This window comes from Biomphalaria glabrata, chromosome 9 (genome assembly GCF_947242115.1).
Source record: "Biomphalaria glabrata chromosome 9, xgBioGlab47.1, whole genome shotgun sequence".
Taxonomy (NCBI): Eukaryota; Metazoa; Mollusca; class Gastropoda; family Planorbidae; genus Biomphalaria; species Biomphalaria glabrata.
The window spans coordinates 9,361,488-9,433,576 of NC_074719.1; the positions used below are offsets into that span (position 1 = coordinate 9,361,488).

General features: G+C 33.9%; 1 protein-coding gene across 5 annotated transcripts; it reads left to right on the forward strand.

The window, feature by feature from the left end:
• Nucleotides 1-12,774: 12,774 nt before the first annotated feature.
• On the forward strand, nucleotides 12,775-41,954 carry LOC106062265 (zinc metalloproteinase/disintegrin-like). Of its 5 annotated transcripts, none has more exons than XM_056040530.1 (15): nucleotides 12,775-12,844; nucleotides 13,374-13,451; nucleotides 18,082-18,136; nucleotides 19,488-19,584; nucleotides 20,329-20,403; nucleotides 22,625-22,773; nucleotides 23,807-23,829; nucleotides 27,421-27,529; nucleotides 27,647-27,739; nucleotides 30,337-30,472; nucleotides 34,510-34,641; nucleotides 37,514-37,568; nucleotides 37,742-37,900; nucleotides 40,783-40,879; nucleotides 41,782-41,954. In XM_056040530.1, the coding sequence occupies exons 1-15, from the start codon at nucleotides 12,787-12,789 to the stop codon at nucleotides 41,819-41,821; spliced, it is 1,356 nt and encodes a 451-aa protein (XP_055896505.1). In that variant the 5' UTR covers nucleotides 12,775-12,786; the 3' UTR covers nucleotides 41,822-41,954. The 5 variants fall into 5 exon arrangements, with proteins under 5 accessions (XP_055896505.1, XP_055896509.1, XP_055896507.1 ...); XM_056040532.1 differs by having other exon boundaries at nucleotides 12,793-12,878; XM_056040531.1 differs by lacking the exon at nucleotides 12,775-12,844 and adding an exon at nucleotides 13,167-13,215.
• The last annotated feature ends 30,135 nt before the right edge of the window (nucleotides 41,955-72,089 follow it).

Sequence of the window (72,089 nt, forward strand, 5' to 3'; positions counted from 1 at the left end):
TGATAGATATCAGCACTGTGCGGACACATCTAAAATATAAGGCTTGGGTTTTTATTTTCTGCCCAACGATCCGCAACTAGCTGTTCAAAAGATGCATTGAATTAAATAAACTTGCTTCTGTTATTATAATATATAATTTTCTCTACTATCTAGTGAGGGTATTTGGGCACCGTTCAGCCATGCTTCAATATGTCTACTAGTATATCTATGAAATATTTTGGACAAGGGTGAAATAAGTGAACTAGAATTGCACTGAGCATGCTAGAGAAGATTGTATGCAAAAAAAAAAAAAAACAACAGTGCCCTGAACTTGTTAAATAAGCGTGAAGAAATAGAGAACACTAAACATGGTATAGTAGCATGGGACCACAGCACACCAAACATGATATAGTTGCATGGAACCACAGCACACTAAACATGGTACTGTAGCAAGGGACAACAGCACACTAAATATGGTATAGTAGCAAGGGACAACAGCACACTAAATATGGTATAGTTGCATGGAACCACAGCACACTAAACATGGTACTGTAGCAAGGGACAACAGCACACTAAATATGGTATAGTAGCAAGGGACAACAGCACACTAAATATGGTATAGTTGCATGGAACCACAGCACACTAAACATGGTACTGTAGCAAGGGACAACAGCACACTAAATATGGTATAGTAGCAAGGGACAACAGCACACTAAATATGGTATAGTTGCATGGAACCACAGCACACTAAACATGGTACAGTAGCATGGGACCACAGCACACCAAACATGATATAGTTGCATGGAACCACAGCACACTAAACATGGTACTGTAGCAAGGGACAACAGCACACTAAATATGGTATAGTAGCAAAGGACAACAGCACACTAAATATGGTACTGTAACATGGAACCACAGCACACTAAACATGGTACTGTAGCAATGGACAACAGCACACTAAATATGATACAGTAGCATCGAACCACAGCACACTAAACATGATACAGTAGCATGGGACAACAGCACACTAAACATGATACAGTAGCATCGGACAACAGCACACTAAATATGGTACTGTAGCATGGAACCACAGCACACTAAACATGGTACAGTAGCATTGAACCACAGCACACTAAACATGGTACAGTAGCATAGAACCACAGCACACTAAACATGATACAGTAGCATGGAACCACAGCACACTAAACATGATACAGTAGCATGGAACCACAGCACACTAAACATGGTACAGTAGCATGGAACCACAGCACACTAAACATGGTACAGTAGCATGGAACCACAGCACACTAAACATGGTACAGTAGCATGGAACCACAGCACACTAAACATGGTACTGTAGCATGGAACCATAGAGCACTGTATAAATAAGAAAGAGTAGCGGGCCCAAGACAGTTTCTTTAGTTAGTGTTATAGGCGTTGATTTGAAGCCATGTATTCAGTGGCGTAACTAAGGGGGGGGGGGATGGGGGGGGGAGAATTTTAAAATCCCCCCGGGCCCCCTAGGAGGGGGGCCCCCAAATGGGTGTCCGAAATTTATTGTAAATACATAAATTAATATATTTGATTGACAAATAGTGTCAACGGGTGTCTTTTTTTTTCAACATTTATGGATTAAATTTATCACTAAACCTAGATCTAGGTCTATCAGTACGTTGACTTTGTTGACATTTTAAAAATATTTTTTCCCACAGAGATCAATTTTTTTAAAAGTTAATTTTACATTTTAAACTTTGTTGCCACGAATAAAACTGCATGATATACAGCGAATTCCAGGTATCTTGTTACCTTTACTAATAATAGATCTAAATGTCGAGTATTTTATGGCTACACTAATTAACCTGGAATCAAAATTTACAGAATCGAGTATAACAGATCCAAAAGTTAATCTTAATAATACTAGAATAGTCCATTATTCGGGTTTGGCTTCTATAATTTCAGAATTAAACTTCACACTCGAGTTATTACCCCTTTATTCATCGTTCCTCAATCCAACTCTATTTTTATTTCCATCTAATCCTTTTGCTTTCGCACAAAACATAAACAACAAACAATGACGTAATATCATATAATATTAGCACATCATTCCTTTTGAAGTTATTATCACACCCTTCCTTTTAAAGTTCTTAAAAGTGATATCTACTATCAGGGCCGCCCTATCATTTGCGGGGCCCTATGCGAAACGGATCGCGCGGGGCCTAGTCTGGGTAGGGATGAGCATAATGTCAAAATTTTTTTTTTGAATTAGAAAATAGGCCTACTTTCGTCTTTGCAATAAATTTTTATCAAATGAAAGCTCGCAATGCCACTTTTTATTTAAAGGCACCCCAAAATTTCAATTTCGTCTATTCTTTAGGAGATTTGAATAAATTAAAAAAAAGTTCAGGACTTTATCGTATATTTTGCCTTTTCATGAGATTTGCTGGAGGCCCTGGAAAATCAGGAGGTCACGAAAACCCTGTTATTTTATATACGTTATAATGGTTTAATTTTATAATGTACACTTAGAATTAGCGCGGGGCCTATGAAAGCGCGGGGCCCACTGCCACCGCATAGGCTGCAGTGGCCTAAGGCCGGCCCTGTCTACTAGGAACTTTAACAATTCGTCCACTTCTGGTTGTCTTGACTGGCACAACAAGTTCTCTAGATGTTGGTCTATAACTGTCTGTTTCGTTTGTTCCAACAGTTTGCAGTTCATTGTCTTCATCGGTATCATAGTACCCAGAGATGTCTTCATCGAAACTCTTATTCAAAAAGCGTTGATTTCTTCTGTATGTTTTTCCATCGTTTGTCTTTATGATGTAAGATCTGGGTGCTGAATGTTTTTTTTATGACAACTGCTTTCTGCCATGTTTGACCTAGACGAACTCTCCGACAGAATAATCTTTAGGTAGTCTTGCTTTTGCATTGTATTTCACTTTGCTTTTCATCTGTCGTTCGTTGAGTAATGTCTCTGCATTTTCAGTTACCGATGGTTTCAATAGTTTGGGATCAGTTGGAATGATTCCCTGAGTCTTCCTCTCGGCAGCAGTTGTGATGGTGCATACGGCAGTCCGCTTATCGGAGTATTTCTATACTCGAGCATAACGAGATATGGATCTTTCCCACTTTTGTATTCTTTGAATAAACGACCAACAATGACGTAATACCATATAATATTAGCACAGAATCTTCTTCATGCAATGCAGTGGAAAAGTAAGAATTTTTTGCCTATCTTGAATTCTGGTCAAAGCTCTTGCGCCCAATTAATATAGTTCAGAAGAAACTACAAAAGTCTGGACTGCATATACGGGAAGCTGCTAAAGAAATTAGTACCCTTTCATGCTTTCTGCAAAATGATGAGAAACTGACAAAAAACCAATCCATCGAAAAAGCAAAAGAAGGTAGTGAATACTATGGATTCCTTGTAATCAAAACAACCAGAAGAAAGAAAAGACTTGATGGGAAGTTGAGTTCTAATGTAGGACTATCAATAGAACTGCAATTCAAACGTGTTGCGACAGAACTGCTGGACAGATTTCATATGGAGATGAAGGGCAGATTACAAAGGCTGGAAAGAAAATGGATACCTTTGGGTTTCTTCTTGAACCAAGACACCTGTTAGATGAAGACCCGCTTATGACAAACTGTGCTACTTTTCCTGTATGTATGATGAAATAAATGGCAAATCGCTTTTTCAATGATGTCATTGATGCACGAGCACTTTTCATCAACAAACCAGTACTACAATCCCCAATAGACATATTGAGGAAACAGGCTTCATATGGTAATTACGTGTGCTCAAACTTTGCAACCTCCTCCGAATACTGCTAACTCAGGCCACTTCCATTACGTCATGTGAGAGATCATTCTCAAAGCTCAAGTTCATCAAAAGCTATCTCAGGAGCACAATGACACAAGAAAGGCTTATCATGGCTTTAATGTCAGTGAAGTCACAAATACTAGAAAGCATCGATGTAGTTGATGTTATAGATGTCTTTGCTGCACAGAATGCACGACGTGAAGCGATATCAATTTAGATTTATCACTTGTGCACTATTTAACTAATAAATAAAGGTATTATTCATTAAAAGAGTCTTGATTACTTTTTGTTAAGTTTACTGATATACTGAACCAATTGGATTTGGGGCGTATATATTTTTGCGTACATTATCCCATGTCATATGTCGAATGTCAAAATGTAAGGGGCCCCCAAAGAGGTCATTCCCCCCGGGCCCCCAAATCCCTAGTTACGCCCCTGCATGTATTATTATAATTTTTTACTCCCTATCAGAAAACCCTCAATCCTGTTTTGCCGAAATATTTACTATGTTAACATTATAATGATTCATTTCTATTTATTGTTTATGGCCAATGGCGGACTCACCGCTTACCAAGTTAGCCAAAGAAAAAATAAAGCAATAATTATATCTATTTCGACTTTGTTATTCTTCCTTTATATAATTATATGCCAGTTTCCTAAAACGTTAAATGTGTGCCGGTCTATGGTTCGCTGTTGGAACCCCCTAGACCTAACATCTTCAAAGGAATAACTAATTAATTAATTTAATTACACTAGAGCCGAAGCATAATGACATAGCGGACTGAACATGTTACAGTATTTATAATAGTATAAAAAGGGAGATAAATAATAATAATAGTAATAATAATAATTAGAGGCTGTGTAGTCTGGTAAGTAGGGTCCAAGGCACATCGAAGCGACTCGTAGGAAGAGCGTGTGTCACCATTATCAGAATGTCCCTGCAGGTTTAAGCCAACATTTAAATTTTTTTTTGCATTGATAGTATTTTGCCTGCAGAGTGTGATAAGAAGTCTTATAGAGAAATCTGGCTGTATTGTCATTAGGGTTTGCAAGAACAGAGCGATAGCAGATGTTTCTTTTTTTTATAGCAGATCTTGAATTTCTACATTGTTCTCATCAAACCGTATCATGTGGTATCATGTCGTCAGTCAGACTAGCATTGACACCACTTTCGATTCCTATACGTCGCTTCCGTTTGAATTGGCGAGATATGGCGGAGACAGGGTTGTGGTTGTTGATAGTTTGTAGCTCATAGCTTCTGATATGCATGCTTAGAATATTTAAACTTGCCTTTTTACTTGATTAAGTGAACCACTCCGTGTGCAGATTTTGAGTTTATAAACAAACTATCTTTGTAACCATGTTTTGTTTAATGTATAACTCAAGGTATAACTTAAAAAAACTGAACAATGTGTCAAGTTTGTTATGCACATGGTTACTTCTCATCCTTCACACAATTTCTAACAATCATCAAAAAAGGAAAGTTAATTAATGTTTGTTTTTCCACTTCGTAGATAGATATCTGCTATGCCCTAGACATTTGAACCTTTTTTTATAGTTGGTATACATGGCTTTTTTGGTGTCTTTAGGCATCCACACAATGACTTCTCTTTGAGACACATTTAGAACTATTACTATTCCTTAATTCAGTCCTATTAAATCAATGTATCTCCTGCGTTAAGGGATTTCCCTCCTGAAACCTCCACCTAATGGACTCCCATTACTGCAAATGTTGAAGATTATTACGTCCAAGAAAAGATCACCAGGACCTGAAGGGATGGCAGAGGACCGGTACGTGACGTTTTGGCGCCGCCGTTTTGGCGCGAGCCGTTTTGGTGACGGGACGTTTTGGCGCGAGATATCATTTGACGATAATTTAATAAGCACGTAGCTTTTTTTTAATAAACCCTTGAATTCCAGCGACTTAGACAAATAACCATGGTGTCTATGTTTACTTAACTTAAATTATTTTGAGAAACATGGTACATGTATTATATTTTTACTTATTATTAGCAAGTGTTTGGTATGTATAGCTGGAGATACCATACAGTCATTACATAAACCAATGTTAATGTAAACAAATAATTGCATCAATTTTTAGTCTATCATCGTTTCATTTTGTTTTTAATTTTAAAGTAAAATCTTAAAAAACGTTTTTGAAAATAAAAGTGTGCCTCTTAATAAACACACATGCACAAGCCAAAATGTTTATTAAAGAAAATGATGTGAAAAACAAACACACATTTACATTTAGTACGTGAAAAATATGTCTTGACACAAACACTCATGCAAAATAGAGATATAAATAATTCTTTTAAAGAAATAATACAATAAACGTACATAATGTATTTCGCGCCAAAACGTCCAGTCGCCAAAACGGCTCGCGCCAAAACGTCCTGCTTCGCAGAGGACAGCGGGTCGAACTCGAAACCATGGTGACCCCAGTCCGAAGCGAAAATAACAGGACCAAAAAAAAACTGTCAAATAAAAGAGCCAGCCACTAGAACCTGCCTTAAATATTAAATCTTGCACTAACATTAAAATTTTATTCTGTTGTTGTTTCAATTTTTTCGCTAAAGTTTTGTTTTTATATGGGTCTGTATATTACTTATATTCTTCTTTACAGTTTTATTTAGTACTATATGATTTCACAACTCTTTTCTAGGCAATTTTGACATATGTCATAAAACAAAGAGAATAGGGAATGGTCGACAATAGTATGACAGTGATTAAAACACTTTAAAACAGAATAGGGATTGGTCGATAGTATTACGACAGTAATTAAGTAATGGATAATCATGCTGAAATATAAGACTAAAGTTTAAATTACTGTTGACTATTAATGAATGTTTGTAATTTGAAATGTTGGCACTTACTTTAGATTTAAAGAGAACAACAGATGTAAAGTTCAGGTTTTTCCCAGGGAAGTAATTTTTATGACGCGTTGATTAGATATTGTCATATGACCTTTAACTAAGGTATAAATACAGTTTTTTAATAAAACCGCCAAAACAAACAAAAAAGTTTGCTTAACTGGCTATGTTCATGGTTTTGTTATTTTAATAATAATTTGTATTAACAAAAATTTAACGTAACGTCTATGAAGCCTAGGTCTAAGGGCCTATTATTAGAATATTATAAAATCTAGTAGATTTATACACTCACCTAAACAGGATGTATTTTCCCAGCGGACTAGGAAGGGAAGGGCGGGTTAAAAATGTTCCTTATTTTTTATCTTACATTCATTAGTTATATTAAGAGTTTAAAAAAAATACATAATTTTTTATTTTTACTTTTCTTGTTGAAATATATAGGCTACATTTGTACTTATGAAGTGACATCATTTGAGACCGCTTGCACTTTAAGCATAGAAACATTATTTAAGTAATACTATGGTGTGGACGATGAAAAATTAAATAAAATACATATGGTCAATGTATGGATCTATTTTATAAACCATAAATGTGTACAAAACATTTAAATTAACCTTTGTGCACAAATCTAAATGTAAACATACAGCCGTCCCTCTTCACATTTTCTTCAGAATGTCCCAGGACGACCTTTACATCCATCCAGATGACAGCGGCGTTAGTTGTTTGTTGTTTTCCCCTATCAAATCTGATAGTTGGCAATACTTTGGATCTTGAACTGGAGCAGGGTAAAGGCAAACTAACCCCGAGCGATCCCCCTCCGTACCTTGACATAGATATGTTCTTGCGGTCTCTGTTCTTCTATTCTTGATTGGCACATTTTTTGTCACCATGGATAAATATAAATAAATTTGTTAACTACCTAACTATCACCCTGATAAATAAATACCAATTCCACATTTTCCCCTTAAGGAGGTAGTGTGTGCTTTCTAGATACCAATCGTGGGATGTGAATATATGCCAATTTTAAGACATGCGGATTCGGGAGGGGGCTGTCGCAGCCTCGTTTGAGACTCACTGTGACACGCGGTGATTTTTAATCACCTAGCCAAAAAAAAAAAAAAAACATCACCTAGCATAAGCGTGCCATTCGCACGGTGAAGATCTCAGTCTGAACCACGTGGTAGAAGGACAGTTGTTACTTGGTCCTCAGAGAGGCAGGACGTATGATAGTACAGTTTGTTTGAAAGGAGAAAATTAGAGTATTAAGCAGCAGTGTGGAATGTATTCATATCCTGGACTTGTAATTTGTTCTTGAAACTATTATTCATTCTTATATTGCGCCTTTATGGCTGGATCGCCTAATTATTTTGTTTAATATCAATACATAATAATGTCTGCTGACGAGTGTGTTACTTAGTGAATATTAATATATGTTGTGTTAATCAAGTTGTAAGCTCTACACGGCATTCGCGTCAGCAGAAAGTAATACCCCAGAGAAGAGAGGTCATGTTCATTAACATATAGACATTATCAGCTATTGTAAAATTTGCATTGATGACCAGCAACATGTGAAAGTTTACAGGAGGTGCCCATAAATCTATTCCAACACAATACTTTGATACACTGAAGAGACACAGCGCTGAATATTTTTGTCTTGAGTTTATTGCTCATCATCAATGTCTTCCTCATCTGTCAACTCGTCCAATTCAGGTGGCAAAACCTGATTTTGCCTGGGACACTGTCCGATAGGAGCCTACTTCGCTGGGATCCGAGAGAATCACGATCACAGAAGTCGACACTGTCCGATAGGAGCCTACTTCGCTGGAATCCGAGAAAATCACGATCACAGAAGTCGACACTGTCCGATAGGAGCCTACTTCGCTGGGATCCGAGAGAATCACGATCACAGAAGTCGACACTGTCCGATAGGAGCCTACTTCGCTGGAATCCGAGAAAACCACGATCCCAGATGTCGACACTGTCCGATAGGAGCCTACTTCGCTGGAATCCGAGAGAACCACGATCCCAGATGTCGACACTGTCCGATAGGAGCCTACTTCGCTGGAATCCGTGAAAACCACGATCCCAGATGTCGACACTGTCCGATAGGAGCCTACTTCGCTGGGATCCGAGAGAACCACGATCACAGATGTTGACACTGTCACACGGAAGACGAGACAGTAGAACACATCCTCAACGAATGCAGGGTGCTCAGAGACACAATTAAAGATACGACTTGTCTTGAAACAGATGGAAATGGAGCATGTTGGGTCTTGCCTTGTACGGAGACAGGCAAACCCTACAGAACACTGTCAGATACTCTCACCGTGCTATAATAGATTAATGGAGCATTAAGTGCAAGGATGCTTACAAATGGTGGCTAAATGGTGATTCCAGGTAGTCCATGGCTTTCTCCATCGTCAAAAAAAAAATCTCGACAAAACATCTTGTATGAGAAGGTATGATCTTGCAATAAAAAGTAAACAAATATTAGAAATGAGAGACATGGAAATCCTATATCATAATATAAGCATAATGACAACTAACGCTACAGGATTGTGAGCAACAATATTGTTATATTATTACAAATACAGTAATTGTATTGTAAGTAATTCAAGAAACACATATTTCTAAAACACTATCAGAACAAATGTATTACAACTCTTCGGGGCTTGCAAAAACCATCCTTCAGATAACAGTATCAGGAAAAAAAAAAGAAGAGGCAGACAGAGAAAGCGATGGGAGGACAACATAAAAAAATGGACGGGCCTGCCATTGAAAGAGGTTCTAACCAAGACAAAAAACAGAGGGGAATGGAGAAAGACGGTTGACAGATCTTGTGTCGTGCCCAAATGGTCCAACAGACTAATTGAATATATAGATCTATTCTAATTCAAGATGGCGATACAGACGTCACGTGACCCATAGACAAAAGAAATAGCTAAAAATAAGCAGAACAAATATTATGAATCTTATCTGTACATTTAACAAAGATAAACAAAGGCATTCTATTTTCTTTTTATTTTTCGATAAACTGATTTCAAACGAGATTGCTGTTACATAACCGGTTAAAGCGTTAATTGTGTTTTGGATTCTTCACCTTTTTAGATAACGAAAATTCAAATAACCTTTGAACTTTACTGCCTATGACGATTGTCTTTGCTGGTCAATAAGCCGGGCGATTTCTTAGAAAGATTTGCCTAATATTATAGACTAACTAAAGGGTGCACACAAATAAGGAAGTAGAGCATTTGGAACAGAAGAGATTGCAAATACAATATAAAAGCATTGAGTTGTGATAGATACAATAATTATTACTACTTTTTACAAAGTTTACATCAACTCTGTTGTCTGTCAGGCTGATAAGAAGTTAGTATACGTTATTTATCCCACACTATATCTCGGATCAAGTTGAAATTCTACACAATTATTACTTGAACCTGTCAAAACCAGAATCAATTTTAAAAAAATTGCCAATGAGTTAATTCACTATTGGTAATTTATTATTTTGTTTGGTATCTTGAACAAGGGAAATAAATCGTACTTGACTGGGGGTGGTGTTATAAGCTGAATTGGTCTCTTTTATAGGTCGCGGCTTTAAATTAAAACAAAAGATATATAACTAAACAATTTTCTCTAGTCATAAGTACCTCAATAGCCGAGGGGATATGAAGCGCGGTGGTTGAATGGTAAAGCGCTTGACCTTCGAACCCTCAACTTTAAGGGAAGTCTCCAGTGTGATCTGACGAGTTCACTTGACTGAATGCACTTGAACTTTCCTGTCTTCCCGATACATTTGCAGCGACATTTCCAGCGACATTTGCATCGTACCATTGAATTTCGATATCGATTGATTTAAAATTCTTCATTGTTTTGTATCTGTTGAAGTTGCACATTTCCGACTTATGGCTTGTTTTTTTTTTATTATTCGCCCTACTTGGTCCAGTTAAATGATATTATAAGACATATATATTATAGGATTATTTTAAATACTTTAGGATTCGGTCCAAATAAGTGGCTGGTCAGATTAACTGGTGTTCCAATTAAACGGGTTTTGTTTGTATTATAGAACGTAAGAACGACTTGACTACCAATGGTTCGTAGGGATGCTAGCAAAAAGATCAATTTAAAAGTTTATTTTTAAGACGTCATATCTAGAGTCTTATATCATTTGACGTCACAACGTACAATTTTCTTTACGTGTAAGGTACGGTAACGATCTTACTGATGACGTCATGAGTGGGAACAAAGCTGTCTCGTGCGTCTCTCAAACTTCAGTATTGGCTTCACAGAGCTCTTCTTAGTTAAACTTTGTTTGACCAGCAATCGTACTATTAGAAATTGTATGCTGTACACGCTAAAATAAATTAATTTTTGAAGCTCAGAAACGCAGAAAAGTTTTTTGCACCCTGGCTCTAAGGCAGCTTCCATATCTCTTAACTGATAAGGAGGTTCACCAGCACACATATTGTGGTCTAAGGCAGCTTGCATACCTCTTAACTGATAAGGAGGTTCACCAGCACATATATTGTGGTCTAAGGCAGCTTGCATACCTCTTAACTGATAAGGGGGTTCACCAGCACACATATTGTGGTCTAAGGCAGCTTGCATACCTCTTAACTGATAAGGGGGTTCACCAGCACATATATTGTGGTCTAAGGCAGCTTGCATACCTCTTAACTGATAAGGAGGTTCACCAGCACATATATTGTGGTCTAAGGCAGCTTGCATACCTCTTAACTGATAAGGGGGTTCACCAGCACAAATATTGTGGTCTAAGGCAGCTTGCATATCTCTTAACTGATAAGGGGGTTCACCAGCACACATATTGTGGTCTAAGGCAGCTTGCATACCTCTTAACTGATAAGGGGGTTCACCAGCACATATATTGTGGTCTAAGGCAGCTTGCATACCTCTTAACTGATAAGGAGGTTCACCAGCACATATATTGTGGTCTAAGGCAGCTTGCATACCTCTTAACTGATAAGAGGGTTCACCAGCACAAATATTGTGGTCTAAGGCAGCTTGCATATCTCTTAACTGATAAGGGGGTTCACCAGCACAAATATTGTGGTCTAAGGCAGCTTGCATATCTCTAAACTGATAAGGGGGTTCACCAGCACAAATATTGTGGTCTAAGGCAGCTTGCATATCTCTTAACTGATAAGGGGGTTCACCAGCACACATATTGTGGTCTAAGGCAGCTTGCATATCTCTTAACTGATAAGGTGGTTCACCAGCACACATATTGTGGTCTAAGGCAGCTTGCATACCTCTTAACTGATAAGGAGGTTCGCGATTGTGGTCTAGGTCAGCGATGTCCAGATTATATCCTGTGACCCGATGCTCTCCGGATTTAGAAACGTCTAGACTCTCCACAGTGTATAATAAAACCGCAGGTAACAACGGACGAGTCGGAAATGTAGGTAGCGTCCGCTGATAAGAGCGGTTAACAAACTAATCAAGGGGAGAATCACTATAAACCGTTTGATAAATACTCTTATAAATGTTAAAACATTTCCTTAAGCTCTAAAAATCTAACAAAGAAAAATATGTTAGTTAATGTTCATTCTCATTCAAATTTTATTAATATTTCATTTGATACATGCAATAAATTTTGATAAATTTTGATAAAGTATCATAAACAGCGACATGTTAAAATAGTGTCAAACTGTCATTTTACAGTAGTTTAACAATGAACAAATGTAGGTTATTAACTCACTGTATTTTAGTTTAACAATAGATCAAGTAAACGATACTTTTCATTGGAAATTTTTGGAGACGAAAGTTTATTAGCTAACAGCACCGGGAGTCACCGACCCTAGTGACGCCACTGCCAAGCATACAAGAATGTCACTATGACAAAGGAGCGCATCAGTCTGATTTAAATGCAAGGGCAACCAGATATTAAATAGAAAGGAAAGAGATTTAACGGAGTGAAAAGAAACAGAGTAAATGAAAAATAAAAAATAAAAAACAGGGAAGTGAACACGTCGACCTGGAAAATCAACGCGACTCTGATCAATGCACTAAGCAGCTTGTGACTTATGCCATTTTTATTATTACTGATAAGATAAGAATAAGGTAATAAAGGTATAAATAGTTCGTTGAAGAATGTGTCTGAGTGCAAATGTTTGTTTTAAATTCTTCCAGTTCGTTCTTTTCTCACACAGTAAATTCTTAACAGTTTTTTTTTTAATTAGTTGGTAATGATTAGTTTTATAAATATCTAAGAAATATTTGTTTTGCGAATCACAGTTTTAAAATTTCTACGAAAGCAAATATATATATATATTCAAACTTTCAAATACTATTTCCAATTTAATTCCATTCTTTAACCAATCTAGTGTTCAAATTCTCAGTTTCTAGCCTATGCATGATGTATTTTCGGCATTTCAATGTTATCAACAATTAGTTGAAAATATGTCTTGTTTAAAGAAAACATTTCACGTGAAAAATTTCGAACTAAAATATGCAACAAGATTAGAACGGAACAATGAAGAGAAAAAATGACATTTCTACCGAGACACGTAAACACTAAAAGTGATGCTGATTTACTATACAAAATATACACTTCTAATGTATCCACTTATGTTCAGTCAATCCGGAATATAAGCTTCTAATTGTTATCATAACGTTTTGATAAAGAGTCACTATTTTTATCTTTCAAAAAGAATTATAAAGTGTTTATTTCATTTCAGAAATGACGAGAATAAAGGAGAAATGTTTTGTTGCATTAGCGGTGTTTGTTAGTTCTTTATTGTTCCATTTGGCCACAGGTAGGAACATAGTAAACAAAACCAATTTTTTATTAAAGATTTTTTATCATTCTTTATATAGTGCAACTTATATACTACACTATGCTAATTGCGCGATACCTCTTTATCTCTTTAGTGTTGGCGTCTTTCCTGCTATGGCATGCTCAGTTCGCTATGCTCTATCTCTTTTGTGGACTTGTGGGGGAAGGGGGTATCTGGGAGAAGGGTTTTCGTTCTGTATTGAAGCGCTCATCAAGCACAACTCTGCTCGAGCCAAATAAAAAAAATGTCTGCCGTATATCAAAATTTGAATAGTTGAGTATAGTAGTATCTGTGGGTGTGTTTTAGTTGCTATTGCTTCACTTAATTGTCAAATCTCTGCTTAATCAAAAGTTTATTATGATTGGCCGCTGTGACCATGTACTATGATTAGGACCTAAGACCATTGACTTCTTCTGTACAGGCAAGTTAGTCCAATGGTACTTCGTTGTTCCAAATTATATAAAAATTACATAGATTCAATTTAAAATAATGTATACTGATCAGCTCAAAGACTCAAGAGAAAGTGGCCATTGAACGCAGTCAACAGAGCCTTAAATAGTGTATTAAAGGGGACTAACGCTTCTTGACACAAAAAAAGTAACTGCCCTTATTATCCCTCTTGTCACAGCCGCCTTCAGTGGTACATAGATTATAGCTCAATTTACAGAACACTTTTTGTAGCCGTAGAGTTTGTACTGCTCATTATGTTATAAATTAAAACATTTCGTATTAAGGTGTTTTGGATTTTTAAAAATCTTCTTCCAGCATTTATCACTGTGTGCTCTCCTTTCTCCACGAACAGCTGTTATTAGCCTGCCCTTGATACTTATCTTTAGTATTCAAATATATCTGAAAGTATCTAAGTTCTTAACAGGATTACATAGAGAGCCTGTTTAAGACAAATGTTTAAATGCGTCTACTAAATAGTTGACACATGGGTAACCTGTTTGGCAATCATTGCTGGTAGGGAGTGTGTGTGTTTCTATGGTGACGGTGGGATGAGGTTAGCGATTGGTTGTGAGTGATGCAACATGGGTGGCATTGTCGTCATTTGGTCTAAGTTAGAACAGACGACTCAAGAACGTGAGACTTTGTTTTAAAATATTATTACTTAAGTCTACTACATTTATTTCATCTCATATTAACTTGATTTTGGCTATATAATAAATAAGGTTATATTACGTTTTGCTCAGAAGGAAGTAATTCAAATTATTTGAAGTTTTAATAGTTAAGCTATATCCCGCCTACAACGGTTTAGTTGTCTACCAGCAGTTTGGTGCTACAAGACAACGACCGGTAACAACAACACTGATGCTCCGTGGTTAACACTTACAGTTAACGGTTTTGTTTTAAATCGACTTTAAAAAAAAATTTATCTTGTTACAGTGACTGTATCTGTTGCAATGAAAATGAACTTGCGTTTTAAATCAAAAACATTTCGTATAAAGCTGTATTGGTTTTCACAAACATGGAGTTAACAATGTATAACGTCAAAAGGGTAAACCTACAAATGTTGAAAACTGATTTATCTTTTAATTGTAGCTCACTTTGATACAATCCTATCAAATCATTTTAAATTGTCACGCAAACGAATTTTGAAATCAATTTATTCCTTTTCAACTAACATGTTACATCCAACAAAAACTCTTATCTCTCTCTATGTTATCAATCTCTCATCGCGAACAAATGTTTTCACTCTTTCTCTCCTAACTGACGATGCCAACTTTGATTTGACCCCCTTAAACTTAATGATTTTTGGTTTTATAAACTCAAATTTGTGCTGTGAAAAAAAAAAGAGCATGCATTCTCCTATAATCCAATAATAAAAATATAACATTTTCTGATTACAAACAAAAAAGTGATTGAAGTTTAATCATAACAGGATAGTGAAATAAAAATGAGTGAAATAAATAATTCTATCGAAACTAACAAAATAATTACGGAGAGAAAGAGTTAAGTCTTTAGGTATAGATATTGCTTTTACCAGCTTAAATGTTTTCTAATATTTTTGGGGATTTATTAAAATACCGCAAAGAACAATTCTCAATTTTAGGGGGCAAAATTACGATCATATTTTATTGGCAAACTGGTAATAAATTTTACTTCACAGATGTAGCTGTAAAAGTAACATTAGTCCCCTTTATACTTGTGTAGACAATTATGTTATAAGTTTAATAGTCATCTATTTTTAACTTCAAATTTTTTAGCGACATCAGAATAGAGGGGACTGCTTCAACTTTTAGCTTTATTTGGGATAGGCGCACGGACGGACGGACATACCCAAACGGAACTAATAGAAGCTTTCAAGTATTGCTACTTATAAAAACATACGTTTGTGTTTGCAATTCTTTAATATAACTTCAGTTGATTAATACTGTAATAAAATAAAGTGACTGTTTGGGTAAAGGTACTGCAAGTGGTCGATGGAAGACGTGCGGGTCTCCATTAGCATTTGTATCATTTAAGAAACAATCAGAAACCTTATAAAAAAAAGTCCGGTACAGTCTATAATGTTATTTACATATCTTCGAATGCACATCCATTGTTCTGTGCTAGCGAGTATGTACTTAGTTGCTATTACACACTATTAATAACGTATCACACCACTTACATTGGAGTTGTCAAGTTCCTGAGTTAGCTGTGGCGCTTTTATCAACATTAGCAATTAAGGTGATGTAACATTATTAATTTATTTCTTTTAAAAAATGTAATACACTAGGTTAAGGGTACAAACGTTTGGTGAAGGAGAGTTGTCACAGAGAAGGCGTGTCAACTCATTAAGGTGTATGGGCCACATAAAAGCTTACTAATACCTGAGGGGCAGCAGCCAAAAATCAGTTTCAAAACAGCCTAGTTTTATGTAAATTAGAAACAATACAATAGGATACAATAATTAATGTCCCTTAGTTAGCTAAATTTCTATAACAATTGAACAATAAAAATTACTATGATTACGCATTATTTTCTTTGTCCTGATGCTTGACATCTTTTCTGGATACAAGTTTATTAATGTCAGGTTGAAAATTGATTGCCACTGACACGTTCATCACTGATGACTACTTTAATCAGATAATCTCGAACGGTGTTTTTGTACCCTTCATAATGGATAAGAAATTCTCAGAGATAAGTGCTTGCAAACATAGCAAGAATTCTTGCTGCAAATTTCCGCAATTCAACTTGCGGTTCAGGTAAATAACTGTAACATTTTGGCACAGCCATTTCTATATACTTCACTAAACTTCACTTTCAACAAAGAATCTGACTGCTATTCTATCGGCAGTCAACAGCAGCATTTTCAAAAGCAAATTAAAATGGAGATACAGACAACTAAAATTCTTGCTCTTATGAAACGAAGTCACGAAAAAGATTATTGAAAGCATGTAATAACGATTCCAGGTGTATGACATATTTACCAAATGTTGTAGCCGTATTTAATCTTTTTAGTTCCTGACACGTTGTGAAGTGAACAAGATTTTATCAGAATGTTTGGTTTATCTACACTACAGTCGTACTTAGCTAGAAAGCACTTCACATCAACACACGCAGTTCTGACAATTTAGTCTTTATTTTGAAGTTTCAAGTTTTGCAGGTGACCAGTGAGATCAACTGCTAATGCCGAATCCTGAACATATTCGTCACTTTGGAAATGTTCAACAGGTTCACCTTTCATGTTCAGAAACAATACAGTTTCCTTACGCAGTGCAAAAAATCTCTTCAATACTTTATGACAGGAGAGCCAGAGGACAAAGTGTCCAATGTCATCCAGAAACACTGAAATGAGCACATTTAAAATTAGCCTCAGTCTCTCTTATTTTGTGAGCAGCTTTGCATCAAAACCATTTCATTTCATCATGGTTGGTGCGCCATCTGTTGTTAGACTAGCTAGCTTTACCAAAGGTAAATCGCACTGCAATATCATCTCCTATTATTTTTTAAAAACATCCTCGCTTGTTGTGGTGTTATGCACAGAAAAGAGCTCAAATAGTTCCTCATCTATCTCAAAATTCCTGTCACAGGCCCTTATGAATATAGCCGTGCTACACCCGCTAGATCAGTTGATTCATGGAGAGCCAATGAAAAGAATTCAAATTCAGTTACTTTGTTCATTAATTGTTTAGGCAAGCTGACGGACATGTCATTTATTCTATCTGCCAGTGTTCCTAGTTAACGTTATTTCTTTGAATGTTTCCACCATTTTCTGGACAAATTACTTCGGAACACTCCTTCATAAACTCCCCTTCACTAAATGACTTGATAGGGCTTGCAGCTAAGCAATTATGTTAGATAAATGTAGCAGGCATTCTCTGCAGACTCACTCTCGTTGTTCAGTTTAGCAAATACTATTTTTCAATTCAAGTAGCTTGCCATCTCTTATTTTCCAACGTAATAATTTAACATTATTTTGATAATTTTTCAGGTGGACAAGCGAGTCGCATGCAAAATGGTCGTGGGCCGCATGCGGTCCCCGAACTCCATGTTAGACATGCCTGTCGCAGAGGTGTAAAATAAACAATAATTGTAAACACACTTGGCTGTGGGGCATCAACCACACATAAGAATAAAACAAGTTAAGTGTTTTTAACTCAATTATTATGTTTCGACGTTTCAGCGCAACTCTATGTAGCGGAAGGATATTTTGTGATTGATGACGAGACAGTGCAAATGTAAGTTACTTGAGTATTTTTTAAAATTTATTTATTTTATTAAAACAAAAATAAAACTGCTTTTGAAGTGGAGTTGATAGGCTTTTAGTGTCATTAATAGAATAAAATATTGTTGCATCTAATTTGACGAATAACAACCATTACTTTCTAAGCGAGACGTCTTTGCTTCTAATTGACATTTTCATACATGTCGGGAAAACTATAACTATCTAGCGCAGCGGTTCTCAACCTTTTATGCTCGGCGACCCCTTTTTACAATCCGTCTATCTGCCGCGACCCCCACCCCACACACACACACATACGGCAGTAGAAGAATAGACATTAATAATGTATATTTTCGATGGTCTTAGGCGACCCCTGGCAAATCGCGATCCACAGGTTTAGAACCCCTGATCTAGCGTTTTGTTTGTTGGTGTATCAGGTGTACGATATAAAAGACATGCTGATGTCTTACGTATTTAAATGTATACAATAAATTGTGTGGCAGTTTTTAGCACTATATGATCAGATTTCTAACATTTTCCGTTTTGTTTCTTCATTTTTGTTTCTTGCCTCGATAGTTGGCTACATTGAATTTCAATTTTCCGTTTTGTTACTTCATTTATTTTTTGTTGCCTAGATAGTTGGCTACATTGAATTTCAATTTTCAGTTTTGTTACTTCATTTATTTTTTGTTGCCTAGATAGTTGGCTACATTGAATTTCAATTTTCAGTTTTGTTACTTCATTTATTTTTTGTTGCCTAGATAGTTGGCTACATTGAATTTCAATTTTCAGTTTTGTTACTTCATTTATTTTTTGTTGCCTAGATAGTTGGCTACATTGAATTTCAATTTTCCGTTTTGTTACTTCATTTATTTTTTGTTGCCTAGATAGTTGGCTACATTGAATTTCAATTTTCAGTTTTGTTACTTCATTTATTTTTTGTTGCCTTGATAGTTGGCAACATTGAATTTCAATTTTCAGTTTTGTTACTTCATTTATTTTTTGTTGCCTTGATAGTTGGCTACATTGAATTTCAATTTTCAGTTTTGTTACTTCATTTATTTTTTGTTGCCTTGATAGTTGGCTACATTGAATTTCAATTTTCAGTTTTGTTACTTCATTTTTTTGTTGCCTAGATAGTTGGCTACATTGAATTTCAATTTTCAGTTTTGTTACTTCATTTTTTTTGTTGCCTTGATAGTTGGCTACATTGAACTTCAATTTTGAGTTTTGTACTTTTGCTTTTGCTCAGTGTTGTGCTTCACAACGAAAGATATACCATATTATCCTAGTATTGGAAACAGACGCTACGTTTGAGCTTATATATATAAATCATATTAATGTTGACCAATTTATCTCCATTACAGGTACATACGTGAGATACCAGGCTCAGCAAGTCCAGCCACGAAAAGAGCACAAGCCGTGGCTGAACTAAACAAAGATATAATCTACATTTTGACTGAGGTTATGTGCTACTATTGTCCGTTTTTACAAAGTTTATATCAAATCACTGTCTGTCTGTCTGTCTGTCTGCTACAACATATTTGCACGTTACTTCTCCCACTTTTCATTCTTTAATCAACTTAAACATTTGTACAATTGTCGATGACAACTTATTAAATACTTTAAAAAACTAGAAAATTAACAAAATAATTAGTCGTAATTTATCAATTCGTTTTGCGACACTAAAAGCAAAGAAGAGGTAAGCTTTAAGTAGAGATTTAGGTCGTCGGCTAAAAATGTAAAACAAACAAAAGCGAGGACAGAAACTTTCACCCAGATAGAAGATAATAGGTTCCGAGTTCTAATCGATTGCTTGAAATTGCTCTTCTGAATTATATTACATTTTATAAAGGTCCAAAAGTTCCATTACCGATGATTGATTATAAAGTTTAGAAATGCAAATTGTATGTGTATATCACGCAAGTTTTGTAAAACTCTGGTTGTTGTTCAAGTTATTAATTATCTAGAACTATGTCTATTTTCATTTCCTTGCGATATTACTTTTTTTTTTCAAGCGAAATAAGATCATAGCCTAAATATTTCGTATCTATGGGAAGATCTGTCGGGGTCCGCCTACGAGTTTATATGAGAACACAAACTCTTTTTGAAATCTTGTTTTTAAATGTGTTGGAAACAAATGTGTCATTTATAATGCTTGTACAAAGTTTTAATTAGCGCTAATAAGATGTACTTTATTATTTCCAGGTAAACGCGTTGCTCGGATCATTAGCGATGAATGGTCTCAACGTTGAAGTACGAATAAAAAAACTCGACATTCTGGTAGGTCAGATGTGAACTAGTACTTTAAAAAACTCGACATTCTGGTAGGTCAGATGTGAACTAGTACTTTAAAAAACTCGACATTCTGGTAGGTCAGATGTGAACTTGTACTTTAAAAAACTCGACATTCTGGTAGGTCAGATGTGAACTTGTACTTTAAAAAACTCGACATTCTGGTAGGTCAGATGTGAACTAGTACTTTAAAAAACTCGACATTCTGGTAGGTCAGATGTGAACTTGTACTTTAAAAAAAAGGTTTATCGATGACAACAGCTTTTCATGTACTTTGCATGTATATGTACATATCTTTGACACGGGTACATAACTGACAAATCCGTTTTAATTATGTACTGGTAATAAAAATTATAGTGGAATATTTTTTTCTTTACATTTTGTTTTGGAGATTTCAATCAAAACTTAATATCGTATAGCTATTAGCCTATTTAATTTATAGCTTAATCTTGTCGTCATTAAATTTGCTTTCTGCTGTTTCTTTATTCTTTCTTTCTTTATTCTGTCTTTGTCTATTAACCTTAAAAAACGGAGGCCGTTTTCCAGAGATTCTCTAACAGAACTAACAGCGTCAGAAATCAATGTGAACGACCGCATTGTTAATGGTTGTGGACCATTTCATGTACCCTAGGCAGGACAATGTCCAATGATGCGTCACTGTTGTGGAAAATACACTATAGTGTCGGTGAGGCTAACAGCGCTTTGGGTCATCTCAGATTGAGATTATGGCAAAGTATATTAAAATGCCGTCCAAAAAAAAAAAAAATAGAAGCGGTGATTGTCACCATCCTTTTCCGGACGCACATCTCTTAAACCATCCTCCTTAAAGTTCGCTATAAAAGATGACCCATTCGGGATAGTCACGATAGTGTGTCCGACGCAGCGCAGCCGTCAAACGGTAAGTTATGATTTTATTCTGCAGAACGCGGTTATTGAGATAAACTCCGATTGGTGGCAAGGCAGGGAGACCTAGGTATTGCCCATGTAAGAAACTCTGCTGTGTGGCGTAGCGACTCATAGCCTCCATACAGATTTAGTAGACCATTGGACACGACTCTCCGCAGCTCGCGGACACTCTTGCAAGACGTACACCCCCGTTTCTTCTGACTCCCCGCAGTGTGGGCAACGGGCATCATATTCGAGCCGGAACCGGCCAAAGTATGCACCAATGGGGCAGCGTCTCGTACGCCACTGCGCTATTATCGTCTGTTCCGATCGTTTTAGCCTCCTCCACTCCTCCGCCTCGGTTAGGGTGGCGCATGTGCTGCTAGATTCTCCTGGCAGTTTCGGATTCATCCCAGGATTTCAACCATTTTCCATGTACCCACTCTCGAATAACTGTCGTAGCCTGTTGAAACGTACTTGGGGTCTCGAAAGTGGGCTCGCCAGTGCTTCTTTTGTCGCTATAGCATCAGCCACGGCATTGCCCCATCACGCCGCAGTACGAGTGCACCCGCTGCATAAAGATGACAGCTCCGATAAATCGGCGGATGTTATTTGCGGCGCCGAGTGCCTCTTCCACTGTATGTAACTTTTCCCCTAAGCCAGCCAGCAGGACTGGGAATCAGGGACCATTACAACGGTAGTGGCAACGGTTTTGGAGGACACGGTTAAGTGACATTGTTTTCGCAGTTAGTTCAGCATCGAAACTACATGCAGCGAGGCCGCATGTGCCTGACAGCTGAACATGGTTATTTGAAAGGTCGACTTGACAGCGTATGTCCTTTATAGAGCGATAGCGCCTTTGATAGAATAGTTCGAAGAGATTTAATTGCATTCTATAGATTAGCTAGGTTTCAAAGCCATGCAAAAGTATGGTGAGAATCACCGCTTTGTATCTGTCTTCCCCTCTTCACCCTGTTGGTAAGAGCAGTTTTGCCGGGCTTAGTATCTAAGCCACACGAGCAGGCCAGGTGTTGGATCTAGTTGTCTGAGGCTACTAAATATGCATGTCAGTAGCCGGTTAGGTGTATTTTATAGGCAATGGGCGCTTATCTCCATTGACACCCCCTGGCCAAGACAACCTTTGAAACCTCTCCTATACATATTCGTGCATAATCATGTTAGGGTATCTGAATTTTTTTTTTCTACTATGGTGTGACCCGCACAACACTAGCAACGCCTCTGTATTTATATTTTTTTTTAAATAGCAAAACATAAACATTAAAGACATTTGTTATTCATCATTTAATTTGATCTTTCGTTCCAGAGTACCAATATTATTCCTCCCAGTTCTATTTTACCAGGCACAGAAAATGTTGTAGAACCTTCAGATGCTATAAAGACATTTGACAACTGGCTAGTAGCGCAAAACTCGTACAATAACATACACTACGATTTTGCACAATATTGGACAGGGTAATACTTTAAATTTATGTAACTTCAAAATATAGAGTTTTTTTCCAGAAACAATAGGTAATACTGTGGCATTTTACGTCTCGAGAGACGATCTTTTCCCTTTGCAACTTCTTGTGTGACTAAAGAGGCCAATCCTTGATACACAGCTGCAGTCACAGGTTGGGCATATGTAATCACCAGGCGCTTTTCGATTTCTAAGAGCTTAATGTCGCGCTTGCATATATCAGTATACCTTAAGTGGGCTACCCGCAGCTCTCCTGGCTTCTGTTAGATCACCCTACAGAATGTCTTGTGGGAGTTGACCTTGTGGCCTTTTGTGAACATGTCCAACCCCAGCCAAGGCGTGTACTACTGTAAACAGCGCGGATGTCCGCGTTAGGTAATTCTAACGATACGAGACTACCGTACATGTGCCTACGAGTAAATTTTAAGACCCATTATGAAAAAAAGGTAATATAATTGTTGTGGACGGTCATTGACTTGTACCACCAAGCTGCTGGTAGACAACTAAATCGATGTTGCCGTATTATATTTTAACTTATAAAATTTAAAATAACTTGACTAACTTCTTTGTGAACATGTTAATAAATAAATAATTGTAATAGACTTTAGTAATAATATAAAAATAGTTTTATAATTAAAATAATTTTAACTCACATAAAAAAACACGTCTTTTCACTCTGGCAATCTGGAGTTGTACCTAAGAATGCTGACGACAATGCCGCTTATCTTGCGACATTCAACCCACGTGGCCATCAACCAATCGCTAATCTCGTCTCATCGTCAACATAGAAACACACACACTCCATAACAAAAATGTACCTTCAAAGAATGCAGTTTAAAATTTAAGCCATTTAAATTATATTGGCTATGCAGCAATGAAATGTTTCTATACAATGTCTTAATAATCTATTGAATTATGCAAATAAAAAGGTAAAGGTTTGAGTTTATTTTAGCGATCTAGTTTTAAACTCCTATTTTATCCGTGTTGAAATTTACAATTTACCATATATAATATATAAATATTCTTCAGGTACAAGTTGAAAGATTTCGACGGTATGTTTCTTTCATTCTTCTTATTGTTTTATTTATAACCCTCCGCCATCCCCGTTTGATCACACTGTTCCCGAGTCCGAACCTGACTCTCCGCCATCCCCGTTTGATCACACTGTTCCCGAGTCCGAACCTGACTCTCCGCCATCCCCGTTTGATCACACTGTTCCCGAGTCCGAACCTGACTCTCCGCCATCCCCGTTTGATCACACTGTTCCCGAGTCCGAACCTGACTCTCCGCCATCCCCGTTTGATCACACTGTTCCCGAGTCCGAACCTGACTCTCCGCCATCCCCGTTTGATCACACTGTTCCCGAGTCCGAACCTGACTCTCCGCCATCCCCGTTTGATCACACTGTTCCCGAGTCCGAACCTGACTCTCCGCCATCCCCGTTTGATCACGCTGTTCCCGAGACCGAACCTAACCCTCCGCCATCCCAGCCTTCATGTTGGAGATTTAAGCTAGGTGGTTGGTCGTTTTGCTAGCCGAAGGAGACTCTTTGACTCCTTTGAGTGACTGTTCCACAAAATATTAAGTGGAGAAACGACATATTATTAACTACATTATTAACTAACGGAAAAAGAGGCACATTTTTAGAAAAAGACAAGGTTACAAAGACAGTTTGTGTGGAAACACAAACTTAAAATCGGCCCCCGAAGTGGTCCACCCAGGCAGACTTCAATATTTTCAGAAAGAACATCCAAATGAAATTATATCAAAGACAAATGAGAGATAAGAATGGAGAAACAAGATTGACAGATCTTGTGTAGTGCCCCAATGGTGCTGCAGATCAAGGGATAGGTGCAAGTGAATGCAAGGTTAGATGTGAACCTGGCCTAATTGGTTCCCCTTTCAGACCTTGTGGTCTATAGGGCAGATGATGTAAAGTTCATGTTTTTTGTGGCCTACGGTTAACGAGGGTGTCATGTAGCCAGCACAACGACCAGCCGCCTTTGCTTTTCCCCAACTAATGTCAGGTACCCATTGGATCTGGGTAGACTCAGAGGCGCCCAAGGATTTCGAAGTTAAAAATCCCAGTCTTCACCAGGATTCGAACCCGGGACACTCGGTTCGGAAGCCAAGCGCTTTACCGAGCCTCTCCTGGACTTTATATAATGTTATTGTTTTGAAATAAGCTTAATCTGTCATTTGTGTTTTCACTGTAGTCACTACAATATATTCAAGAAAATGAAGTTTGTAAGATTACTATTCGTTTTAAATTAGGTCTAACTAATAATGCATACTAATTAGCTTTTCTCTTTAAAAAACTGCTTGCATAACTGATTTTAAAAATTAGATTTTTCGCTTTCAAGAAAAAAAAAAGTAGCCATTGCATCAGAACTTTTAATGGTCTAAAATTTTGTGATGTCGGATTTTCAATATCCTTCATAGTTTACGAGATCTCCCAGTCTTCGAACCCGGGACCCTCGGTTCGGAATCTAAGCGCTTTACCGAGCCTCTCCTGGACTTTACGTAATGTAATTGTTTTGAAAAAGCTTCAACTGTTATTAGAATTCTCAATAGTTCCACTTTTAAAAGAAAGTTTAAGAAATTGAAATTTATAAGATTACTATTCGTTTTAAATTAGGTTTAACTTATATTGCATACTAATTAGCTTTTTCTCTTTAAAAAACTGCTTGCATAACTGATTTTAAAAATTAAAAAAAAAAAGTAGCCGTTGCATCAGAACTTTGAATGGTCTAAAATATTGTGATGTCGGATTTTCAATATCTTTTCTAGTTTACGAGATCTAAACGGGACGGACGGACAGACGGACAGACATTTCGCACAAAACTAAAAGCGTCTTTTTCCCTTTCGGGGGCCGCTAAAAAGCAAGGTTGGTCGCTTTCAAAATGCTTTGAATCGCAGGGCGCCTAAATAATTTACAACTGGCTTCAATCCGACAGACAATGCTGTAGAGTTACATGGGTACTGATGTATTTGTTAATGTGTTCTTCTACCATTATTAGGACGGTTGGGTGACCTGAGTTTATCTAAAATTTATTTCATTTATCATTTAGTCTGAATGCATTATAAAAAAGTAATCCCTTTTGTAGATTTACAAATTAAGCGAATGTTCCTAAATGAGTATTAACTAAAAATTCAGTTATTCAAGAAAGAAAACAATATATTTAATGACCAGCCATTAATATATGCTCATTACTACCTTAGATCAGCGGTTCTCAACCTTTTAAGGTCAGCGACCTCTTTTACAATTACCCACTATACGGCGACCCCCAACCGTAAAATTAATTTCGTTTATAAGCATAAGTAACTGCTAATGTTATACAATCCTAATTATAATGTAAATACTTAATATGCATTGCCAAACTTTTATGTTAAATCCATGTGTTATTATATTTCGATTTATATATATTAGTCGTTATAATTAAATGACAAATTTTAAACATGGTAATGAAAAGACTTGCATTAGTTTACATTAAATTTCCTATCAGTAGTTACATTGTGCAAACTTATGCCTTAATTATTTCTGATTCATATATTCGGCTTATAGAACTTCGTTACAAAATGACGCATTTGAGTTTTTAAATGTTACTGTCAATAAATTGGGTATAAAATGATGACGTATAATTAAATAAAAATGAAATTCTGTAAGTAGTTACGTCACAACATTTCCATTGAAATAATATCCAGGATTCCAAATGCGTAACGTTTCGTTATTCAGTGAGTTACATTCATTGAAACTGTTAAAAATATTGATAAGGATAGGAAAATTATATGCTACAATATAAAAGCTTGAGATCCTTCTTATCTATCATCGAAAATTATTTTATAAAAAAAAATTAACTTCCAATGGAATATTAAAAAATCCATATTTTCGATGGTTTTAGACGACCCCTGGCAAATTGTCAATCGATCCCCCAGAAGTCGCGATCCACAGTTTGAGAACCCCTTCCTTAGATGAAAATTGTATGTACCAATGCGCGAATTCAGTTAGTATCCAAGGAACATTTATGACAGGTTTTATCAACGGTTTTGATTTCTAAAGGGGACATTCATACATGCATACATGCGTACATACATACATACATACATACGAACGCACGTACATACATACATACATACATACATACATACATACATACATACATACATACATACATACATACATACATACATACATACATACATACATACATACATACATACATACATACATACGAACGTACGTACATACATACATACATACATACATACATACATACATACATACATACATACATACCTACATACATACATACATACGTACGTACGTACGTACATACATACATACATACATACATACATACATACATACGTACATACATACGTATATACATACATACATACATACATACATACATACATACGTACATACATACATACATACATACGTACATACATACATACATGCATGCATACATACATACATACATACATACATACATACATACATACATACATACATACATACATACATACATACATACATACATACTCTGCTTAATATTATAGATGTGTAGGATAGCTGATCTCTTGCTGTAATAGTCACTCTAATTTGACACGAATTATTACGAATTATTCATTTAAAGGTTGGACCTATTTAGGAACAATTTGCCAACCAAAGGATGCTGACCACATTGAAGTGTTTGATGGTACGTACTGGACAGCACTGGGCACTGCTCATCAAATTTGCAAATTGTGAGTTTTTAGATAAGCACATGTTTTATGATTTTATCAAAATTATACAATCAGTAATTAGGACATGAAATAAATTATCATATAAAGATTTATAAAATATACATAACTATTTTTCAGACTTGGATCGCAACATAGTACTCACACTGATAATCGTTGGTTTTTACCTAGTTCTATTGCCAGCGACATACGAAATAAAATGGCCTCTCTTTCGTAAGTGTAAAACGAATATTGAATATTGAACTATACAAATATTAATGACTTGACCATAAACCTTACCGCGCAGTTGATATTTTAGATCTTTCAAAGTTCCCTTCTTTTTTTCTTTTCTGAAATCAAAAAGTTTAATTTTTAAATTAACTATGCAGGTGGTTGTTTCATACTAATACACTATTTTTATAACTACTAATCAGGGCCGGTCTTAGGCCACTGCAACCTATGCGGCCGCAGTGGGCCCCGCACTTTCATAGGCGCGATGCGAATTCTTGTGTAAATTATTAAAATAAACCATTTTAACTTGTTATTAAAAGGTTCCAGGAATTCTCCTAAAGTTAAAAAAATATAAGAAAAAGTCATGAAATTCTTAAAATCTTCTGAAAACTGATGCAAATCTCCTTAAAACAGACAAAATTGTCATTTCTGGGTGTCATTCATAATGGAAAACGCCAATCCTAATCGCGATTAAAAAAAACAGCATTGTCAACTTTAACCAAAACAAAAAGTTCAAATACTTAATTTACTTCAATAGTCACTGGCATACAAATATAGATCTAAATCTATCTCGACCTCTTAGAAAAAAAAAAGCGATACTTTAGTAGTCGATAGTAAATCTAAAAGGCAAATCTGAATGTTTATCGGCTTTTTGTTGGAAAACCACTATCTACTGTAGATGGCTAATAAAGTTAATGTGACACTGATTTTGTACTTAGTAAAGTATCAATAAAATGCAAAGAGGAATTTAGTTTCTAATACAAAATCTTAATTTTCACTTATTATCCTTATCACAACCAAAATTAGGCCCCCGCGCAATCCGTTTCGCATAGGGCCCCGCAACCTGTAGGACCGGCCCTGCTACTAATAGTAAAAAACAACAACACAGAAGACTATTTAGCAGTGGCGTAGCTAGGATTGGGGGAGGAGGGGGGAGAATTTGAAAATCCCCTCGGGCCCCCACTTAAGGGGGGCCCCCAAATGAGCATTTTTTTACATTAAAAATTAAATATTTAGCAAAATGCAGGGTCCCCAAAGAGGTCAAGCCCTCCGGGCTCCCAATCGATGGAAAATTCCTAGCTATGCCCCTGCTAATTAGTAAAAAGGGTGAGCTTATAGCATTTTTTTTTTACATATTAATGCTAATGTTTATTTTTGTTTTCAAAAAATGTTTTAGAACATTTGTTTATACTAAATTTAATATTTTCTGTCATACTAGCTAAAAACATTTTTTTAAAGTTAACTTTTGTTTTGAAAGACTAAGAATCTGTTTAGTATGCATATAAGTTGAATATGATTTAAAGCAACAATTATTTTGCATATTTGCATACACCCCGGCATTAAACTAAATGTACCTCAGCTATATCCGAAGGCTTTGAATGAGACCTTGGGGGGGGGCTTGGCCTAATGCAACGCAATTAAAGAATTATAAAATCATTTCATAACATCAGTTAGGCCAAGTCTAGGTCAGGCTAACATTAAACTATATCTTCATAACTTTCGTGTAACTATTCATTTAATACATAGGAATATTAACAATGTACAAATAATAACATTAATAAATCTCCATATCCTGTGGTATCAAGTCATTAGTCGAACTAACAATACAACAGCATCAGTAACACTTTCGACCAGCGCACGTCTTTTCTTTTTTTTTTACAAAGCTTATATCAACTTTGTCTGTCTGTCTGTCTGTCTGTCTACCAAAAAATTTACTACACGTTATTTCTCCTGCATACAATCTCGGATCAAGCTGAAATTGTGCACAGCTATTTCTTTTACTTGACAACACAAGATTCAATAAAGAAACATTTAACTCTTAGTTAATTTACTATTAGTAATTAATAATTTTGTTTGGTATCACGAACTAGGGAAAGTGATAGTACTTGACTGAAGTGGTGGTACAAGCTGAATCAGTCCACTTTATAGGTCGCCGGTCTAAATTTGAAATACAGTGCTTTTTTTTTTACTTTTCTTGTATTTGAACGTTTATTATTAATTTATTAGTAAGTTAGGCAATCCATCACTGAGTACCGGCACCTATTTTGTTTACAAAGAAAAAGCACTATATATATATATATATATATATATATATATATATATATATATATATATATATATATACAAGCATATCCCCGTGCTGCGATACAATCAAAACCTAGACCCATGAGTTGTAGCCTTCTCGCCCCCCCCCCCCATGCAAACTCTACGTTTAAGTTAAACGCATCTTTCCCAACAACATACTTTTGGTCCTTGTCTATTCGGTAGGACAGCCTGTATTACAATTTACCTTTTTCATTTATCTATTTGTCTGTTGGACCGTCGGGGTGCTATGCCAGATTTGTCGACAGTCTTTCTCCATTCCTCTGCCTTTTGCCTTATATATATATATATATATATATATATATATATATATATATATTTATATATTTAATAAATTTACATAAAATATAAGAAAATCTATTGTTGCATTTTAATATGTTAAGATTAAATAAGCATTGGAACTAATTTGCTGTGCAAAAAATGGCATTAAAATCTTTGCATCATTTTATGTACATTTTATGTACATTTTATAAACATAGATTCATTAAAACAAACAGGCCAAATTGTCTTCTGCAAACGGACCCAGCATCCAGCAAACCATTTATAGAGTTTAGTGACTACACTGGACGTATCCTGAACCCTGATGTCACATGCCAAAGATATTTAAACTATTCCAACTCCTATATGTGCAAGGTAAATATAAGTCATTAAAAACGTGAAAAATATCAATGATAATTTTCTTTCTTTGCTATGATAATGTCAGTAGTTATTTATACGTAATTAAGAAGGAACAGTGTTAACCAATTGAGTTTGTCTCAGCATATCAGTTCGTGTAACATCTCAGTTCGTGTAACATCTCTGTTCGTGTAACATCTCTGTTCATGTAACATCTCTGTTCGTGTAACATCTCAGTTCGTGTAACATCTCAGTTCGTGTAACATCTCAGTTCGTGTAACATCTCAGTTCGTGTAACATCTCAATTCGTGTAACATCTCTGTTAGTGTAACATCTCAATTCGTGTAACATCTCAGTTCGTGTAACATCTCAGTTCGTGTAACATCTCTGTTCGTGTAACATCTCAGTTCGTGTAGCATCTCTGTTCGTGTAACATCTCTGTTCGAGTAACATCTCTGTTCGTGTAACATCTCTGTTCGTGTAACATCTGTGTAATTTCGTCAATTTGTTCTCATCCTTTTCTGCCTATTTGATTTTAATAAAAATAGTTAAAGTCAACAATGTCTAAGATTAAATCTACTATAGGGTTGATAACTTAGCTCACAGAAATTTGTATGCTATCAGTTGATTGTATTTTAGGTTTCAAAAGTCCAGGACTATTTCATTGGTGTCACATTTTGTTAAAATAACATCTCTTCCACTTTTGGTCTTTCTCCTTGCAAAGCAACTTGTTTAACAGGGATTTAATATTTATACCTGATATTACATGTTTCTTACACAAAGTTTATTAACATATATATTAACAAGTTCCCCTTTCAGACCTTGTGGTCTATAGGGTAAATGTTGTAATGATGTAATCTGTTTCTATGGCCTACGGTTAACGAGGATGTCATGTGGCCAGCACAACGACCAACTGCCATTATTTTTCCCCAACTAATGTCAAAGCTGGGTAGACTCAGAGGCGCCCGAAGATCCAGAAATTAAAAATCCCAGTCTCCATCAGGATTCGAACCCCGGACCGCGGAAGCCAAGCGCTTTACCACTCAGCCACCGCGCCTTTACAAATGTATTCAGTGATATTTAAATTCAGCATCATAAAACTGGTCAAGAAAATAGTGCTAATATTGGTTTTCAGGGCGATCTTTTTTTTTTAGTACAATTTCTATAACATTGTCACTTTCTTCTTGCGCAAAGCTCATTTCCATAGACATCAATAAATATAGACTGGCCGATTAAAGAGTTTTATGAAACGAAAATTTGTTAATTGCAATTTTGTGTACTTTATTATACAGCATTTATGAGCAGTATAAAAGTTAAGTATTCATATCTATTTCAGCCATAACCTATATAAGTATTACAATATTTTCACTAGTGTTTTTTTTTTAATCTCTCAGCGTGACTGTATTGTCAATTAATCATAATGTTAATTTTTGTTCTAAAACTGTTTTAATTTTAGCTTATTTGGACATTCTGCTGAAAAAATCCCTAATTTCACTAATTCAAAGTTAAGGACTGAATCTTTTTGTTGAAATCGCACTTTTCGTTTCATAAAAAAAAACATCTAGTCTAAAATTGGGCTAGTAGGCTACTTACAATTAACAAGACTATAATAATAACAAGGTGACTAACACACAATCTATTACTCTGGATGAGACAGTAAAATCTGTAACCAACAAGAGAAGTATCATAGATGAAAAACTGCTGTGAAAGCAATGATCAGTAATGAAATGTCCAGTAATGCAAGAGTCTCCTAAATACAGCTCAATAGAGATTTTTTTTTTGTCAGAAAAAAATAAATAATTAATTTATACTTAAAATTGGCTAGATGATATAGCTGAGAACAACTCATATTGTCATCAGAAAAGCACTTTTTTTACATTGTAAAATCCTTTACATCCTCTGTCCACACACTATTAGCAGCACGGCCATCGTGCATTGAAACTTTCTTATCTAAGAATATAGGCCTACATTGCAGTATGGCTGCCTGGTCGTGCGGTTTGCGCGCTGGACTGTCGTTCAGATTTATCGATGATCCCGGGTTCAAACCCGCTCCCATCCCCCGTCGTCCTGCGGGGAGGTTTGGACTAGGAAGTAATTATCTTCAACTCTGAAGGAACATCCGAAACATCTAAAACATTTTACAAAACATTTTACAAACAGTATGTCTCTCACAATATTGTTGAATATTTTGCATTTTATAGATTTGCAGTTTTTCAAGTTATATCTTAACAATTGTTAAGTGCAAAATCAAATTATCAAATATCTTTAGAGCTATAAGCAAATGCAATGCATTTTTTAGAATTTAATGTAACAGCGCTTCTTTATAAAACCTTCATATATAATATAAATCTTTTTTCTAAAATAGTATATTTAAATGCATTTCCTCAATGACAATTAATATTATTATTATTATTACTAGTATTATGAAATAAAAAATAAAGAATTATATTAAGACTTATTTATTTGGAAGCTCTTCAATGTCATTCTATAAATGATAATATATACTGGAAGAAAGAGTGCAGCTTATTTGCTACTCAGAAAGACCTAAAATCATCTCTAATATTACAAAGTAAATTCATTTTTTTGTTATATAACACAACCATTTGTAATAACAAACTACATTTTAACATTACATAGCATTCTTACTACTGGTGCCTAAAAGTAATTTAACTATTATTTAATAAAATACCCTAACCCTAACCACCATTGTATTAACTCACACACACTCCCTCTGTCACTTCCATGCTTTTTGTGAGCATAAATTAACATTATCAACTATTCATAATGCTTTAGTCTTTATGTTGAAATATTCTCCCAGAATGAAGATTAGGCAATTAAAACAATTATTTTATAAGACACACATAAAATGTCTTCAATCATGTTTGTTCTTTCCATCACAAAAAGGAGGTGCAGTAGCTGAGTGATAAAGTGCTTGGAATTTGAATCAGGAATCCTGAGTTCAAATCCTTTTTAAGAAAGATATTTGGGATGTGATTGAGTCCACCCATCTATAATGGGTACCTGATATTAGTCTGGGAAAATGTAAATAAACTTATGTGACAATAAAATTAAACAATGTAATTTACGGTTTCCATACACAGATAACGGGTATCCATGGAAACCATCAAGTGCTTTTTTAACTTTGTTTTTAATATACACAATGATACACACCTATATATATTGTAAATAAGGAGGGAGTGTAGTTTTGTTTAATCTCTAAGAATGAAGATCATGCAACTTTTCATAATTCAGAAATCCGAATACAATAGATATACATGTTTACAAGTTACATGAAGTTACTTCCTTCGGCCTGTCTATATTTATTTATGTCTATGCTCATTTCATTCAACAATTTATTTTTCTTCATGAAGAGTCCATATTATATTTTTAGAGACTCTAGGACAATGAAAATGCTCATTTTCTCTGCGCATGCTCAAGCATTAACCTGGTTGTAAAAGTTATTTTTTTTCACCTCATTTTCTAACACAACTTCGTATGATCACTTCCGGGCGGCTAATAGAAAGACGGGTAGGGGCGGATGAAATTGTATTCGAGAGGGGGGAGGGATGGGTTACAGTGCCATGATCCTAACTTCATTCTGAACATTAAGTGCAGATTCCCCTTTGAGACCGAGAAACATGTTTTCTAAACATTACTAGAGAATTTATGTCGAACGGATTAGTGTAAGCCAGGGGTTCTCAACCTGTGGGTCGCGACCCCCTTGGGATCGATCGACGATTGGCCAGGGGTCGCGGAAGACCATCGAAAAAATGGATTGTTATTGTCTATTCTTCTGTTGCTGTATGTATGTGCGGGGGATGGGGGTCGTGGCAGAGTGGGGGTGGTGTAAAAAGGGGTCGCCGAGCCTAAAAGGTTGAGAACCGCTGGTGTAAGCGTTCCTTGCGTGCTGTTTATTGTCTCCAGCTGACGTATAGGCGACATCGATGTATCGGTATCAGTGTATAATAGAGTGTGTTTCCCAGTAGATATCGTGATATAAATTTTATAATAATTTTATATTTTATCAAGGCGGAATTATTAATTTGTCTCCTCAGGGATGGCATTTATACGACAATTTGCCCACTGGTGGAGACAGGGTGTGCTCAACAATCTCATGTTCAGGAAGAGATGAGAACTATTGCGATGAATATGAAACACCAGAAGGCATGATATGTGATCCAGGGAAGGTCAGTGCTTATACATTCAACATCAGTAATGTAATAGAACATAGTGAACCCGTTTACACAGTACTTTATATGTCATATGAATATGTCAACTGAACGAGTAAACCCATTTTGACACTCGCCTTTTCTTTTCGTGACATATATAAAAAAACGTGAAGGGACAGATATCTAAATACAATCCACTAGATCAGTAATACCCAAACTAAGGCCAAGCTAATAAAATGTTAAAATGTAAAATGTTTTACATGTTTCGGATGTTCCTTCAGAGTTGAAGATAATTACTTCCTAGTCCAAACCTCCCGCAGGACGACGGGGGATGAGAGCGGGCAGGGTTTGATCCCTGGACCATCGATAAATCTGAACGACAGTCCAGCGCGCAAACCGCACGACAAGGCATGATGAATATGAAACATATCTGATATTTCTTTACCTCCAACAGAATGAGTAATTTTTTTTTTTTAAGCTTAAACCAGCTGAACTTACATCTTCATTTATGTTTCAAATAAAACTTTACGCTTCAACAAAAAATTAATAATAAGATTGTAATCATCTATATATTTCTAAAAATGAGATTGTGTTCATTTTGAAATTTTTAATTTCAAAGAACAATAAATCAGATCGGAGACATTAATTTAAAAAAAAGGTGAAATATGCTAAATGTTTTCTAAGACCATTTTTCTTGAAGGAGCCTATAACTTTTTGTAAGAGCGATTTCTTTCGAATATTATTGTAACTCTGATCCCGCGCCACACTGATGGTACACATCAGTGCACCATTCAAGTCAAGTAGTACGAGACTTGTTGATTCTACTGTTACGACATGATTAGAATTTAGTTATTTGTTTCGGGAAAGTTTTACTTATTGACAAGTGACGTGACAGATATATAAAAAACAAGAACTCTCTAGGCGACGCTTTAGAATCAAGACGCTTTCTTATTTACAGTAAGAAAAAGAAGAATTATATAGACGGCTAGTACTAGAGGACATCGGACGGTTCCTGCATTAAGTATTCAAAGTGTTTGTTGTTTCAACACCAGCGTCGACTTTTGGCCTTTCGTCGGTGTTATCTGTTCCAGTATTGAGTTCAGTGTTACCTCCAGTTGGACTTAGTTACATTTTCAAGTACTAAACACCGCGGAAGAGCTTAACACTACAAGAAGAAGGACTGTGGTAGATCCGGCTGAAGTTATAGGAGTCTGAACAGTCTGGGACTAAGTGATGTCCTGTGATACTAGCGAACTATTTGGAAGACCTGGAGCGAGACTGGGAAGTGTGTCGGTGATCAGTTCTAGAATTAATTAGGACTGTTAGAACTTAAGACATTACTCCCTGTGACTTTAGAGCAGAAGTCCAAGTCTAACTATTTGTTGATAGCTTATAATAAATACATCGTTTATTATTACCTCCTGCCTTTCGTTGAGTTGTCTGCCTTGGATTTACAACAATATGATAGATTAAAAAAGAAACATTTTAAATTAGGGTCCAATCCAACACACTCACACACGAATATAAATCCTTTTCATATAGCACCCTGCAATGGTTAAGTCCGGCCCTGCTATTAAGTGACGGGTGAATACAGAGATTACTTGTTCTCTCCCCCCCCCCTCTCCTCTTTTTTTTCGCCTCAAAAGTTACGTGTGGTAACTTTAGTCAGACTAGCAGAAATAAAAGAGTTTTCTTTCCATGACTTGTTGGTGGTGTAAACAGGCATGGTTGGGTCATGAAGAGAATTATATATATTGGGAATATGGCTGGCAGTTTATACTTTTGAAAACTAAAGATCATGGTTATATAATATATAATTTTTTTAAACGGGGAGGGGGGGAGAAAAAATCCCCCCAACCCCTCCCGCCCCCCCCCCCCCCCCGAAAAAAATCCTGGCTACGCTTATACATACATACATACGAACATACATAAATGCATACATACATACATACATAAATGCATAAATACATACATACATACATAAATGCATACATACATACATACATACATACATATATACATACATACATACATAAATGGATAAATGCATACATACATACATACATACATACATACATACATACATACATACATACATACATACATACATACATACATACATACATACATACATACATACATACATACATATATACATACATACATACATTCGAGTGCAAAAGAAACGAGGCTGCGTCGGCCTAGAGAAGAAAAAGGAAGCTGCCCTTTCAGCTAGCCCTAGGATAGATGAATATAAATGCACGAACTGTGGTAAACTCTGCCGCCACAGAATTGGTTTGATTAGTCACCCCAGATTAGATAAGATAAGATAGTTTTTTTTTAATCCAATGTAATGGAAATTCTGTTTGACTACAATTGACAAGCTCAGCGAAACTACTGTACAAAAACTATATTGATTAAAAATTCGAACAACATTTACACACGAAACACATACACATTCACAACCAGACCTAACCAAAGCCAGTGACTCATCTGGGTGCATCCATTGTCTTCCGAGACAGAAGGAGCCATACAAACATACATACAAACATACACACATAGACACATACACACACATACACATACATACATTACATACATTTATATTTTATCAAGGTGAATTTATTCATTTGTCTCCTCAGGGATGGCATTTATATATAGAATTACATACATTGCATACATTACATACTCGTTACATTGTACTTTGTATTATAGATTGCCATTTTCAGATATGGAATTACATACATTACTGTATCCCTATTACATACATTACATACATTACATACACGTCACATTGTACTTTATATTATAGGGATGGCATTTATATATGGAATTACATACATTACATACACGTCACATTGTACTTCATATTATAGATTGTCATTTTCAGAGATGTCGACACGGAAGTTGTGTTGAAGACCTCCACACGCCAACAAATATAGACCGTGAGTATTTTGCTATATTATTTTAGCATGAGCTATTTATACCACCCTTTGAGGTTATACCGTGTTATTTCCATTCATTTTTCTTAAAGTAATGCATTTTAACATAAGTTAAGAGTAAAGAGCTGTAATATGTCGAAAGTAAGAGGGAAAATCTATCTTTCATTTCTACTTAGCGAGTTGTGTTTTTGGTGACGAGGTGAGAACAGTATATGGCAACTACACCGGGCCGTGCTCAGACTTAATAATAATGTACGGCCCCCAAGTATGCTACGACAGTTTTATCTCACAAGTATGTTGTACCTCGTGCAAGGCTCATCACACAGGGCGTACTGGTAAGTTAGAGCAGTGTTTCTCAAACGTTTACCTGTGGCATCCCCTCGCTCGCGCCACCTTAGCCAGATTACAACCTGGAAGTGCGCTGTAGGTCTCCTATAATAGTGAAAGTAAAAAGTTCCCCTTTCAGACCGTGAGGTCTAAAGGACAGATGATGAAAAGGTCATCTGTTTCTGTGGCCTACGGTTAACGAGGGTGTGGCCAGCACAAAGACCATCCAACTTGACGTTTCCCCAACTAATGTCAGGTACCCATTAGAGCTGGGTGGACTCAGAGGCACACAAGATCTTGAAATTAAAAATCCAAGTCTTAACCTGGATTCAAACCCTGGACCCTTGTTGGGAAACTAAGCGCTTTACCACTCAGCTACCGCGCTTCCCGGGAAAGTTTTTAAAATGTAACGGAAAGGAAAGGAACTTAAATATTATAAGACAATTTTCTATTTTATTTTGCACAAGCAATGATTTGACCCGGCCTTGTGCTCGGGGTTCTTTTTTATTCTGCTTTTTTTTTCGATTATATATATTTAAGGCGTCTATACTTTTTAAAGATTCAAAAAAAAAAAAATTCTATAAAATTGTTGCAAGTCAAATCAAAGCCGTATTTGTATCTCTTAAAATACGTAGTGGATTATTTCCTATCCCGATTAAGGCATTTGGGAAAATCTCCCCCCACACACACCTTATTTCTTTTCTCTTTTCACTGCATGGAGGGTGTATAGAAAAACACGTATTCATGGCAAGTTTCTTTAAGACTGGTAGACATTTTTTTTTTCCATTATTTATACCAACGTTAGTTTTACCCACCAAATCTACAGCAGACGTGAGCAAGGTGGAGAGCGTGCTTATGTTCTGTTAAAATATAATGAATCAACATTGATTATAGATGTTTAGTCTAATTAAAATTGGTCTATGAAGATTTTTTCCTTAGTGGTCTGGTCATCATTTTCGAACTCCAAAATAAATGATGACTGGGTGGCTAGATGTAGCGTAATCTTTCACATGTTGCTCTTTCCATGAGATAAAATAGGCTAGTTCAATGGCCCAGTGTAGTTATAAGGTAGCAGATCAAATACAATGTAATTAGGAAGCACCACTGGTTGAATTCTATTATGCAAGGGATTGGGGACTATTTTAAAACCACAGTTGGAGTAACTTTCACCAACTCTTTTCAATATCCACCATCAAAGGATAATAGAAGATGCTCTCGGGGGCTATGAATTTACTGTAAGCATTGGAGGATGAAGAATCGCTTGGGCATAGTGGATGACATTGACGACATTGATGGCCTAGCAGGGACAGAAGAAACACCAGCTTACTTGGTGATGCGCTTAGACAAGACTTCCGCAGCATTTGGCATGCAAATAAATGCAGAAACAAAACAAATTATGACCAATAGCTAACAGGGCTATAAAAGGGCCATCACTATTGGAGGTGAAAAGCTGACTAGTGTTAGCCGCTTCAAATACCTCGGAGCTATTGTCTCAGATGAGGGAACAAAACCTGAACTGCATGCCAAAAATCGCACAGTCCACATCCGCCCTTTTAAAACTTAATAATATACAAAGACAAAGGCTTAGCCCTTGGCACCAAAACCAGACTGATGAGCTCCCAGGTCATGGCCACATTTTTATATGCTTGTGAGTCCTAGACGCTGACTGTAGAGCTAGAGAGGAGGATCCTAGCAAAGGAATTGAGATGCTACAGAAAGATCCTAGGTATCACATTTAAAGACCGCATCACAAACCAAGAGATTAGAGACAAGGTTACTGCAGCGATTGGACCCCATGATGACCTGCCAACTATCGTAAAAACAAGCAAGCCAAAAATATATGACCATATTGCAAGGTATTCGGGGCTAGCAAAGACCTTCCTTCAGGGAACAGTACCGGGAAAATGAGGAAGAGGCAGACAGAGAAAGCGATGGGAAGACAAAATAAAAGAATGGACGGGACTGTCATTGAAAGAGGTTCTAAGGCAAAAGACAGGGAGGAATGGAGAATGGAGAAAGACGGTCGACGAGTCTTGCATGGTGCCTCAACTGTCCAACATACTAAGGGATAAGTAAAGGTAAAGGTAAAAATATCAACTCACTGTGTATGTTTGTCTATCTGTCTGTCTGTGTGTCTGTCTGGCCAAAAATGTTTACACCCAATCTCGGTTCCATTTTGTACAATTATTTCTTTTACATGACAACACAAAAATCAATAAATAAAATTAATCAATTAGTTAATTAACTATTGGTAATAAATTACTTTGTTTGGTATTTCAAACTAGGGAAAGTTATAGTACTTGACTGAAGTGATGGTATAAGCTGAATAAGTCCTCTTTATATTAAGCTGCCGTCTTAGGATCTGAGAACTGAAAGAAATAGAAAAATAGATAACTATACAATCTTCCATGTTCATAGACTCTTCACTAGCAGAGTGGCTACCGCGTTGGCTTGAGAAGCCTGAGAAGGCTTTAGCTCACAAGTTCGAATTCAGATCGTTCACTTAAAAAAAAAATACATTTTAAAAGCGATCACCCAGATACCCCGTTTTTTCTCCCTCTTTCCAACAGGTCCAGACAAGAGATAGGATCATAGCCTATTTAGAACTCTAAAAGCATGAAATAGCGCTAAACAAATACAATTGGGAAAATATAGTTCTACTCACACATATTTATTTTTAGTCTAGATCTATTACAAATCTAATTACATGACTGATCCAAACTAATTGATACACATTAGTATATAAGCATTGCTTTTTTAGATATATATAGTTTTGTATTTGGCTAATTGTGTGTGTATCCTCCTTTGAAAGACTTCTTTTTCTGAGTCATTTTCTTGATAACCGTGAGACTAAATAATAGATTCTAAATCTTTGTCTCCATATTTTTAGGTTGTGAGTACGGCGACCGAGATAATAACTGCCACACTTACTCTCATTCTCTTTGTTCAAATGTTTACTACCAAAATGTTTGCTGTGATTACTGTTTGTAAGTCTTTTCAATGTATCAACAGCATTAGATATATCTAATATATAAAGCACAATGTAAGGAATATTTATGTATTCAGTGGCGTCACTAGGGTGGGTGTCACTAGTTGCGGTCAGCTCCTCCACCGTCCAAATAAAATTCGCGGAGGTTTGTCGTTTTGTTGAATAATAATATATTGAGCTTATTGAATACATTCGCTTGAAATATGATAGCCACCATTGCAATACCTTCGATGAAAACTTTTTTCAAATTCACGCCACTGGTACATATTCCCCCGTGCGACCCGCACCTCATAGTGACGCCACTGTATCTAAGTATGTATGTATGTATGTATGAATAAATGTAGTATGTATGTATACGTATATATAGATGTATGCATGTTAAGAGGGATCTAAGGTCAGAGAGTGGTCAAAAATAACAAAAATGTCACTTTTTCATTCTTTTAATATTAGTAAAGTACAACCATTTCTCTATACAAATCGATTTATTTGATAAAAATATTCCAACTAGAAGTATTTAAAAAGTTTTTTAGAAGGTGGGGGTATTGTTTGTTTACCTTAGCATCGGGCAGAAACTTTGTGGATTTTTTGTGGTAAATGATATTTTTTTATTATTAAGTTTCAAGTTAAAATGTGATATTTTTATAGAAATACCTATATTAATATAAGTTGTAAAAAATACTTAAATTTATCTCTATTGAATAATAAAACTTTTTAACAAATTAATGAATGAACTAATTACCCATTGCACCATAAAACTTACTAAAGCTATAGGCTATATCCATTTAATATTATACATACTTCTTACATTATGGAATAAAGTTTTTTAGTTTTTCTTAAATAATCGAAAACAAATTTTCATGAATTTTTTCTCATGATTTTCAAATTCTTTTTTTTTTTCAGATCTGTCAACGGAAAGCGTTGGCTTGAGCCAGGAAATTAAAATTACCATCGAGAAATTAACTAAAGCTAGATGATGAAATGCAAATTTTATTTCTGAACTCTATTCGTAGCTCAGAAAAGATGAATGTGTTCAAATTCTTGAAAATAAACAATTACACAAGGCTCTGTAAAAATTAATTGAAATCAATCAAATTACATTCTGTCACTGAGCTTACCAGCACTTATAAGAGGTCAATGCTCTTTTAAAGACATATTTTTTAAAATTAGATATAATAATGTAATGCTCTTGCCTTTAAACCAATATTAAAGCAAGAAAAAGAAGTAGTTAAAAGCAGTGACGTGACTAAGGGTGCGGTCCGCACCGAGTGACACCCGTTTAGGGGGAGGGGGGAGACACCCACGTAAAAAATGCACTTTGTGAATATATGACAATTAAAAAAAAACGACAGTGACTAAATATTGAAACATGTTATTCACAATTAATAAATAGATCTATATACTTTTTTTTTCATTTCGACTAAATAAATTTTAATTTTTGTAATGAAATTCTATCAAAATGTTTAAAATCTTATATCATACTTAATATCACAAGGAAAACATGAAACCTTACTTTCAGAATGTTAATCAGCTGAATGTATGTTTCGCTTTGATTAAAAAAAATGTTTTAATCGAATGTATTGAATTTGAGCTAGCACCATAATATCAGGATGTCAACCTATAGTCCCTCTTTAACAAATGACGTCATTCTTCAGGCATAAAATATTATTGAAATCTCCCATTTAATTAATCTAAATTATGTAGAATTGGAAAGTAAAAAAAAGTGGCTATTGACATTTCTGTAGATGATGATGTAATTTCATTTTTCTGTAAAAGAAGCTCTAGCGAAGATAAATGAAATGTTACAATGTGTCAATCGAATGATATACTTACCAAGTAGGAGTAGCTGATGAAGGCCTCGTGGCCCAAACGTCATTTGTCTTACTTGGTCCGGCAGGGTTACATATATGCATGTTTTTCGTATTTTCTATACTGTCTCTATAAAAGCAGAATATTTGACATTTTGTGACTATATTAACAACGAGTCTTTATTGAATAAAGAACTTCCATGAGATGATGGAAATGTTATATAGATAAAACACAAAGCTGAAAGTACATCTGTAATGTTAAAAAGTTAAAAAGTTTATAAATGTTGTTTTTTTGGCTAACTACGTAAAAGATATTAGAGACATAACACACCTGACATAACACACCTGACATAGCACACCTGACATAGCACACCTGACATAGCACACCTGACATAACACACCTGACATAGCACACACTAATCAGATTCAGAAGTTATAATATTTTAAGGGAGACAAAAAAAAGCTGATAAGATAAACTAAATATCTTTAATTGTCTAGAAAAAGGAGGGTGTCAATTTATATGTGAAGTTCAGTGGGTAGGAGAATGTATTTACTGTCTGGAACCATGGGGGAGTACAGAAAATTATTAAGGACCAACATCAATGCTATGTAATGAAATGTCAGGCGAGCAATCACAAGATGGCGGACTCACTATTTAAAAAGAGAAAAAGAAGTTCATTTTTAAGTGCATTGATCGTTTGTTGTTGTTGTTGTTGTTTTTTAACGCTGAGCTTTAAGTCGAAACGGAAGCTATCGTTGATAGATACATTTGGAGCAATCAAACCAAAAATTCCTAAGTACAACAACCAACGAAAGTATTGTAGATGTCAGTTTCAAAATTTTGGCGTATGATGATTTTTTTAAAAGGCGACATTCCAACAGAAATACCATGACTAAGAAGAAAACTAAAGGCAACAAAAGATATTCTTAAAGAAAATTAAATTGACAGTGCATGATTCATATGCCACTAAGACCTTAAAAATATCTAAATCATTTAACAAAGACTTCTTAACATCTGCTTATCTATGGCGTCATGTGAAAAAAGAATTTTTAAATTAAAATTAAGAACTTTTTTGTGACAAAAGAACAAACGAAACTTCCACAGTGATCAATTTTATTAACAATGAAATCATAAAAGACATTAACTTTGATTAAGTTAATGATAAATTTTAAGTTTGAAATCCAATAAAAAAATGTTTATGGTTGCATTGTTGCAAAATTAAACTATACATTAAAGGCAATGTCTTCAATTCCGAGGATGCGTGCAGAGTTTTACATGGCTACACAAACCCAGAGAACTATACATAAGGCTTGTCTTCGAGTCTGAAGATCAGTGAGGAATGCAGTATATCCCGTGGCTGTGACCTACATATTTTGCCACATCCAGGACACCCACCATAGTGACGCCACTGGTTAAAAGGTCTGTGGAATATACTTCACTTGTGATGTGGTATCGATAGTAGTGTTATAACCCTATAAGGGTTAACTGTGTGTGATCAGCTGACATATGTGACACAGACCAGTAATACAGTTTAGCATGCTATATTGAAAGGCAAGGGACAGAACTGGCATGAACTTTGCACGTGAATAGCGCCCGTGTTATAGTCATCTGATCATAGGCCTGAGCTGACCAGAGACACAGTGTGTAAGAAAGCGGCAGTTCAAGACCGGAGAGCGTTGAGACCGGGACTGTTAGTCGGCCATGAAGTCGGTCCCGGTGCAGTCCTCTAATGAAACGTACGAGTCCAGGAAGAGACAGTAGAGTTTATGAGTTGAGTACAGTGATATACAGTCTAACGTTGTAGTAGTTGATTGTGTTGCCAATTGTGTCATATTGGCTATTTTGTTTGACCATTATTAAAGTATCAGATTATTTGGAGCTCTTGTTGTCAGGTTCTTGATGTGTTGATGTGTTCATTAGTTGTGTTGTGTTTAGCTGTGTTTACAGAAGGCCTGATTAGGAGAGAATCGTAACAGTAGTCTAATTATATTGTTACGATTTTCTCTACCAGGCCTTTTGTAATCACTGCTCAACACAAAACATCTAACTCAAGAATTTGACAAAAGAGTATCAAATTACAATGTGGTGGTTTAATGACAAAAACATCAACAGCCTATGTGAGCCCGGAATTTTCGGCTGCACACTGGGCAGGTTATTGCAGCTCACATAGGTCTCACCAGCCACATGAGGAGGCATAATCCCACAGTGCAAAGCCCTCCGCCCCCTGGATGACAAGGATGACAAAGTGGTCATCACCGAACCACAATGGATAAACTATATATATATATATATACAGCCAGCCAATACAACACAATTGGCTACAATAACTTCAATTGCTTTCTTACATTTAACAGAACTGCCTAATAAACACTACAAGTCTCTCTCTGTCTACTTCTAGACTCATGTAGCTACATTTTCAGTGACTCACTTTATAGTGCACTGTACTTACTGGCCCGCTGTCCTGGACTCAACTGTCCCTTTCTTACACAGTCTCTCGTCCGCGAAGGCTTTCGATCACATGACCATAACACGGGTCATATTTGCATGCACTACCAGTACTGTCCCTTTTTCATCGACAGCCGTTTACCTGTGTGATTTGCTTAAGTCACGTCAGTAGGTCGCACAACATTAACCTTATCAGTCCGCCACTGGAGTTACAATAACGGGCCACACTAATGGTGCGCATTAGAGCGCCATTCAACACAAGTAGTAGAAGACAGGTTTAGACAGGAAGAAGGACTGTGGTAGATCTGACTGTAGTGATCTGCAAGTTACTGAAGTCTGGTCTGTCTTGACTCGAGAGAATGTCCTTAGAGTTACAACAATATAAACAAACCATGAACTACACTAAAGTGAATCACAAACGTGTAAATTGCATAAGCTATCTATCTATCTATTCCTATAATAATGTATGGTACATGAAATAGCCATCTTATATAGAGGCCCTAAGATACACTGCACATGTGTTAAGGTCTACTCGTCCCTGAACAACAAGACGTTTCACCCAAAACCTCATAAATGGACAAAGAAATCGTCGGTGAACGGTTAAGTTCATTAGTAAAGAATGACATTAAAAGTTTACATACATTGTATACAAATAGCAGGCTACAATTATTTCTATGAAACATGAAAATTACCTCTAAACATTCACAAACTGTTATGTAATGCACATTTTAAATGATCAATAAGAAGTTCATGTATTAATTTCACTACTGTATATGTAGTGTGCATTGAAATAAACAAGCAAAATATTTTTTTAAATACTATATAAAAAAAACAAACTTATTTAATGGAAAGAAATTTACATTTACAGCAATATATTCAAATACTGTATGATTTAGTTCCTTTTTTCTGTATCAGAGTAAATTAATTATCACTAATTTTATAATCGATTCATATGTTGCCATTGGCTATGAATAATTATGCAAAGTTTCAACTTGATCTGAAAATGGAAAGGGAATAACGTGTACAAATTTGTACCAGACAGACAGACGGACAGACGGACAGTGAGTTTTGTAAGCTTTGTAAAAAGAAGGATGGTTGATGTAAGTTAGTAATAGTTACACGGAATACAATCACATAGCTTTTTTTTTGCTGTTCACTTCACAAATAGTCTGCAGGGCTCATGCTAACTGAATAGTATACTGTGTCAGGACAGAATTCGGCAGAGCTTGAGATTGTTTGGTTATCCGACACCAGCTCTATGTCGCAAGCATTTGATGATGGATGCCTGGAGCTTGTATGTCTTGTTAGTCGTTAGTCTGCAAATCTCTGCGCCACATAAAAGAATTGCATTCACAATTGTGTCCGACATTCAGATTTTATTGTGTAGGAGCAGTGGGTTTGGCCACCAGATCGACCGTTGGTACCAGTGTGGTAACTCAACTAGGCTTTGGTTACGATGGTCATCGCCAACTGAAGATCATCTACCTAATCCTTGGATAGAAACTTGAAAAGGTACTTGAAGATGACTGTTTGACTGTTTTCCTACAAAGAGAATCATTGAAACACATGTAAGACCTTTGAGACCTATTTGAGCTGTGACCTCTGAACTGATCTAAAAAGATGTCTAGACAAACATCTAATGATGAGGTCGAGAAGTAGCAAAAACAGAGAGACGCACGCACATACACACACACACACACCTTTGTCGTCTGCTTCTAATACTTCATCTTAATTGGGAAGGCCACACCAATTTCAGATAAGATAGTGACATGATCTACCAGGAACATTTTCTAGGGACGAATAAGAGACAAAGTGAAATATAAAGGTATCCTAGAGACTATAAACAGTTCAAACATATCTTTTCTTATATATTACAGACGTTACTTTAAAAAAAAGATAATTACGTCAGACGCATTTCATGATTCAATCTAGTTATGCATGCTAATCAATGACTTAAACTCTGCTTAGTCGTTGGTTTTCCCGGCTGATTCATCAACCCTTTTCATTCTCTAGGGAAGAAAGAGCACTTGTACGAGTTTATTTTAGCGTATGGAATAAGAAATGTGCTTCTATTTATGTGTCTTTCAGAGTATTTGTTTTTCTATTTGTAATTTAGGGTTTAGTGTTTTATGAATTATAGCAACTTTACTTTTTATTCATCTGTCCTGGAGTATCTCTAAGTTTACTGATTTTACTAATGGTATTATTCTAATAAAATTGGAATATTTTGTTTGTTAAAGACATACATCTCACTGTTCTATTTTGTATTTTTTCTAGTTTCTTTATGTTTTCTTGAGTTGAGGGATTCCAAACAGAGGATGTATATTCTAATATTGGCCTAACTAAAGCTAAATAGCATTTTAATTTTATGTTTTTGATTGATTTGTAAATAATTTAAAACAAGGTTACAAAGACACACAAACTTGAAATCGGCCCCCGAAGTGGTCCACCTAGAGACAGACGGACAGATCTAGACATTGGTAGAGGATAGAACTTATTAGGCTGTAAAAAAATATACTTAAAAAAATAATTTAAAAAAAAGCATATCTATTTTACAGGATGTGACTCACAAAAAATGTAGAAATATGTATTAACTAATAAAAAAAAATTTCAACTGGGTTTTGAAACCAGAACCTTCTGCGTGTTGGGCAGATGTGACAACCGATTTTCATTTTCTCTTCTAGTTTCTGAGATCTAAACGGGACAGACGGTCAGACAGACCAAACTAAACTAATAGCGTCTTTTCCCCTTTCGGGGACCGCTAAAAATAATTAAATACCGCGAAGTGGTAATATGTAATTGTTTTGTTATTAATTGTTAACATAGTTTATTTATTTGATATATTTATTTCATATATTTTATTATTTCCTTTTTTTATTATTATCAATTTATTTTATATTATTATTTATTTTGTACTATGTTTTTTTTTCTTAATATTTTTGTTCACACAGTCGTTGCCTATCTCAATCTACAAGTCAAAGTGTCAAACAACCCAGATCTACACACTTTCAGACCTAGTTCTAAACAATTGTTAGAAGCAAGTGATAACATTTAAAACACGTGGTTTCTTTCTATAGGAGAAAGGAAGAAAAAGAATATACAACGTGACAGTGATAGATAGATAGATAGATAGATAGATAGATAGATAGATAGATAGATAGATAGATAGATAGATAGATAGATAGATAGATAGATAGATCATTGTCCAAAATACAGCCCAAGACGTGCTTCCATCCGGCCCGCCGAATCGTCGGCCTCAAATATAAAAAAATCCCCCTTCCAAAAAAAATGTTACAAATGTACTTACGTTAGGGGCCCTACTTTTTCTAATGGATTACTACCAAGGCATTTAACATTTGTGCGTTCATGAAATAGGACTATAGAATCTACTAGGAAAAGTGAACGGATCTTTACCTTTTTGTAGAATATGATACCATTGCTAGCCAACATGAAAGTGTGGCTGTTTTTATTTAAAAAGAACTACAAAATATGAACAGATTTACGCCATATTTTTGAAGTGTAAAGAGAAAATTCAACTCTCCCAATAATACAGTGTAAGTACTAGATCCTCGGGTTTGAAATAAAATAGTTTCAGGTCGATTTCATTAAGTTTTTGTATCTTTTCCATCATGTGGCCCGCGACACTAGTGTTGGAAATTAAAATGGCCCGCAGATTGAATTAGGTTGGGCATTACTGGTACCCGGTAAAGAGGGACTTCTTATGGTCCGACAGTTACGCTGAACAGGGCAAATATTACGTAGGGTTTCTTAATTAATGAGCTGCTAATATGTTTGTGCTATTTGGGCTGTTTTTGTACTAAGGCGTTAGGATCTCTAAAAAATAAATACAAATAAAATTGAAACAGGTGTACCGGGTACTTTCGGTGTTCTGAAAACATTATTGTATACCTTACATCAAGTATTATTTTAAAAGAGTTTTTTTTTTTTAAAGCGGTTAACTTCCGGTCTTTGCTTATTTGCAGTGTGTGTTGTACAATTCGATTTTAAAACATCGTATTATTCTCAAAGTAGATGCAGTGACTACGTTTTGGTTTACTGAATATTTAATTTTTGTATTTAAAATGGAATCGAAATTTTCCACTTGAATATAAATTCGACTGATCAAAGAGACGCCAACAGATTTGTGTAACAGAAACTCATTGTGTCTTCTTGTTATATTATTTTATTTTGCGCTGAAACTAAATTCATTTTAGTCCCAACTTTAAAGTCGCTCTCAGACCTCAGATTTGATAAAGTTGTGGCTCGTTTGCAGCACAACTATTCCGATACTCGTAAAACTATCAATGTTATCAAAGACTTTAATTATGATTAACGTGTAAATGTGTGATCAATAGCAACAGATTAGATTAAAAACATAAATATATAGCAGTGCTAGCGTTTTAAAAATGCTTTAAATATTTTTTTTTAATTTCTATTGGAGAAATGTAGCTGAAATACTATTAATAAATTTTAAAAAAATAAAAATTAACACAAAATTGATAAGTTAGGCTTTTTTACAGCAGATATATGATACGTGAACCAATTTAACGCATTCACCTGTTTTAATTGATTTAGCAAAATGGCGCCAAAGCTGGCTTTTTCAAAAGTCCCCTTTTTATAAGCCAAATAATTTTCAGCTTTCTAAAGTAAATACCAATGCACAAGGTCGTTCCTAACGTAAATGTAAAATTAATCAATAAATGTTAATCTCGGCTACGTTAACTTTGGTCTTCGTCACCATCGTCAAAGGCTAATAACTGTTGAAAAAAAATGTAATCTATTTTTCATTTTTATAAAAATACTAGTTGTTTTTTTTATTTTAACTGTCCAATACATAAAACAATATCTTTTTTAAAAAAATTGTTTTAAATCAAATATAATTTTAAAATTTTTATAAATTTCAGCATCTAGAAGAAATATTAAAGTAATATTTGATAAAATAGTATAGAAAGAATTTGTAGATTTATCTTTTAAAACGAAAATTTATATTACAATATATTTATATAAGCTCAATTTTTAATATTTACATCGATTCTGTGGTAGATATGTTGAATGTTGGCTTTTAGAGCCATAGGTACTGGGTTCAAAGTCTCATGGGCGCATTTTTTTTAATTATTTTTTTTTCTTTTTTTTTTCTTTTCCTTGAAAACAAAATAGAATCTAGACTTCAAATACCAAAAAAAAAAAAAAAAAAAAAAAATTTCTGAATAAATATATATTCTTCACTTAAAAAGATGATCAAAGCAGACTTATTACTTCAAGATTATCATCTAGCTTTCTTTTAAATTTTATTACTTTTGTATCTTCAATGATGATTTTGAGAGCTAGTCTTGTCTAACAATATGAACAAACCAGTTCTTGAAAAAAAAAAGATCAACATTTAAACGGCATTATACAACATATATGAACACTTTGTTTAATTTTAAAAGTGAATAAAAATTGTTAAACTACGCCAAAAGATTGGAGGATCGATGGGAATATTTCCCAATAGGAAACAAGAAAAGTTTCGGTGGTATATCTAACTACAATGTTGTTATTTTTTAAAATAGAGAAATTAAGCCATTATCTGGCGCGTACAAAAAAAAGATGAACGTGAAATACCCCATTAATGTGAATTCTACAGCTCAGAGCATGCTTTGCAACATTTTCCTATATATTGCAACATAGTTTTCCAAATCTAGTTCCATTTGCACCATTTATTTCCTTCTCTATTGGTATTTGCTGGGCTGTTTCCAACAGATAGTAGTTTGACTTTTTTTTGGACCATTTTGCACTCTTTATATGTCGTAAACATTTGTGGGTGAATGTTGCAAATCTTGTCTGCATTACTATTCTTTACTCTTCAAGTCTCTGTTCGAGGACTCACAAACTAAGTGGCCGTGGGTAGTTTCTCACCTCGCCTACTCTTTGCACCGCCACTGCATTTGCGAAATATTTCAACAAGTCATAGATTTCTAGGGTTTAATTAAAATGCGTATGTGTGATGTGCTCACAAAATGTCAGGATGGACGTTTCTACTATTTAATAAGGGAAAGTGGAATGTTTTCAAAAATTTTCCACTGCGTTGTTCGTAAGCTCCCTGCATCTATGTTTCTCTCTTTCAAGTAAGTTCAAGCAAGATGGCGGATAAGCTGGTCTTTAAACTTTTTTGGAAGTCTTCTTTGTTACGCCTATCAATTTTCAGCTTGCCAAAGTAATTACCAATGCGCAAGATTGTTTCTAATGCAGGATATTTTCTCTGCCTAGCGTAACTTTTAAACTAAAAGCATCTGTCTACGCCACTGACTAGAAAAGAATACTTTTTTGCCACCCTTAAATGGATATCTTCTATAAGTCTATTTTAAAATGTCTAAACTTAGAAAAACCTAATCGTTAGCAAGCGTACATCATTCCTTATCTTATTAACCAAAAATGTTACAATGCATATGGAGAAGGCAATTTTAACTGCAAATAACCTTTCAACTGTTCTGAATATGTAGGCTACCTTTTCATAGATTTTAATGTTTGTTTTCTAGTCCTATATTTTTTTCCTTTTTCAAGTGAATTAAATAGTGAAAAATAGAGGTGCGTTATACTTTCGCGTTCGCACGCAGCAATAGGAGTTTAATCTCTTCAAAACTTTATAAAGAAGATATACATTAAAAAATTGGTTTTTATTCAAAAATTTAAGTTTAAACTTTTTATTATTTTGTTTAAATTAGATAAATAATATATAATTTCTTTGTTTATATTTTTATAATATGTAGTGCTAATTAGATTTTATAGATGTTATGATAATTGTTCGACTTACTTTAAATACAAATTTTTATGGACGAAAAATGCAAAATTTTGCTAAGAAAATGTCAATAGAGTTCTCTATATCAATGTACTACAAAAATAATCTACCGAAAGGTCATCGTCAAAGGCGAATAACTGTTGGAAAAAGATGTCATCTATTTTTAATTTATATAAAAATTACTAGTTTTTTAATTTTAAACGTCAAATACATAAAACATAATCTTTTTCTTAACTAAACTGTTTTAAATCAAATCTCATGTTTTAATTTTTATAAATTTCAGCATCTAGAAGAAATATTAAAGTAATATTTGATAAAATAGTATAGAAAGAATTTGTAGATTTATCTTTTAAAACGAAAATTTATATTACAATATATTTATATAAGCTCAATTTTTAATATTTACATCGATTCTGTGGTAGATATGTTGAATGTTGGCTTTTAGAGCCATAGGTACTGGGTTCAAAGTCTCATGGGCGCATTTTTTTTAATTATTTTTTTTTCTTTTTTTTTTCTTTTCCTTGAAACTAAAATAGAATCTAGACTTCAAATACCAAAAAAAAAAAATAATAATAATTTCTGAATAAATATATATTCTTCACTTAAAAAGATGATCAAGGCAGACTTATTACTTCAAGATTATCATCTAGCTTTCTTTTAAATTTTATTACTTTTGTATCTTCAATGATGATTTTGAGAGCTAGTCTTGTCTAACAATATGAACAAATCAGTTCTTGAAAAAAAAAAAGATCAACATTTAAACGGCATTATACAACATATATGAACACTTTGTTTAATTTTAAAAGTGAATAAAAATTGTTAAACTACGCCAAAAGATTGGAGGATCGATGGGAATATTTCCCAATAGGAAACAAGAAAAGTTTCGGTGGTATATCTAACTACAATGTTGTTATTTTTTAAAATAGAGAAATTAAGCCATTATCTGGCGCGTACAAAAAAAAGATGAACGTGAAATACCCCATTAATGTGAATTCTACAGCTCAGAGCATGCTTTGCAACATTTTCCTATATATTGCAACATGGTTTTCCAAATCTAGTTCCATTTGCACCATTTATTTCCTTCTCTATTGGTATTTGCTGGGCTGTTTCCAACAGATAGTAGTTTGACTTTTTTTTTGGACCATTTTGCACTCTTTATATGTCGTAAACATTTGTGGGTGAATGTTTAAATCTTGTCTGCAATACTATTCTTTACTCTTCAAGTCTCTGTTCGAGGACTCACAAACTAAGTGGCCGTGGGTAGTTTCTCACCTCGCCTACTCTTTGCGCCGCCACTGTATTTGCGAAATATTTCAACAAGTCATAGATTTCTAGGGTTTAATTAAAATTCGTATGTGTGATGTGCTCACACAATGTCAGGATGGACGTTTCTACTATTTAATAAGGGAAAGTGGAATGTTTTCAAAAATTTTCCACTGCGTTGTTCGTAAGCTCCCTGCATCTATGTTTCTCTCTTTCAAGTAAGTTCAAGCAAGATGGCGGATAAGCTGGTCTTTAAACTTTTTTGGAAGTCTTCTTTGTTACGCCTATCAATTTTCAGCTTGCCAAAGTAATTACCAATGCGCAAGATTGTTTCTAATGCAGGATATTTTCTCTGCCTAGCGTAACTTTTAAACTAAAAGCATCTGTCTACGCCACTGACTAGAAAAGAATACTTTTTTGCCACCCTTAAATGGATATCTTCTATAAGTCTATTTTAAAATGTCTAAACTTAGAAAAACCTAATCGTTAGCAAGCGTACATCATTCCTTATCTTATTAACCAAAAATGTTACAATGCATATGGAGAAGGCAATTTTAACTGCAAATAACCTTTCAACTGTTCTGAATATGTAGGCTACCTTTTCATAGATTTTAATGTTTGTTTTCTAGTCCTATATTTTTTTCCTTTTTCAAGTGAATTAAATAGTGAAAAATAGAGGTGCGTTATACTTTCGCGTCCTCACGCAACAATAGGAGTTTAATCTCTTCAAAACTTTATAAAGAAGATATACATTAAAAAATTGGTTTTTATTCAAAAATTTAAGTTTAAACTTTTTATTATTTTGTTTAAATTAGATAAATAATATATAATTTCTTTGTTTATATTTTTATAATATGTAGTGCTAATTAGATTTTATAGATGTTATGATAATTGTTCGACTTACTTTAAATACAAATTTTTATGGACGAAAAATGCAAAATTTTGCTAAGAAAATGTCAATAGAGTTCTCTATATCAATGTACTACAAAAATAATCTACCGAAAGGTCATCGTCAAAGGCGAATAACTGTTGGAAAAAGATGTCATCTATTTTTAATTTATATAAAAATTACTAGTTTTTTAATTTTAAACGTCAAATACATAAAACATAATCTTTTTCTTAACTAAACTGTTTTAAATCAAATCTCATGTTTTAATTTTTATAAATTTCAGCATCTAGAAGAAATATTAAAGTAATATTTGATAAAATAGTATAGAAAGAATTTGTAGATTTATCTTTTAAAACGAAAATTTATATTACAATATATTTATATAAGCTCAATTTTTAATATTTACATCGATTCTGTGGTAGATATGTTGAATGTTGGCTTTTAGAGCCATAGGTACTGGGTTCAAAGTCTCATGGGCGCATTTTTTTTAATTATTTTTTTTTCTTTTTTTTTCTTTTCCTTGAAAACAAAATAGAATCTAGACTTCAAATACCAAAAAAAAAAAAAAAAAAAAAAAAAAAAATTTCTGAATAAATATATATTCTTCACTTAAAAAGATGATCAAGGCAGACTTATTACTTCAAGATTATCATCTAGCTTTCTTTTAAATTTTATTACTTTTGTATCTTCAATGATGATTTTGAGAGCTACTCTTGTCTAACAATATGAACAAACCAGTTCTTGAAAAAAAAAAAGATCAACATTTAAACGGCATTATACAACATATATGAACACTTTGTTTAATTTTAAAAGTGAATAAAAATTGTTAAACTACGCCAAAAGATTGGAGGATCGATGGGAATATTTCCCAATAGGAAACAAGAAAAGTTTCGGTGGTATATCTAACTACAATGTTATTTTTTAAAATAGAGAAATTAAGCCATTATCTGGCGCGTACAAAAAAAAGATGAACGTGAAATACCCCATTAATGTGAATTCTACAGCTCAGAGCATGCTTTGCAACATTTTCCTATATATTTCAACATGGTTTTCCAAATCTAGTTCCATTTGCACCATTTATTTCCTTCTCTATTGGTATTTGCTGGGCTGTTTCCAACAGATAGTAGTTTGACTTTTTTTTTGGACCATTTTGCACTCTTTATTTGTCGTAAACATTTGTGGGGGAATGTTGCAAATCTTGTCTGCATTACTATTCTTTACTCTTCAAGTCTCTGTTCGAGGACTCACAAACTAAGTGGCCGTGGGTAGTTTCTCACCTCGCCTACTCTTTGCGCCGCCACTGCATTTGCGAAATATTTCAACAAGTCATAGATTTCTAGGGTTTAATTAAAATTCGTATGTGTGATGAGCTCTAACAATGTCAGGATGGACGTTTCTACTATTTAATAAGGGAAAGTGGAATGTTTTCAAAAATTTTCCACTGCGTTGTTCGTAAGCTCCCTGCATCTATGTTTCTCTCTTTCAAGTAAGTTCAAGCAAGATGGCGGATAAGATGGTCTTTAAACTTTTTTGGAAGACTTCTTTGTTACGCCTATCATTTTTCAGCTTGCCAAAGTAATTACCAATGCGCAAGATTGTTTCTAATGCAGGATATTTTCTCTGCCTAGCGTAACTTTTAAACTAAAAGCATCTGTCTACGCCACTGACTAGAAAAGAATACTTTTTTGCCACCCTTAAATGGATATCTTCTATAAGTCTATTTTAAAATGTCTAAACTTAGAAAAACCTAATCGTTAGCAAGCGTACATCATTCCTTATCTTATTAACCAAAAATGTTGCAATGCATATGGAGAAGGCAATTTTAACTGCAAATAACCTTTCAACTGTTCTGAATATGTAGGCTACCTTTTCATAGATTTTAATGTTTGTTTTCTAGTCCTATATTTTTTTCCTTTTTCAAGTGAATTAAATAGTGAAAAATAGAGGTGCGTTATACTTTCGCGTCCTCTCGCAGCAATAGGAGTTTAATCTCTTCAAAACTTTATAAAGAAGATATACATTAAAAAATTGGTTTTTATTCAAAAATTTAAGTTTAAACTTTTTATTATTTTGTTTAAATTAGATAAATAATATATAATTTCTTTGTTTATATTTTTATAATATGTAGTGCTAATTAGATTTTATAGATGTTATGATAATTGTTCGACTTACTTTAAATACAAATTTTTGTGGACGAAAAATGCAAAATTTTGCTAAGAAAATGTCAATAGAGTTCTCTATATCAATGTACTACAAAAATAATCTACCGAAAGGTCATCGTCAAAGGCGAATAACTGTTGGAAAAAGATGTCATCTATTTTTAATTTATATAAAAATTACTAGTTTTTTAATTTTAAATGTCAAATACATAAAAATAATCTTTTTCTTAACTAAACTGTTTTAAATCAAATCTCATGTTTTAATTTTTAGAAATTTCAGCATCTAGAAGAAATATTAAAGTAATATTTGATAAAATAGTATAGAAAGAATTTGTAGATTTATCTTTTAAAACGAAAATTTATATTACAATATATTTATATAAGCTCAATTTTTAATATTTACATCGATTCTATGGTAGATATGTTGAATGTTGGCTTTTAGAGCCATAGGTACTGGGTTCAAAGTCTCATGGACGCATTTTTTTTAATTATTTTTTTTTCTTTTTTTTTCTTTTCCTTGAAAACAAAATAGAATCTAGACTTCAAATACCAAAAAAAAAAAAAAAAAAAAAAAAAAAATTTCTGAATAAATATATATTCTTCACTTAAAAAGATGATCAAGGCAGACTTATTACTTCAAGATTATCATCTAGCTTTCTTTTAAATTTTATTACTTTTGTATCTTCAATGATGATTTTGAGAGCTACTCTTGTCTAACAATATGAACAAACCAGTTCTTGAAAAAAAAAAAGATCAACATTTAAACGGCATTATACAACATATATGAACACTTTGTTTAATTTTAAAAGTGAATAAAAATTGTTAAACTACGCCAAAAGATTGGAGGATCGATGGGAATATTTCCCAATAGGAAACAAGAAAAGTTTCGGTGGTATATCTAACTACAATGTTATTTTTTAAAATAGAGAAATTAAGCCATTATCTGGCGCGTACAAAAAAAAGATGAACGTGAAATACCCCATTAATGTGAATTCTACAGCTCAGAGCATGCTTTGCAACATTTTCCTATATATTTCAACATGGTTTTCCAAATCTAGTTCCATTTGCACCATTTATTTCCTTCTCTATTGGTATTTGCTGGGCTGTTTCCAACAGATAGTAGTTTGACTTTTTTTTTGGACCATTTTGCACTCTTTATTTGTCGTAAACATTTGTGGGGGAATGTTGCAAATCTTGTCTGCATTACTATTCTTTACTCTTCAAGTCTCTGTTCGAGGACTCACAAACTAAGTGGCCGTGGGTAGTTTCTCACCTCGCCTACTCTTTGCGCCGCCACTGCATTTGCGAAATATTTCAACAAGTCATAGATTTCTAGGGTTTAATTAAAATTCGTATGTGTGATGAGCTCTAACAATGTCAGGATGGACGTTTCTACTATTTAATAAGGGAAAGTGGAATGTTTTCAAAAATTTTCCACTGCGTTGTTCGTAAGCTCCCTGCATCTATGTTTCTCTCTTTCAAGTAAGTTCAAGCAAGATGGCGGATAAGATGGTCTTTAAACTTTTTTGGAAGACTTCTTTGTTACGCCTATCATTTTTCAGCTTGCCAAAGTAATTACCAATGCGCAAGATTGTTTCTAATGCAGGATATTTTCTCTGCCTAGCGTAACTTTTAAACTAAAAGCATCTGTCTACGCCACTGACTAGAAAAGAATACTTTTTTGCCACCCTTAAATGGATATCTTCTATAAGTCTATTTTAAAATGTCTAAACTTAGAAAAACCTAATCGTTAGCAAGCGTACATCATTCCTTATCTTATTAACCAAAAATGTTGCAATGCATATGGAGAAGGCAATTTTAACTGCAAATAACCTTTCAACTGTTCTGAATATGTAGGCTACCTTTTCATAGATTTTAATGTTTGTTTTCTAGTCCTATATTTTTTTCCTTTTTCAAGTGAATTAAATAGTGAAAAATAGAGGTGCGTTATACTTTGGCGTCCGCACGCAGCAATAGGAGTTTAATCTCTTCAAAACTTTATAAAGAAGATATACATTAAAAAATTGGTTTTTATTCAAAAATTTAAGTTTAAACTTTTTATTATTTTGTTTAAATTAGATAAATAATATATAATTTCTTTGTTTATATTTTTATAATATGTAGTGCTAATTAGATTTTATAGATGTTATGATAATTGTTCGACTTACTTTAAATACAAATTTTTGTGGACGAAAAATGCAAAATTTTGCTAAGAAAATGTCAATAGAGTTCTCTATATCAATGTACTACAAAAATAATCTACCGAAAGGTCATCGTCAAAGGCGAATAACTGTTGGAAAAAGATGTCATCTATTTTTAATTTATATAAAAATTACTAGTTTTTTAATTTTAAATGTCAAATACATAAAACATAATCTTTTTCTTAACTAAACTGTTTTAAATCAAATCTCATGTTTTAATTTTTATAAATTTCAGCATCTAGAAGAAATATTAAAGTAATATTTGATAAAATAGTATAGAAAGAATTTGTAGATTTATCTTTTAAAACGAAAATTTATATTACAATATATTTATATAAGCTCAATTTTTAATATTTACATCGATTCTGCGGTAGATATGTTGAATGTTGGCTTTTAGAGCCATAGGTACTGGGTTCAAAGTCTCATGGGCGCATTTTTTTAAATTATTTTTTTTTCTTTTTTTTTTCTTTTCCTTAAAAACAAAATAGAATCTAAACTTCAAATACCAAAAAAAAAAAAAAAAAAAAAAATAATTTCTGAATAAATATATATTCTTCCCTTAAAAAGATGATCAAGGCAGACTTATTACTTCAAGATTATCATCTAGCTTTCTTTTAAATTTTATTACTTTTGTATCTTCAATGATGATTTTGAGAGCTAGTCTTGTCTAACAATATGAACAAACCAGTTCTTGAAAAAAAAAAAGGTCAACATTTAAACGGCATTATACAACATATATGAACACTTTGTTTAATTTTAAAAGTGAATAAAAATTGTTAAACTACGCCAAAAGATTGGAGGATCGATGGGAATATTTCCCAATAGGAAACAAGAAAAGTTTCGGTGGTATATCTAACTACAATGTTGTTATTTTTTAAAATAGAGAAATTAAGCCATTATCTGGCGCGTACAAAAAAAAGATGAACGTGAAATACCCCATTAATGTGAATTCTACAGCTCAGAGCATGCTTTGCAACATTTTCCTATATATTGCAACATGGTTTTCCAAATCTAGTTCCATTTGCACCATTTATTTCCTTCTCTATTGGTATTTGCTGGGCTGTTTCCAACAGATAGTAGTTTGACTATTTTTTGGACCATTTTGCACTCTTTATATGTCGTAAACATTTGTGGGTGAATGTTGCAAATCTTGTCTGCATTACTATTCTTTACTCTTCAAGTCTCTGTTCGAGGACTCACAAACTAAGTGGCCGTGGGTAGTTTCTCACCTCGCCTACTCTTTGCGCCGCCACTGCATTTGCGAAATATTTCAACAAGTCATAGATTTCTAGGGTTTAATTAAAATTCGTATGTGTGATGAGCTCTAACAATGTCAGGATGGACGTTTCTACTATTTAATAAGGGAAAGTGGAATGTTTTCAAAAATTTTCCACTGCGTTGTTCGTAAGCTCCCTGCATCTATGTTTCTCTCTTTCAAGTAAGTTCAAGCAAGATGGCGGATAAGCTGGTCTTTAAACTTTTTTGGAAGTCTTCTTTGTTACGCCTATCAATTTTCAGCTTGCCAAAGTAATTACCAATGCGCAAGATTGTTTCTAATGCAGGATATTTTCTCTGCCTAGCGTAACTTTTAAACTAAAAGCATCTGTCTACGCCACTGACTAGAAAAGAATACTTTTTTGCCACCCTTAAATGGATATCTTCTATAAGTCTATTTTAAAATGTCTAAACTTAGAAAAACCTAATCGTTAGCAAGCGTACATCATTCCTTATCTTATTAACCTAAAATGTTACAATGCATATGGAGAAGGCAATTTTAACTGCAAATAACCTTTCAACTGTTCTGAATATGTAGGCTACCTTTTCATAGATTTTTTTCCTTTTTCAAGTGAATTAAATAGTGAAAAATAGAGGTGCGTTATACTTTCGCGTCCTCACGCAGCAATAGGAGTTTAATCTCTTCAAAACTTTTAAAAGAAGATATACATTAAAAAATTGGTTTTTATTCAAAAATTTAAGTTTAAACTTTTTATTATTTTGTTTAAATTAGATAAATAATATATAATTTCTTTGTTTATATTTTTATAATATGTAGTGCTAATTAGATTTTATAGATGTTATGATAATTGTTCGACTTACTTTAAATACAATTTTTTATGGACGAAAAATGCAAAATTTTGCTAAGAAAATGTCAATAGAGTTCTCTATATCAATGTACTACAAAAATAATCTACCGAAAGGTCATCGTCAAAGGCGAATAACTGTTGGAAAAAGATGTCATCTATTTTTAATTTATATAAAAATTACTAGTTTTTTAATTTTAAATGTCAAATACATAAAAATAATCTTTTTCTTAACTAAACTGTTTTAAATCAAATCTCATGTTTTAATTTTTATAAATTTCAGCATCTAGAAGAAATATTAAAGTAATATTTGATAAAATAGTATAAAAAGAATTTGTAGATTTATCTTTTAAAACGAAAATTTATATTACAATATATTTATATAAGCTCAATTTTTAATATTTACATCGATTCTGCGGTAGATATGTTGAATGTTGGCTTTTAGAGCCATAGGTACTGGGTTCAAAGTCTCATGGGCGCATTTTTTTTAATTATTTTTTTTTTCTTTTTTTTTTCTTTTCCTTAAAAACAAAATAGAATCTAAACTTCAAATACCAAAAAAAAAAAAAAAAAATAATAATAATTTCTGAATAAATATATATTCTTCCCTTAAAAAGATGATCAAGGCAGACTTATTACTTCAAGATTATCATCTAGCTTTCTTTTAAATTTTATTACTTTTGTATCTTCAATGATGATTTTGAGAGCTAGTCTTGTCTAACAATATGAACAAACCAGTTCTTGAAAAAAAAAAAGGTCAACATTTAAACGGCATTATACAACATATATGAACACTTTGTTTAATTTTAAAAGTGAATAAAAATTGTTAAACTACGCCAAAAGATTGGAGGATCGATGGGAATATTTCCCAATAGGAAACAAGAAAAGTTTCGGTGGTATATCTAACTACAATGTTGTTATTTTTTAAAATAGAGAAATTAAGCCATTATCTGGCGCGTACAAAAAAAAGATGAACGTGAAATACCCCATTAATGTGAATTCTACAGCTCAGAGCATGCTTTGCAACATTTTCCTATATATTGCAACATGGTTTTCCAAATCTAGTTCCATTTGCACCATTTATTTCCTTCTCTATTGGTATTTGCTGGGCTGTTTCCAACAGATAGTAGTTTGACTATTTTTTGGACCATTTTGCACTCTTTATATGTCGTAAACATTTGTGGGTGAATGTTGCAAATCTTGTCTGCATTACTATTCTTTACTCTTCAAGTCTCTGTTCGAGGACTCACAAACTAAGTGGCCGTGGGTAGTTTCTCACCTCGCCTACTCTTTGCGCCGCCACTGCATTTGCGAAATATTTCAACAAGTCATAGATTTCTAGGGTTTAATTAAAATTCGTATGTGTGATGAGCTCTAACAATGTCAGGATGGACGTTTCTACTATTTAATAAGGGAAAGTGGAATGTTTTCAAAAATTTTCCACTGCGTTGTTCGTAAGCTCCCTGCATCTATGTTTCTCTCTTTCAAGTAAGTTCAAGCAAGATGGCGGATAAGCTGGTCTTTAAACTTTTTTGGAAGTCTTCTTTGTTACGCCTATCAATTTTCAGCTTGCCAAAGTAATTACCAATGCGCAAGATTGTTTCTAATGCAGGATATTTTCTCTGCCTAGCGTAACTTTTAAACTAAAAGCATCTGTCTACGCCACTGACTAGAAAAGAATACTTTTTTGCCACCCTTAAATGGATATCTTCTATAAGTCTATTTTAAAATGTCTAAACTTAGAAAAACCTAATCGTTAGCAAGCGTACATCATTCCTTATCTTATTAACCAAAAATGTTACAATGCATATGGAGAAGGCAATTTTAACTGCAAATAACCTTTCAACTGTTCTGAATATGTAGGCTACCTTTTCATAGATTTTTTTCCTTTTTCAAGTGAATTAAATGGTGAAAAATAGAGGTGCGTTATACTTTCGCGTTCTCACGCAGCAATAGGAGTTTAATCTCTTCAAAACTTTATAAAGAAGATATACATTAAAAAATTGGTTTTTATTCAAAAATTTAAGTTTAAACTTTTTATTATTTTGTTTAAATTAGATAAATAATATATAATTTCTTTGTTTATATTTTTATAATATGTAGTGCTAATTAGATTTTATAGATGTTATGATAATTGTTCGACTTACTTTAAATACAAATTTTTATGGACGAAAAATGCAAAATTTTGCTAAGAAAATGTCAATAGAGTTCTCTATATCAATGTACTACAAAAATAATCTACCGAAAGGTCATCGTCAAAGGCGAATAACTGTTGGAAAAAGATGTCATCTATTTTTAATTTATATAAAAATTACTAGTTTTTTAATTTTAAATGTCAAATACATAAAACATAATCTTTTTCTTAACTAAACTGTTTTAAATCAAATCTCATGTTTTAATTTTTATAAATTTCAGCATCTAGAAGAAATATTAAAGTAATATTTGATAAAATAGTATAAAAAGAATTTGTAGATTTATCTTTTAAAACGAAAATTTATATTACAATATATTTATATAAGCTCAATTTTTAATATTTACATCGATTCTGCGGTAGATATGTTGAATGTTGGCTTTTAGAGCCATAGGTACTGGGTTCAAAGTCTCATGGGCGCATTTTTTTTAATTATTTTTTTTTTCTTTTTTTTTTCTTTTCCTTAAAAACAAAATAGAATCTAAACTTCAAATACCAAAAAAAAAAAAAATAATAATAATTTCTGAATAAATATATATTCTTCCCTTAAAAAGATGATCAAGGCAGACTTATTACTTCAAGATTATCATCTAGCTTTCTTTTAAATTTTATTACTTTTGTATCTTCAATGATGATTTTGAGAGCTAGTCTTGTCTAACAATATGAACAAACCAGTTCTTGAAAAAAAAAAGATCAACATTTAAACGGCATTATACAACATATATGAACACTTTGTTTAATTTTAAAAGTGAATAAAAATTGTTAAACTACGCCAAAAGATTGGAGGATCGATGGGAATATTTCCCAATAGGAAACAAGAAAAGTTTCGGTGGTATATCTAACTACAATGTTGTTATTTTTTAAAATAGAGAAATTAAGCCATTATCTGGCGCGTACAAAAAAAAGATGAACGTGAAATACCCCATTAATGTGAATTCTACAGCTCAGAGCATGCTTTGCAACATTTTCCTATATATTGCAACATGGTTTTCCAAATCTAGTTCCATTTGCACCATTTATTTCCTTCTCTATTGGTATTTGCTGGGCTGTTTCCAACAGATAGTAGTTTGACTATTTTTTGGACCATTTTGCACTCTTTATATGTCGTAAACATTTGTGGGTGAATGTTGCAAATCTTGTCTGCATTACTATTCTTTACTCTTCAAGTCTCTGTTCGAGGACTCACAAACTAAGTGGCCGTGGGTAGTTTCTCACCTCGCCTACTCTTTGCGCCGCCACTGCATTTGCGAAATATTTCAACAAGTCATAGATTTCTAGGGTTTAATTAAAATTCGTATGTGTGATGAGCTCTAACAATGTCAGGATGGACGTTTCTACTATTTAATAAGGGAAAGTGGAATGTTTTCAAAAATTTTCCACTGCGTTGTTCGTAAGCTCCCTGCATCTATGTTTCTCTCTTTCAAGTAAGTTCAAGCAAGATGGCGGATAAGCTGGTCTTTAAACTTTTTTGGAAGTCTTCTTTGTTACGCCTATCAATTTTCAGCTTGCCAAAGTAATTACCAATGCGCAAGATTGTTTCTAATGCAGGATATTTTCTCTGCCTAGCGTAACTTTTAAACTAAAAGCATCTGTCTACGCCACTGACTAGAAAAGAATACTTTTTTGCCACCCTTAAATGGATATCTTCTATAAGTCTATTTTAAAATGTCTAAACTTAGAAAAACCTAATCGTTAGCAAGCGTACATCATTCCTTATCTTATTAACCAAAAATGTTACAATGCATATGGAGAAGGCAATTTTAACTGCAAATAACCTTTCAACTGTTCTGAATATGTAGGCTACCTTTTCATAGATTTTTTTCCTTTTTCAAGTGAATTAAATAGTGAAAAATAGAGGTGCGTTATACTTTCGCGTCCTCACGCAGCAATAGGAGTTTAATCTCTTCAAAACTTTATAAAGAAGATATACATTAAAAAATTGGTTTTTATTCAAAAATTTAAGTTTAAACTTTTTATTATTTTGTTTAAATTAGATAAATAATATATAATTTCTTTGTTTATATTTTTATAATATGTAGTGCTAATTAGATTTTATAGATGTTATGATAATTGTTCGACTTACTTTAAATACAAATTTTTTTGGACGAAAAATGCAAAATTTTGCTAAGAAAATGTCAATAGAGTTCTCTATATCAATGTACTACAAAAATAATCTACCGAAAGGTCATCGTCAAAGGCGAATAACTGTTGGAAAAAGATGTCATCTATTTTTAATTTATATAAAAATTACTAGTTTTTTAATTTTAAATGTCAAATACATAAAACATAATCTTTTTCTTAACTAAACTGTTTTAAATCAAATCTCATGTTTTAATTTTTATAAATTTCAGCATCTAGAAGAAATATTAAAGTAATATTTGATAAAATAGTATAGAAAGAATTTGTAGATTTATCTTTTAAAACGAAAATTTATATTACAATATATTTATATAAGCTCAATTTTTAATATTTACATCGATTCTGCGGTAGATATGTTGAATGTTGGCTTTTAGAGCCATAGGTACTGGGTTCAAAGTCTCATGGGCGCATTTTTTTTAATTATTTTTTTTTCTTTTTTTTTTCTTTTCCTTGAAATTAAAATAGAATCTAGACTTCAAATACCAAAAAAAAATAAAAAATAATAATTTCTGAATAAATATATATTCTTCACTTAAAAAGATGATCAAGGCAGACTTATTACTTCAAGATTATCATCTAGCTTTCTTTTAAATTTTATTACTTTTGTATCTTCAATGATGATTTTGAGAGCTAGTCTTGTCTAACAATATGAACAAACCAGTTCTTGAAAAAAAAAAGATCAACATTTAAACGGCATTATACAACATATATGAACACTTTGTTTAATTTTAAAAGTGAATAAAAATTGTTAAACTAAGCCAAAAGATTGGAGGATCGATGGGAATATTTCCCAATAGGAAACAAGAAAAGTTTCGGTGGTATATCTAACTACAATGTTGTTATTTTTTAAAATAGAGAAATTAAGCCATTTTCTGGCTCGTACAAAAAAAAGATGAACGTGAAATACCCCATTAATGTGAATTCTAAAGCTCAGAGCATGCTTTGCAACATTTTCCTATATATTGCAACATGGTTTTCCAAATCTAGTTCCATTTGCAACATTTATTTCCTTCTCTATTGGTATTTGCTGGGCTGTTTCCAACAGATAGTAGTTTGACTTTTTTTTGGACCATTTTGCACTCTTTATATGTCGTAAACATTTGTGGGTGAATGTTGCAAATCTTGTCTGCATTACTATTCTTTACTCTTCAAGTCTCTGTTCGAGGACTCACAAACTAAGTGGCCGTGGGTAGTTTCTCACCTCGCCTACTCTCTGCGCCGCCACTGCATTTGCAAAATATTTCAACAAGTCATAGATTTCTAGGGTTTAATTAAAATTCGTATGTGTGATGTGCTCACAAAATGTCAGGATGGACGTTTCTACTATTTAATAAGGGAAAGTGGAATGTTTTCAAAAATTTTCCACTGCGTTGTTCGTAAGCTCCCTGCATCTAAGATTGGCACTAGGAACAATGTCTCAAAAGTTGAAAGCACAGATTCTCTCTTTATCACGAACTGCCATGTTCCTTTTGTCCATGTAGTGCGGAATATTGGAGTTTTCTTCGACTCAACACTATCTTTCGACCCACACATAAATCAGCTCTGCAAAGGTCTTTATCTGCAGCTGCGCAGATTAGGCCAGATCCGACCATATTTAACAACGGAGTCAACAAAAACGCTAGCTGTGGCATTCATACTCTCCCGCCTTGACTACTGCAACGCCGTGCTAGCAGGTATACCTGATGACAAAATAGCCAAACTGCAACGTATACAGAACAACGCCGCTCGAATAGTCCTTAAAAAAACTAGACAAGATTCTGCTACTACGCTCTTGCGCACGCTCCATTGGCTTCCCGTGAAAGCGAGAATCGATTACAAGGTCGCCACACTTTGTCATCAGTGTATATATAACAATGAGATGCCCTTGTACCTTAGCGAACTGATTACTCCATATGTCCCCCAGAGAACCCTGCGCTCAATGGACTCAACGCTTTTAGTAGTGCCACGTTTCTCCCTCAAAAGCTACGGTCTGCGTGCTTTTTCAGTTCACGGACCAAAGGTTTGGAACTCACTCCCCATTGATCTCAGACAGACAACATGCTATACCACTTTTAAGAAGAACATTAAGACCTACTTGTTTAAAACTTTTTTAGATTAACTGTTATTCTAGCAGTTGTGTATATGTTTGTAATGTTGTTACAGCGCCTTGAGCCTACATTTTGTTTGTTAACAGCGCTTTATAAATAAAATTATTATTATCTATGTTTCTCTCTTTCAAGTAAGTTCAAGCAAGATGGCGGATAAGCTGGTCTTTAAACTTTTTTGGAAGTCTTCTTTGTTACGCCTATCAATTTTCAGCTTGCCAAAGTAATTACCAATGCGCAAGATTGTTTCTAATGCAGGATATTTTCTCTGCCTAGCGTAACTTTTAAACTAAAAGCATCTGTCTACGCCACTGACTAGAAAAGAATACTTTTTTGCCACCCTTAAATGGATATCTTCTATAAGTCTATTTTAAAATGTCTAAACTTAGAAAAACCTAATCGTTAGCAAGCGTACATCATTCCTTATCTTATTAACCAAAAATGTTACAATGCATATGGAGAAGGCAATTTTAACTGCAAATAACCTTTCAACTGTTCTGAATATGTAGGCTACCTTTACATAGATTTTAATGTTTGTTTTCTAGTCCTATATTTTTTTCCTTTTTCAAGTGAATTAAATAGTGAAAAATAGAGGTGCGTTATACTTTCGCGTATGCACGCAGCAATAGGAGTTTAATCTCTTCAAAACTTTATAAAGAAGATATACATTAAAAAATTGGTTTTTATTCAAAAATTTAAGTTTAAACTTTTTATTATTTTGTTTAAATTAGATAAATAATATATAATTTCTTTGTTTATATTTTTATAATATGTAGTGCTAATTAGATTTTATAGATGTTATGATAATTGTTCGACTTACTTTAAATACAAATTTTTGTGGACGAAAAATACAAAATTTTGCTAAGAAAATGTCAATAGAGTTCTCTATATCAATGTACTACAAAAATAATCTACCGAAAGGTCATCGTCAAAGGCGAATAACTGTTGGAAAAAGATGTCATCTATTTTTAATTTATATAAAAATTACTAGTTTTTTAATTTTAAATGTCAAATACATAAAACATAATCTTTTTCCTAACTAAACTGTTTTAAATCAAATCTCATGTTTTAATTTTTATAAATTTCAGCATCTAGAAGAAATATTCAAGTAATATTTGATAAAATAGTATAGAAAGAATTTGTAGATTTATCTTTTAAAACAAAAATTTATATTACAATATATTTATATAAGCTCAATTTTTAATGTTTACATCGATTCTGTGGTAGATATGTTGAATGTTGGCTTTTAGAGCCATAGGTACTGGGTTCAAAGTCTCATGGGCGCATTTTTTTTTATTATTTTTTTTTTCTTTTTTTTTTCTTTTCCTTAAAAACAAAATAGAATCTAAACTTTAAATACCAAAAAAAAAAAAAAAAAAAAATTTCTTAATAAATATATATTCTTCACTTAAAAAGATGATCAAGGCAGACTTATTACTTCAAGATTATCATCTAGCTTTCTTTTAAATTTTATTACTTTTGTATCTTCAATGATGATTTTGAGAGCTAGTCTTGTCTAACAATATGAACAAACCAGTTCTTGAAAAAAAAAAGATCAACATTTAAACGGCATTATACAACATATATGAACACTTTGTTTAATTTTAAAAGTGAATAAAAATTGTTAAACTACGCCAAAAGATTGGAGGATCGATGGGAATATTTCCCAATAGGAAACAAGAAAAGTTTCCTTGGTTTATCTAACTACAATGTTGTTATTTTTTAAAATAGAGAAATTAAGCCATTATCTGGCGCGTACAAAAAAAAAGATGAACGTGAAATACCCCATTAATGTGAATTCTACAGCTCAGAGCATGCTTTGCAACATTTTCCTATATATTGCAACATGGTTTTCCAAATCTAGTTCCATTTGCAACATTTATTTCCTTCTCTATTGGTATTTGCTGGGCTGTTTCCAACAGATAGTAGTTTGACTTTTTTTTGGACCATTTTGCACTCTTTATATGTCGTAAACATTTGTGGGTGAATGTTTAAATCTTGTCTGCATTACTATTCTTTACTCTTCAAGTCTCTGTTCGAGGACTCACAAACTAAGTGGCCGTGGGTAGTTTCTCACCTCGCCTACTCTTTGCGCCGCCACTGCATTTGCGAAATATTTCAACAAGTCATAGATTTCTAGGGTTTAATTAAAATTCGTATGTGTGATGTGCTCACACAATGTCAGGATGGACGTTTCTACTATTTAATAAGGGAAAGTGGAATGTTTTCAAAAATTTTCCACTGCGTTGTTCGTAAGCTCCCTGCATCTATGTTTCTCTCTTTCAAGTAAGTTCAAGCAAGATGGCGGATAAGCTGGTCTTTAAACTTTTTTGGAAGTCTTCTTTGTTACGCCTATCAATTTTCAGCTTGCCAAAGTAATTACCAATGCGCAAGATTGTTTCTAATGCAGGATATTTTCTCTGCCTAGCGTAACTTTTAAACTAAAAGCATCTGTCTACGCCACTGACTAGAAAAGAATACTTTTTTGCCACCCTTAAATGGATATCTTCTATAAGTCTATTTTTAAATGTCTAAACTTAGAAAAACCTAATCGTTAGCAAGCGTACATCATTCCTTATCTTATTAACCAAAAATGTTACAATGCATATGGAGAAGGCAATTTTAACTGCAAATAACCTTTCAACTGTTCTGAATATGTAGGCTACCTTTTCATAGATTTTAATGTTTGTTTTCTAGTCCTATATTTTTTTCCTTTTTCAAGTGAATTAAATAGTGAAAAATAGAGGTGCGTTATACTTTCGCGTCCGCACGCAGCAATAAGAGTTTAATCTCTTCAAAACTTTATAAAGAAGATATACATTAAAAAATTGGTTTTTATTCAAAAATTTAAGTTTAAACTTTTTATTATTTTGTTTAAATTAGATAAATAATATATAATTTCTTTGTTTATATTTTTATAATATGTAGTGCTAATTAGATTTTATAGATGTTATGATAATTGTTCGACTTACTTTAAATACAAATTTTTGTGGACGAAAAATGCAAAATTTTGCTAAGAAAATGTCAATAGAGTTCTCTATATCAATGTACTACAAAAATAATCTACCGAAAGGTCATCGTCAAAGGCGAATAACTGTTGGAAAAAGATGTCATCTATTTTTAATTTATATAAAAATTACTAATTTTTTTAATTTTAAATGTCAAATACATAAAACATAATCTTTTTTTTAACTAAACTGTTTTAAATCAAATCTCATGTTTTAATTTTTATAAATTTCAGCATCTAGAAGAAGTATTAAAGTAATATTTGATAAAATAGTATAGAAAGAATTTGTAGATTTATCTTTTAAAACCAAAATTTATATTACAATATATTTATATAAGCTCAATTTTTAATATTTACATCGATTCCACGGTAGATATGTTGAATGTTGGCTTTTAGAGCCATAGGTACTGGGTTCAAAGTCTCATGGGCGCATTTTTTTTAATTATTTTTTTTTCTTTTTTTTTTTCTTTTCCTTAAAAACAAAATAGAATCTAAACTTCAAATACCAAAAAAAAAAAAAAAAAAAAAAAAAAATTCTGAATAAATATATATTCTTCACTTAAAAAGATGATCAAGGCAGACTTATTACTTCAAGATTATCATCTAGCTTTCTTTTAAATTTTATTACTTTTGTATCTTCAATGATGATTTTGAGAGCTAGTCTTGTCTAACAATATGAACAAACCAGTTCTTGAAAAAAAAAAGATCAACATTTAAACGGCATTATACAACATATATGAACACTTTGTTTAATTTTAAAAGTGAATAAAAATTGTTAAACTAAGCCAAAAGATTGGAGGATCGATGGGAATATTTCCCAATAGGAAACAAGAAAAGTTTCGGTGGTATATCTAACTACAATGTTGTTATTTTTTAAAATAGAGAAATTAAGCCATTTTCTGGCTCGTACAAAAAAAAGATGAACGTGAAATACCCCATTAATGTGAATTCTAAAGCTCAGAGCATGCTTTGCAACATTTTCCTATATATTGCAACATGGTTTTCCAAATCTAGTTCCATTTGCAACATTTATTTCCTTCTCTATTGGTATTTGCTGGGCTGTTTCCAACAGATAGTAGTTTGACTTTTTTTTGGACCATTTTGCACTCTTTATATGTCGTAAACATTTGTGGGTGAATGTTGCAAATCTTGTCTGCATTACTATTCTTTACTCTTCAAGTCTCTGTTCGAGGACTCACAAACTAAGTGGCCGTGGGTAGTTTCTCACCTCGCCTACTCTCTGCGCCGCCACTGCATTTGCAAAATATTTCAACAAGTCATAGATTTCTAGGGTTTAATTAAAATTCGTATGTGTGATGTGCTCACAAAATGTCAGGATGGACGTTTCTACTATTTAATAAGGGAAAGTGGAATGTTTTCAAAAATTTTCCACTGCGTTGTTCGTAAGCTCCCTGCATCTAAGATTGGCACTAGGAACAATGTCTCAAAAGTTGAAAGCACAGATTCTCTCTTTATCACGAACTGCCATGTTCCTTTTGTCCATGTAGTGCGGAATATTGGAGTTTTCTTCGACTCAACACTATCTTTCGACCCACACATAAATCAGCTCTGCAAAGGTCTTTATCTGCAGCTGCGCAGATTAGGCCAGATCCGACAATATTTAACAACGGAGTCAACAAAAACGCTAGCTGTGGCATTCATACTCTCCCGCCTTGACTACTGCAACGCCGTGCTAGCAGGTATACCTGATGACAAAATAGCCAAACTGCAACGTATACAGAACAACGCCGCTCGAATAGTCCTTAAAAAAACTAGACAAGATTCTGCTACTACGCTCTTGCGCACGCTCCATTGGCTTCCCGTGAAAGCGAGAATCGATTACAAGGTCGCCACACTTTGTCATCAGTGTATATATAACAATGAGATGCCCTTGTACCTTAGCGAACTGATTACTCCATATGTCCCCCAGAGAACCCTGCGCTCAATGGACTCAACGCTTTTAGTAGTGCCACGTTTCTCCCTCAAAAGCTACGGTCTGCGTGCTTTTTCAGTTCACGGACCAAAGGTTTGGAACTCACTCCCCATTGATCTCAGACAGACAACATGCTATACCACTTTTAAGAAGAACATTAAGACCTACTTGTTTAAAACTTTTTTAGATTAACTGTTATTCTAGCAGTTGTGTATATGTTTGTAATGTTGTTACA

Coding starts and splice junctions, on each gene's coding strand:
- LOC106062265 (XM_056040530.1), top strand. CDS start 12,787: ATGTGTCTGAGTGCAAATGTTTGTTTTAAATTCTTCCAGTTCGTTCTT. Junction 22,774..23,806: donor TTTGCACAATATTGGACAGG/GTAATACTTTAA, acceptor AATATTCTTCAG/GTACAAGTTGAAAGATTTCG. Junction 27,530..27,646: donor GCTCATCAAATTTGCAAATT/GTGAGTTTTTAG, acceptor ACTATTTTTCAG/ACTTGGATCGCAACATAGTA.